Source organism: Raphanus sativus, unplaced genomic scaffold (assembly GCF_000801105.2).
Source record: "Raphanus sativus cultivar WK10039 unplaced genomic scaffold, ASM80110v3 Scaffold0058, whole genome shotgun sequence".
Lineage (NCBI taxonomy): Eukaryota > Viridiplantae > Streptophyta > Magnoliopsida > Brassicales > Brassicaceae > Raphanus > Raphanus sativus.
Window position 1 is genome coordinate 1 of NW_026615381.1, and position 68,519 is coordinate 68,519.

Genomic DNA, 68,519 nt, shown 5'->3' on the forward strand with positions numbered 1-68,519 from the left:
TTGTCTCTTCTCTCTCTTGTCGTCTTCTAGACCTCCATGAACGTGAGAAGAAACTTTCTTTCTGTTCACCTCTGAAACACTAATATGGTATCAGAGCGTTGAGTTAAAACTCAACATCGGTCCATTCTCTTTCTTTTGAGCTCCATTTTGCTCATTTTTTTTTTTCGGTTCTCTGTTCTCCTTCTCTCTGTTTTCGCCGTCTTCTTCGTTTCCTGTCTCGATGGTTGTCAATCTACGTCGGAACCGCCGTGGTCGTTTTACCCGTGCTAGCAGCTCTAATCCTCTCCGTGGAAGCCCTGCTTCTCCTTTCGATGAGGATCCTTCGCTTGCTCTTTCCGCCGTGATGAACCCTGACAGTATTCACTCGCCTCTGTTTCTCCATAGTGCTGACCATCCAGGGATGAACCTCGTTTCTATTCAACTGGATGGATCAAACTACACACAGTGGTGCTCAGCGATGAAGATAGCCCTTGAAGCGAAGAACAAGATCGTTTTCGTTGATGGATCTTTTCCGCGACCCGATTCAAGCAACAACCTTTTGCGGATCTGGTCTCGTTGTAACAGCATGGTAAAGTCCTGGCTCCTTAACTCGGTGTCTAAGCAAATCTACGGTAGTATTTTGTCTTTTGATGATGCAAAGGAGATTTGGCTTGACTTGCATCACCGCTTTCACAAGACGAACCTACCACGAACTTTCCAGTTGGTTCAACAAATCCAAGACCTTCGTCAAGGCTCCTTGGATCTGTCAGGTTATTACACTGCCCTCAAAACCCTTTGGGATAACCTCGATAGCACTGAACCTCCGGAAGTTTGTCTCTGCTGCAACACCTCTAGCTGTCTCAGTCAACGTGCTGCTAAAGCAAAGGTCGAAAGAGGACGCACTATCAAGTTTCTGGCTGGTCTTAACGAGAAATACTCAATCATTCGCAGCCAGATTATCATGCGCAAACCTCTTCCTGACCTCGCTGAGATCTGCAATATTCTGGACCAGGACGATAGCCAGCGTCAGTTCAACTCTGTGGTCTCTCCAACCACTTTTCAAGTGGGTCATGACTCCTCTCCAACAGCTCAGTCTGGTGCACCTGCTGGTGACAACAACACTCCACAACAAGGAGCGTTGAACGCTTTTCAGAAGAGGACTGGACCTACTTGTTCTCACTGTGGTAATACTGGACACGTGATCGATCGATGCTATAAGCTACATGGTTACCCTATTGGATGGAAGAAAGGAGGCCGCTGGAACAATGACAAAGGATCTCAGCCAAAGCCTCCTGCTCCTGCTGCTGTCACTGCTCAAGTCACCACTCATGATAAGCCTCATTCACCAAATGGTTTGGCAAGTCTTGTTGGTAACTTGAACAAGGACCAAATCCAAAACTTCATTGCTTACTTCAGCTCTCAACTGCAAGTTAAGCCTAATGAGTCTGCTCCATCCACATCTCAGCATCAAGATACCTCCGGTATTGCTTTCTCTTCCTCAACATTCAGTTTTGTTGGGATTTTAAGTGTCACACAATGCGCTACTGATTCTCATACATGGGTGGTTGACTCCGGTGCTACTCACCATGTCTCTCATGATCGTAGTGCCTTTGTTAATATTGACACTAATGTTCAGCACTCTGTCAATCTACCTAACGGTTCTACTCTCAAAGTCAGTGGAATCGGTCAGATAGTGATCAGTGCCACTTTAACTCTGCAGAATGTTTTGTACATTCCAGAGTTTCGACTCAATCTCTTAAGTGTCAGCTCTTTGACGTCTGATACTGGAACTGAAGTTCTGTTTGAATCTGGTTGTTTCCGTATACAGGATCCTACCAGGGGATCGATGATTGGAAGCGGTAGAAGGATAGCAAACCTATACGTCTTGGACGCGAGAAGCTTGGAGTCTCCTGCTCAAGATCCTGACACTTCTTCTTTTATTCATTCTGTTGTCGATGCATCTGTTTGGCATCAGCGTTTTGGTCATAGCTCTTTTGAAAGACTTGAACTGCTTCGTGATGTACTTGGATTTTCTAAGGCCAAGAATAAGGGATTGTTACATTGTGATATCTGTCAACGAGCCAAACAAAAGAAGTTAACTTATTCTCTGCATCCTAAAATTTGTTCTGCTCCGTTTGAATTACTTCACATCGATGTATGGGGACCGTTCTCTGAAACAACTCAAGATGGTCACAGATACTTTCTTACGATAGTAGACGACCACACACGCGCTACTTGGGTCTACCTTCTTAAGCTCAAGAGTGATGTTCTTACGGTTTTCCCAGAGTTCATTCAAATGGTGGAGACACAATATGATGCAAAGGTCAAATCAGTTCGTTCAGATAACGCACCGGAACTGCGTTTTGATGCTCTCTACAAGTCAAAAGGGATCATCTCTTACCACTCCTGTCCGGAAACTCCAGAACAGAACTCAGTAGTTGAGCGAAAACATCAACATATCCTCAACGTAGCTAGAGCTCTTCTGTTTCAATCTGGAGTTTCTCTGAGCCTTTGGGGAGAATGTGTCCTTACTGCAGTGTTTATCATCAATCGCACTCCTTCTCGAGTCATCGACAACAAGACTCCCTTTGAGAAACTCACTGGCAAATGTCCTGATTACTCGAACTTGAAGACTTTTGGATGCCTATGTTATGCGAGTACATCTCCAAAAGGTCGCCACAAGTTCCAAGATCGAGCTCGTGCCTGCGTTTTCTTGGGTTATCCATCTGGTTACAAAGGCTACAAGCTAATGGACATTGAGAGCCATGAGATCTTCATCTCACGTAACGTAGTCTTCTATGAGACTCTGTTTCCGCTTCTGCAATCTCCTCAAGATGCAGAATATGATGCTTTCTTCCCTCATGTATACAAAAGATCAGCGTCTCCTGCTCCTGCTCCTCATACCTCTGAGACAACTACAACGCCTCCAGTTCCCTCTGTTCCAACTCGCAGAGTCTCCAAGCCTCCACAACATCTTCAAGACTACCATGTATACTCAACAGCTACCTCTACAGAGCATCCCATCTCCAATGTGATCTCATATGCGTCTCTCTCTGATCCGTATATGATCTTCATTAATGCTCTGAATGACATTCCAGAACCAACTTCCTTTGCTCAAGCCTGTAAGATCAAAGAATGGTTGGACGCTATGGATGTTGAGATAACTGCACTTGAAGATAATGGAACTTGGATCATCTGTTCTCTACCAGCTGGTAAGAAAGCAGTGGGTTGCAAGTGGGTATACAAGATAAAGCTGAATGCTGATGGGACTTTGGAGCGTTATAAAGCTAGGCTTGTCGCCAAGGGATACACACAACAAGAAGGACTAGACTATGTGGAAACCTTTTCTCCTGTTGCAAAGTTAGCTACGGTCAAGTTGCTACTTGCAGTTGCAGCAGCTAAAGGATGGTCTCTCTCTCAGTTGGACATATCGAATGCCTTTCTAAATGGGGACCTCGAAGAAGAAATATACATGACTTTGCCACCTGGATACTCTGGAAGACAGGGGGAATCTTTCCCACCTAATGCTGTCTGCAAACTGAAGAAATCTCTCTACGGTTTGAAACAAGCTTCTCGCCAGTGGTTCTTAAAATTTTCTAAAGCGCTTCATGACTTGGGTTTTAAGACTTCTTCAGGTGACCACACTTTGTTTATCAAGAACTCTGGATCAGTGTATATGGCAGTGCTTGTCTACGTTGACGACATTATAATTGCTAGCAGTTGTGATCAAGCTACTGAGTTGCTCAAGGCTGCTCTTCAAGCTTCTTTCAAACTTCGAGACTTGGGAACTTTGCGTTATTTCCTCGGACTAGAAGTCGCAAGATCCTCTGCTGGAATCTCCATCTGCCAGCGTAAATACGTTCTCGATTTACTCACTGAGACAGGGCTTCTAGGTTGCAAATCTTCTTCTATACCGATGGACCCTAGTATCAAACTGTCTATTGAAGTTGGGGAACTTTTGGAAGATGCAGAGCAGTATCGACGTCTCGTTGGGAAGCTATTATACCTGACGTTCACTAGACCTGACATAACTTTCGCGGTTCACAAGTTATGTCAGTTTACTTCTACTCCAAGACGTCCTCATCTTCAAGCCGCTTATAAGATTCTTCATTATTTGAAAGGAACTGCAGGACAAGGCTTGTTCTACTCAGCTATCTCAAACTTAAGGTTATCAGCTTTTGCAGATGCTGATTGGGGCTCTTGTCCAGACTCCCGTCGGAGCATTACTGGGTATTGTATGTTTGTTGGATCGGCTTTGATTGCTTGGCGTTCCACCAAACAAGAAACTGTTTCCCATTCCTCTGCAGAGTCTGAATACAGAGCAATGTCTGAGGCAGTTCGAGAAATGCTTTGGTTCCGTATGATGATGGAAGATCTCTGGATTGACGTTCATGAAGCTGCTCCTTTATATTGTGATAACACCGCAGCTATCCACATCGCAAACAACTCCGTGTTCCACGAGCGCACCAAACACATGGAAAGAGACTGTCACATTGTTCGCGAAAGAGTGAAGATGGGAATGATCAGAACACTTCACGTCCGATCAGAACATCAACTTGCAGACATCTTGACAAAACCTCTCTTTCCTACACAGTTCCGCCATTTATTGAGCAAGATGGAGTTCATTAACATATATGCTCCATCTTGAGGGGGAATATTGGTCTAATTAGAGTTAGATTCGGTTTGGTCTGATTAGATACGGTTTGATTCAATTGTACATTTCATTATTATCTCAGCCGGTTTGTTCCGGTTCATATTGTACTAAGTGTATATAGTGTGAGCGATGCACACATTAATCAATATCAGAAAATCCTTTCCCTTCTTTGTCTCTTCTCTCTCTTGTCGTCTTCTAGACCTCCATGAACGTGAGAAGAAACTTTCTTTCTGTTCACCTCTGAAACACTAATATCAGATTTCTAGAATAAAATAAAAATCTATGAATAGAATATGAATAACATTTAGCGAGTAAAAATAACATGTTTGGTGTTTATCAAAACTTACATATTCGAGAGGAAAAAAAAGATTTGTGCGGCCAATGTTGACCAAGTTTCTGTACCACACGACCAAAACTGACGCAAGCAATGATAATAAAGAGATGCCGCCACTCAAAAATACAAAAAGGTGTCCAGGTTCAATGAACCTAGTTTCATCTGATTCTTTTATAATCCCAAATTTGTTCAGACAGATAGATCTCAAACCAAACAAACACTTCAGATCGTACAATTGTCTGAACAAAAAAACATAAAAATTTGTTTTTTTCTTTTGTGTGTGAAATGGCACTAGCAATCAACGTTTCTTCATCTTCTTCTCCGATCTCAACCTCTAGCTTCCCTTCTTCAGACCTCAAAGCTCCACAAATCTGTTCGTTGAAGTTATCGGATCGAATCAATGTCTCATCGGCGTCTCTGAGTCTATCCTCCGGGAAACGATCCTCCGTGAAAGCTCTAAATGTGCAGTCAATCACAAAGGAAGCCATGGTTCCTTCTGGTGAGTTGTGTTAAATTGTGATCTTGGTTTATTTTTGGTTAAGTTTTATGCTAATGATCTTGTCCCTTTCACAAAACAGAGGTTACTACAGAGAAAGAAGTAGATGTGGTGGAAGTGGAAGACTTTGAGGAGCTAGCAAAGAAGCTAGAGACTGCTTCTCCTCTTGAAATCATGGACAAGGCTCTTGAAAAATTCGGAAACGACATTGCAATTGCCTTTAGGTAACCAATCATATATGATAATATTTAAAACTTTTTTAGTTAATAACGTTTTTGCTAATTTATAAATTTTTTTCTTGTTATCAGTGGAGCAGAGGATGTTGCTCTGATCGAGTATGCTCATTTAACAGGAAGACCGTACAGGGTATTCAGTTTAGACACAGGGAGATTGAATCCCGAAACGTACAGACTCTTCGACACGGTGGAGAAACACTACGGTATTCGAATAGAGTACATGTTCCCCGATGCTGTCGAGGTACAAGCTTTGGTTAGAAACAAAGGTCTCTTCTCTTTCTACGAAGACGGTCACCAAGAGTGTTGCCGTATCAGAAAAGTGAGACCGTTGAGGCGTGCTTTGAAAGGCTTACGCGCTTGGATCACCGGACAAAGGAAAGATCAATCGCCGGGAACGAGATCGGAGATCCCCGTCGTTCAGGTTGATCCGGTGTTCGAAGGACTAGACGGTGGAGCTGGTAGTTTGGTGAAGTGGAACCCGGTTGCGAATGTTGAAGGGAACGATGTTTGGAGCTTCTTGAGGACTATGGATGTTCCGGTCAACACGCTGCACGCTGCGGGGTATGTTTCGATAGGGTGTGAGCCGTGCACGAGGGCGGTTTTGCCGGGTCAGCACGAGAGGGAAGGGAGGTGGTGGTGGGAGGACGCGAAGGCGAAAGAGTGTGGGCTTCACAAAGGGAACATCAAAGAGAGTAGCAATGAAGACGAAACTGCTAATGTCAATGGAACAACAGTCGAGGATATTTTCAGAAGCGAGAATGTTGTGAGCTTGAGCAGGCAAGGGATTGAGAATCTGATGAAGCTGGAGAACCGTAAAGAGGCGTGGATCGTTGTGCTTTACGCGCCTTGGTGCCCGTTTTGCCAAGCGATGGAGGCTTCTTTTGACGAGTTGGCGGATAAGTTGGGTGGGAGTGGCGTGAAGGTGGCTAAGTTTAGAGCTGATGGTGACCAGAAGGAGTTTGCTAAAAGTGAGTTGCAGCTAGGGAGCTTTCCGACGATACTTGTGTTCCCGAAGAACTCTTCGAGACCAATCAAGTATCCATCTGAGAAGAGAGATGTTGATTCTTTGACATCTTTCTTGAATCTTGTTAGGTGAGAATCAGTCGACTTCACTGATGTGAAAGAGATGAGTTAAAGAACGAACCATTCAGTCTTGTTCCAGAATGCTAGAACAGATGAGGATCATGTGATCCTCTACTGAATGTTTAATTGTGGTTAAAATGTTTGCTTTTGTGCTTATATTTTTTGTTTACCAAACTTCTCAGTTTTGTACTCTGTTTGGTTATATGATTATGTAAACAAGTTTTCCAACATGGCTTTAATATTGGAGTGTAAAAGAATGTAAAAAAAAAGGTTTCTAAATAATATAAATCCAAAACATGAAAAGCAAAGCAAAAGCCAGAGAAGGAAGAGGAATGTGCATCTTATCTTCCTAGTTTATGTATATACATCAAGATCGAAAGATTATTCAATGAGCGATAAGAGAACCAAAAGTGTTCTCTCCACTGTAAGTCATGTAGAGGAACCCATCTTCATCCTTGTGCTCTTCATAGATTGCAGACATCAATGCAGCTGGTAATAAAACAAGAATGAGACCAAAAATTATAGGCATAAAAAAGTAAACTCTGATCTTGAACTTCTTGAATGATGTTAAAAGTTTTAAAAGTTCTTACCAGTTGGAGGCAATGTGTTCTTGACAAAGACGAAGATTGCTTTCTCAGCACCAAGCTTGATTCTTTTGCGAACCACGTAAACAAATTGACCAACCGTTAGGTCGGCTGGGACGAGATACCTAAACAAACAATATACGTGTGTTGATTAAGCATACATAATCTTTCAGGATTACAGAGGAAGATGAACTAAGAAAATAACTTACTTCCTCTTGTCAATGTCAGGAACATCACTTTGTCCAGCCTTTTCAACAATCACCTATGGAAAATAAGTTTCTAATATTAGAATAATGCTCAACTAAATTTTGTAAAATAATATAATGTTTTAGGTTAATCAAGTGAGAGCGTACAGGGACTCTGTCAGGGTACTTCTCTCTGATTCTAGTAGCTTCACCCATCCTTGCCTCTGATTAGCAAAATCACAAAGCAAATAACCAAACCACATTAGAACAAATCTGGCGTTTAGAGAATAACTAGGCTTGGCTTAGTCTAACTAGTATTCCTAGGAAGCAAGAAAGAACACAAACAGAGAGATAAACAGCAGACAAGGAATAAAAATCATATGCAAAAATTTGAACCAAAAATTTTACCGACAAAACTTAAACGATCTGAAGCTTATGTTCTGTATTTAAAAAAACTCTGGAACTTATGTTCTGTAATCAAAAAATAATTTTAGAAAAACGAGAGAATCTGAGGAACTAACCGAGAGGATGAGAAAGCTTGAAGGAACTCTTAGCCATGGCCATTCGATCTGACTCTGCAAATTTCAAGCATGCAAAGATCATAATTCGATATTTATATACACGATCTATGATTAAAACCGACCGTCTGCGAGATCAGGAAAGTAATAAACAGAGAACAGCCCTAGAAACATACCCGGAGAAGGAACTGTATGCGATTCGTCGAAACTTAGGGTTTGCTGGGAGAAATATCGACTTGATAAGGATAAGAAGTCAATATCAAAAGAGGCTTATAACTTTATAAGAGTATAGAAACTAAACCAAAAAGTAAATAATTGATTTAGGGTTTTCTAAAAGGGTTTGCCTACACGTAACCGTAACTTCCACTGGTTGTGGAATCGTTAACAACTTGGCTTAGTATTGATAGTTGATTGGACGACAAGCAATCTCTTACACCTGTCTTACGTCAGCACCGTCGATTTATTCGAGCCTTTTTGGGCTGAACTGGGCCTTATTATTCTTTTTTTTCGACTACTGGGCCTTATTATTCTGTTAGTTGTAATTTCATAGTGTAATCATAGAAAATAAATTTTAAATTTTTCAAGAGTCAATTATAGAATAAATAAATAATGAATAAATAGGGTTGGTTTTGGGCATATATATCAAATGAAACATTGGCCTTCACCCTTCATTTTTTATAAAATCTAATATACATAATTTATACTATAACTCAAAAACTGAAAAGCTAGATAAGATTATTACTCAAGACTTTTACATGGCCAAATGAATCTCAATAACTTTTGTAGTTGGTAAGACTTGTTTTCTACCATAAATCCACGTGTCAAACTATCATTCACGTTACAGCGTTGCTAGCTGCTGCTACTTGCTTGTAAAGCTGACTCTAAGTGAGAATGTAGATAGGATCGAAGTATAGAACTGAACTGAATTTTACTTGAAGTAAAGAAAACTTTGACGAAGATTGAACAAACTAGTTATGTTTATTAACAAATGAACAAACTAGTTATGTTTATAACCTGATATGTTTTGTTAATAAACAAACTAAACCAAATCCCAACCATAGTTAATAAACAAACTAAAACCTGATATATTAGTTTGAAAATAAATCTTACTATACTGTAGAACCTCTATAAAATTAATATTTTTTAAATTAATAATTTTTATAATTTAATAATTTTTTTCGGTTTAAATTGGGCCGGTTCGAAATATGACACAAATCAATAAAATAATAAGATAATAATATTTTAAAAACTTTTATGTAAATATATGATCTCACTAAAATCATAAATTAATAATAAATCTATATATACATTCATATAAGTACAAACTAAAGATTATATTGTTGGTTTTATATTCACAATGAAAATACCTCTATTTTTTCTTAACATTTCAATATATTTTGATAATGTTTAGTAAACTTATATCGAAAAACTATATATAAGTTATATGAAACATAAAATATAAACCAAGTAATATAATAAAATAATATGAAAATCAAATTTCTAAAATTTTATAATTATATATACGTAAAATCAAATATATTTTATTTTATAAATATAAAAATAGAAAAAATATTGAGAAGGAAACTTTTTGTAAATTAATATATCTATAAATTAATAAAATTTCAAAATTCTAACATTATTAATTTGTAGATGTTCTACTGTAGTGCCTTTATTAATGTAAAAACATGTTATGATAGATTTATATTCTGAAAGTAATTTTAACAATGAATTAAACAATTTTAAAAATTAAACAGAGTCAAACCAAACAAGATGATTTTCAGCTGTAAGAGAATTCCAAACTAAATATCCAAAACAAAAACCCGAAATGGGTAAAATATACCCATCCCCTAGCAACACCATCTCTACTTGATAGGACTTATACAGCAATGAAAAGAGAAAGCTAATGAGCAATATGACACGAGCCCTTAATCTTATGTCGGACCAAAAATGTTAGTATCTATCACCAACATTAACATTTTCTCCTTGATCGAGCCCACCAAATGGCGAGTAGATTGAGGGGTTCTCAAATTCATTATCAAAGGTTCCAAAGGAATATTACCATTTTCCGAAAATGAAAATCCTAAGCTTATTAATACAAATTAAAGACAACATACGAAAAATGATATGGGTCCCATGCATGGGCTTGACAAGTCATCCTCATCGTCATCATGCTCATCTAAAAAATCCAAAAACCTAACAACAACAAAAAAGAAAGAGAACTCAACCATATTGGTAGAGCCATGATTCCCTACACGATAATAACGACAATAAAATTGCATTTTAAATAAATCATGTGGATACCATAAAGTTTAGGTTTAAATTCATGATAATGAGATGGCATGGTGGTGGTAAAGAGAGTTACTAGATGTTGATCATGTTCTCCATACCATGACATAACTATGGTGGCGATGATGTGGATGTGACGTTTGATTCCAAGAAGCCTGTCTTGGTTAAGACAGCATTTCTTGTTTTGCTGAGATCTCTTCCTTTGAGTGTTCTTCCAATTCCTTCACACATGGAGAAAGATGAGATCTGCGTTCTTGCAAGCCTTCTTGCCACCAATTCATGTGGAGGAACCATTGAGTCTTCATCATCATCTTCATCATGAGTGGCCCACGAATGCAAATGGTTGCTTCTTGTGTTCATCTTCGTATTCCTATAAACCTTGGACCAGTCAGGAACATTCATTGGAGCAGATGACTGTTTTGCCCCTGAGACCTCGTTGCCCTTAGGAATGTACCTTGCAGAAGATGAAGAAGCGGCTGAGAAGAGATTGCTACTTCTGGAAATTCTCGTTTGAGGACCTTGAGTTTCCTTTTCTCTCAAAACTGACCACACATCTTCTTCTTGAAACTCTTCTCCTCCTTCCATTGTTACAAAAAAAACTACTCCTTAATAGTTCTTCCTCTAGCTGCAACTAAGTGGTATTCTTCCTCCTGAAAACATGAAAATACTCCAACATTTTATCTTAAGACCAAAAGAAATAAGAGATAGAGGTAGGGAGAGAAAGAGCAGAGAGAGAGGGAGAGAATTAAATTACCTGAGAGAAGCAGAGGAAGATTCAGTGAAAATATGATGTATAAAAATGTGAACCGTAAACAACATTAAACAATCTCTCTTTGCTGGCAAATGAGAGACAGAGAGGTCATTGATTGCTTCAAGGGAATCAAAAGCCTCCACAATAGGCAGAGGATTCATAAAGATCCAAAACTGTAATAATTTCGTACTTTTTTTGGGGTGCCATAACTATGAATTAAATATATAATAACTAAAATAATTAAGGGCCTGTTTGTTTCTCCATCCGGATGAGCCATTTAAATGAAGATGAGAGTTTTGTTTGTTTAGACACTAAAATTACAATTCATTCAGATGGATCATTCGGATGACTTTTGGAAATCTAAATTTAATTTTAAAGTGCATTCAAATGAATCAATTTGGATCATTTGAATGAAGATGGTTCATTCAAAATAGTATAATGTCTATTATGCCCCTAATATAATTCACAAATTATAAATCTAAACATAATATCATTTTGTTCCACGTAAAAATTGACAAAAGCACAAAAATATTTTTTCCGTCAAAACCGAAAAATTTATTTTTCCGTCAAAACTGAAAATCTCGTTTTCTCGCAAAAACGTGTTTCCCGCCAAAAAATTATTTTCCGCCAAAAATGCATTTTCCCGCCAAAACCGAAAAATCTCATTTTCTCGCCAAAACCGCAAAAAACGTGTTTTCCCATCAAAACCAAAAAAATCTCGTTTTCCCGCCAAAACAGAAAATCTCGTTTTCCCGCCAAAACCGTAAAAGCGCGATTTCTCGCCAAAACCGCAAGAACATGTTTTCTGCCAAAACCGCAAAACCGCGGTTTTCCGCCAAAACCGTAAAAACACGTTTTCCCACCAAAACCGCAAAAACGTGTTTGCCGTCAAAATGCGATTTCCCGCATAAACCGTAAAAATGCATTTTCCCGCCAAAACCGCAAAAACACATTTTTCGCCAAAACCGCAAAACACGATTTTCCGCCAAAACCGCAAAAAAACGCGGTTTCCCGCCAAAACCGCAAAACGTGTTTTCCCGCCAAAACCAGAAAATACGGTTCCCGCCAAAACCGTAAAAAATGTGGTTTCCCGCCAAAACCGCAAAACGTGTTTTCCCGTCAAAACTACAAAAACGCGTTTCCCACCAAAACCGCAAAAACACATTTTCCCGCCAAAACTGCAAAAACGTGGTTTCCCGCCAAAACCGCAAATATACGATTTTTCGCAAAAATGTGATTTCCCGTCAAAACAACAAAAATGTGGTTTCCTACCAAAACAACAAAAATGCGGTTTCCCGTCAAAATCGCAAAACTGCAAACCACGGTTTCTCGCCAAATTACTAATTTTAAAATAATTATGTTCTAAATATAATAAATTAAATAATTAAAATTAATATAGTTGAAATTAATATCAAATTATAGGGTTAAATCAAACAAGGGTATTTTGGTAATTTGTTTAGATAATTCATCTAGATGAGTCATTTGGATGGACAAACAAACGTAAGATCCATTTAAATGATTCATTTAAATGAATCACTTGGATGAACAAACAAACATCTAATAAAATTTGAATGGATCATGTGAATAGACCATACAAATGGATCATTTGAATGGAGATAAACAGATGGTGAAACAAACAGCCCCTAAAAGGTTAGATCATAGAGGAGTGGTATCCCTTTGGTACTATTTCTACTAAGACCTGGCAAAATTATTGATAGAGTCTGATTCATGCAAGAAGACAAAGAAACTGTACTATATAAGAAAAGACTTGCTTTATCTCAATCTTTTTCCTAACACACATTGTGCTCTCTAATCATTTTTGTAGCTATACATATTTTGTTAGTAATTAAAGAGGAAATATCAAATATGTACAATTCTCTCTGAGATGAGCTTGTGATCATTCTATATTATCCTTTTTGAGAATCTTTGCTTAATTGTTTCTTTTAAACCAAGTTTATAAGATTCTTGGTTTTCTATTGCGAAGTACGTATAATTATTGAAAAGGTGTTCTAGAAAGATATTCTAGTATTTATCACACCAAAAATCTGAATCCCGTGTTCGTACACACGTAAATACATCAAACTTTTTTTTTTGGTGGGGTAAGAATCAAATTGATTTGTAGTTTCTGAAAATCAATTTGTTAGGCTATCCAATCAAACGCTTCGTGGGTCTCCTCGCAAGGGATGTTATTCGAAAGCACGATGTATGGAAAAGTGTAGTTTTCATATAACACCTCTAAAATGTAAAAGTTTCTTATTTAGCCTCTCCAATTTTAAAAGATACATATATGTACCCCAACTTGTAAAAAACCTCGAGTCCGAACTTAAGAAAAAACTTCAAAGAACATATTTTGAATCAAGTACACTGATGCTCATCAGTGTAAGAAAATAACTCAAAACTCATCAGTATAGATAGTTTCTCTTGTATATTGTTCCTTACAAAGCTCATGACTTCATGTACATTGAAAGTGTAGAAACAGTGTAATTAGAATGAGATGTTGGAACATATGCGGGTTTAACCGTTTGGCCAATAATTCGAGTTGTGGACGATGGATTTTTTAGCTGATGAGTTTTGAGTTGTAACATGAAATTATCAATCTACAAGAGAAGAATAGAAGTGCAGAAATAGTTGAACATGAGACAACGTAGTGGTACCTCTTTCTCGATCGGCTGCAGCCTGCATGTGACGATGGTTCTAGCTACACTCTTTTGAGTTATTTACTCCAATCTCACTGGTGACATGCTGCATAATCCAAACACCAATTTGGGTTCCTTTAAATGAGCTTTGCTCAATTTCATTTAATGTTGGTTATTTATTACATTAACTTGTGGCCTTCATTTGAAACTGGACCTGAGAAGATAAAACACTCTATTTTATAATCTCCCACATTAATGGAAATATTTTTATATTAGAAAAAAAAACAAATGCAGGATTTAAAGTGGTACTCAAAGTTTTTTTTGGGTGGGCAAAAGGGAGAAAAGTCTCCATGTATTATTAAAAATCAAATAACTACGACGAAACAACAAGTCTAGGACGAGATACGCCTAAGACATCATCCTCCAGAATCGAAATTACATCAGGTGGAACAGAATCAAAAATATGAATTCCTAGAGGTAAAGTAAAAGCATAGTTGGCTAAACCATCGGCAAGACAGTTATCTTCCCTATACACGTGACCAATTCAGACAATCCAGTCCTTTGATATAAAGTCGTGGCACAGACGTACCAGGAACAATAGTGGGTGAGTTTCCTCAATTCATGTCTTAAGAAATCCAACGACAACAGCGGAATCAACCTCGAGCTCCAACCTTGTGATCACCCTCTCCCATGCCAATACCAGACCGTAGTAGACTCCCCATAGTTCCGCCAGTGGAGTAGAGCATCGGCCAATATTTAGTGCAAACCCTCCGCACCAATCACCAAATATGTTTCTCAACACCCCGCCTGCAGTTGCAGCGCCTGAGTTTCCATGTGATGCTCCGTCTGTGTTGAGTTTAACCCACTCATCCCGCGGAGTTTTCCAACCTATTCTTCTTTCCTCACGTTGATGGGATCGTTTCAGGCCTCCTAAAGCGCTGTTTGCTTTGGACACCTCTGCTGCTTTCTCCTTGACGAGTTTCACTCGGTCTCTGCACAGTCGAGTGTCCACAAATACATTTCCACATCTCCATTTCCATGCCCACCATACTGTTATTGCAAACAAAGTAGACCATGGGCTCTCTCCTACCATATGACTATCCCCTAGGTTCGTAAACAGCCATTGGAGTAGTGACTGGGTAAAGAAAATCTGTCTTTTACCTATTGGCACCACTCGATTCCATATTCCTTCCATAGCCGGGCAGTCGCGAAGAACATGTAAAATCGTTTCTGGAACTCCTTTACAGACTTCACACGTATCCGCAGCTCCTAAGTGCCTTCTGTACCTCTCACAATTGGTCATGATAACCTGCTGTCCAGCTAGCCATAAAAAAACATTGCACTCTCTCCGGAGCTACAACCGTCCATATACGCTTGTAAAACTTCTCCATATTCTGCCTTGGCCATTCCACATAAGTTAACAGGCTATAGGCAGACTTAACAGAGAAGCTTCCATTCGTAGTTCCTTTCCAAGCCATTCTATCTTTCGCTCCTGTTATTTGATCAGGAACGATTGCGAGAAGCTCAAGTCTTTTATCTTCTGCAAGATACGAAGAAATGTTCTCTAAGTCCCATCCAATGCCGTCTTTCCACAAATCTTTAACTAGTTGATTTTCTAACTCTTGTGGCAAAGCAGATGTGATCGAGAGTAAATGATAATCATCTGATAACCAAGTATCAGACCAGAACTTAATCTGTCTTCCGTCTCCAAGCACCCATCTCTGTTCTCGAACCACTACCTCTCTGAGACCGAGACCCACGCTTCTACAAGTAGAAGACCATGTTCCTTTAGCTATCATCCATCTCGTATCTTTGAGATCGCCAACGTGATATTTCTTTCTCACCACCTGAGCCCATAGGCTGCGCGTATTATGCATAACTCGCCATCCAACTTTCGCGACCAAGGCCTTGTTCATCTCTTTTGATCGTCGGATCCCTAAACCTCCCTCACTTTTCGGCTGACAGACTCTGTCCCATGCCACAAGATGAAGTTTTAATAAACTATAAAGAATATTAGATTTCGATCCGCACTTTAAAAAAGCATGTGATTATCTATTTTGAAATAATTAATTTTATAACATAAAATTTGTAGTTAAATTTTATATAATGTGTTTTGCGATATTATTTAATATCTGGTTAAAAAACATTATTTAATAGTTGTTTATAAGTTTTGATGATCAATATCTAAAAATATTTATTTTGTGAAAATAATATAAAGAGAATTCAGAATAATGGGTTCAAATCGTATCCAAGTTATGAGATATTTAGTAAACTTAAAATACAGATTTTATTTACTTGTTTAAATATTTTCAAATCTATTTTTTTCGAAATGTAAAAAAAAAATCCTTTAACCATAATTCAAAAAAACCCATGAAATATATTTATCTACACAATTGGGTTACATTAGAATACGGATTGTTACCTAAAACTATTCTAAATATTCAAAAAAATGATTGAATAATATAAAATGCTATTATTATAGGAATGTAAATATAAGGATTTTTTTAAAATTACATTAATGAGTGATTTACCATTGTATAGGTAGGACTGGAAAGTGGAAACCTTGGGCTCCCTCATGTTAGTGCAAGCTGAAAAACAAACAAATCTCATTTTACTTCCTCTGTTTCAAAATGATTCATATTTTAGAAAAAAAAATACTTTTAAAAGATACATATTTTACATTTTCAATGCATGTAATAATGATACATTATGAACTTCGAAGATATTAATTGTGTTTATTAAATTTTAATTAGTTAAAAATCATGGAAAATATCTAATCACTGAAAATAATACATTTATAATCAATAGTTTGTGTGTTTTCTTAATGTGTGTGAAAATTCCAAAACATAAATTATTTCGAAATGGAGGGAGTAGTTTTTTAAATCTTTAATTTCATGTTGATGTGCATTTTTTCTGTGTTAGCGTAAGATTATCAATGTTTGATGTTGGGTTGGAATACAAATGTCTCGGCAAATATATGTTGATATGTATGTCCATAATATAGTTATTCATTCCTTTTATTCGATAAATATAAAACAAAAATGTTTACAATCCCAAGTCAATTAAATTAAGTCAACATAACCTGAAATTGATAGGAGGGTTGAAGCCGAGGATGAAGCTTCCTGAGAAGATTGATCTCTTTTCTGTGAAATTTCTAGTGTGACCTCGTCAATTTTGATGTAGAGACAGTGATATCGATCACTACTTTCTTGAAGTTGCTTATGTTCTTCCTTGCATTTTCCCTTCTTTGAATAGGATGTCCAACCCCCAACCATTCAACTTTAGGCACAGTTATTTTGACCGGTGAAATTATTTCCACCAAGTCTATCTCAGTCCCCCACAATGGAGTCAACGTCTAATGTCCCATTGTTCAATTAAGCAAAAAGCCTCTTTGTTTCGCTCTTTGCTCCACAAATCTATGTACCAAGCTCACTGATCCTTTCTCCATTACCACACAAATGGATCTCTCTCTTTTCCTTACCATCGTTGCTGCTGCAATAGGCTTCTTCTTGATTTTTCGAAAACTCAGATCCCATCAAGAAAACAAAGAATTCTCGTCTCCATCATCACCACCATCTTCTTTGTCTTCGTCTACATCATCAACTCCATCTACTTTATCTATTTCATCAGCTTCTCCATCTTCTTCCTCTCACGTCTGGTTACACGATGTCTTTCCGAGCTTCCGCGGGGAAGATGTCCGCGATAACTTTCTTAGTCACATTAAAAAGGAGTTTGAAAGAAAGACAATCACATTTTTCAACGATAACGGGATCAAGAGAGGAGAATCCATCGGTCCCGAACTAATACAGGGGATTAGAGGATCTAAGATCGCGATCGTCTTGCTCTCCACCAACTACGCTTCTTCAAAGTGGTGTCTTGAGGAGTTGGTGGAGATTATGAAGTGCAGGGAGGAGCTGGGTCAAACTGTGATTGCTATTTTCTATAAAGTTGATCCATCTCATGTAAAGAAGCTGACCGGTGATTTTGGGAAGGTTTTCAGAAATACTTGTAAGGGTCAAGCTAAGGAGGACATTTGGAGATGGAAACAAGCTTTGGAGAAAGTCGCCACAATAGCTGGTTACCATTCATGCAACTGGTTTGTCCTTTTGACTTTTACCTGCTATCTTTCAAACACATCCAAAAAATAACATGTATTGAGAAATACGAAAATTGAAAATGATTTAATAGTGGTTTCAAAAACATCACAGAGCATAGGTTTACGAGTGATCTCCTTCTAAAACTATAGAAGCCTAAGTTATTGCATTATAAAAAATGGTCTCGGTGATAATTTTAGAAAACAAAATGTGAAAGTTTGTTAAAAAAAAATAATTGTATACAATTTTAAATTAAAAACGCTTGATCATTTCTTTATCAATTTTGTTTTTGACTATGTATTGTAAATTTTTAAGTGATGTATTCATCTTTTCCCATGTTAGGGATAATGAAGCATCAATGGTCGAAGAAATCGCCAAAGACATTTCAAATAAGCTGATTAGTATTGTGCCATCAAGTGATTTCGAAGGTTTTGTTGGGATGGAAGCTCATATGAAAAAGATGGAGCCGTTCTTACTCTTAGGCTCCAAGGAAGTGAGGATAATAGGGATTTGGGGTCCATCTGGAATTGGTAAGAGCACCATCGCTAGGGTTCTATATAGCAAATACTCTCATCACTTCCAACTTAGTGTCTTCATGGAGAATATTAAAAGACGTTGTCTGAGACCTTATTACGATGAGTACAGTGCGAAACTGCAATTACAGGAAGAGTTTCTGTCCCAAATAATCAACCAAGAAGATATCAAGATTCATCATTTAGGAGTTGTGCAAGACAGGTTAAAAGACAAGAGAGTGCTTGCCGTTCTTGATGACGTGGACCATTCGTTGCAAATAGATGCCATGGCTAAAGAAGCTCGGTGGTTTGGTCCTGGAAGTCGAATAATCATTACAACACAAGATAAAAAGCTTCTAAATGCACATGGGATTAACCATATTTACAAGGTGGAGTTTCCACCAGACGATGAGGCTCTTGAAATTTTCTGTATGTATACTTTTGGTCAAAAATCCCCATACGATGACTTCAAGAAACTTGCTTGGGAAGTTACAAAACTTGCTGGTAACCTCCCTCTGGGACTAAAGGTCATGGGATCTTATTTCAAGGGAATGCCCAAGGAGGAGTGGGAAGAGGAACTACCAAGGTTAAGAACTAGTCTTGATGGAGAAATAGAAAGTATTTTAAAATTCAGTTATGATGCCTTATGCGTTGATAATCAAGATTTATTTCTTCATTTAGCTTGCTTTTTCAACGGTCAACTAGTTAAGAGAGTGGAAGATTGCCTGGCAAAGAATTTCGTGGGTGTGAAAAGTCATCTCCGTGTTTTAGTTGAGAAATGTTTCATATCCATTGACACGGGGTTTATAAGGATCCATGGTTTGCTAGCACGTTTGGGTAGAGAAATTGTTCGTAAACAATCCATTCACGACCCTGGGAAGCGTCAGTTTTTGGTTGATGCTGGAGATATATGCCAAGTACTACGTAATGATACACTAGTAAGTTTTCACATTAGTTTCATTGGCTTTTTCCCTACAAAATTTGAAAAAAATCATCATTGTTTATGTATCTTTGGGTTCTTTTTCCAGGGTAGTCCAAGTGTTATAGGCATAAATTTGAGCCTATTAAAGTTGGAGGAGGTAAAGATAAATAACGGAGCCTTTGAAAGGATGTCCAACGTCCAGTTCTTAAGGCTCGAGTCTGGACTGTCAAGTCAACCATGTCATCACAGCATAGATATGATGATACGTCTGCCTTCAAATCTTAGAGTCTTGCATTGGGATTCTTTTCCGATGACATGTATGCCTTCTAATTTTAATCCAGAGTTCCTGGTGGAAATAGTTTTGCGTCATAGCAGCTTCCTTGAGAAATTGTGGGAAGGAAATAAAGTAAGTAAAAATATCTATATTTAAGACTTTGTATTACTTCAGTTCTATTCAAATCTATAATTTGGCTTCTTGTACATAAAGTTAAGGTGAAAAAAGCGATCTTAAGTCTTAGCTGACCAACTTCTTTTTAAATATAATTTTTTTTTCCTTCTGTACAGACGATTATAAATCTCAAATGGATGGATTTGAGTGATTCCAGAACTCTAAAGGAGCTTCCTGATCTCTCAACTGCTACAAATCTCCAAGAATTGAATCTTTATGGTTGCTCAAGTCTAGCGGAGCTCCCCTTTTCTATTGAAAATGCTATCAATCTTCGAACATTGCGTCTTAATTATTGCTCAAGTTTAGTGGGGATCCCTTCTTCTGTCTGGAATCTCGTTAATCTCCAAAGTTTGTATCTCGGATATTGCTCTAGTCTAGTGAGACTTCCATCTTCATCTGGGAATGCTATAATTAAACTCAAAGTATTGGATCTTCATGGATGTACAAGTCTCATGGAACTCCCCTCTTCTATGGAACATGCCACTGATCTCGAGGAACTGAATCTCAACGGATGCTTACATCTTGCTAAGCTCCCATCATCTCTTGGTAATCTCAAGAGATTGTATCTCGAAGATTGCTCAAGTTTAGTGGAGCTTCCATCTTCTGTTATAAATTCATTTAATCTCAAGGGTTTTACTTTTAGTGGATGCTCAAATCTTGTGGAGCTCCCTTTCTATCTTGGTAATGCTACTTATGTCAACGAAATTGATTTGAGTGGATGCTCAAGTCTACGGGAGCTCCCCTCTTCTATTGGAAATATTACTGATCTCTATATGTTGCATCTCAGTGAATGCTCACATCTACTGGAGCTCCCCTCTTCTATTGGAAATATGACTAATCTCAAGAAGTTGCGTCTCAATGGATGCTCAAGTCTTGTGAAACTCCACTCTTCTATTGGAAATATGACTAATCTCAAGAAGTTGTGTCTCAATGGATGCTCAAGTCTTGTGGAACTCCCATCTTCTATTGGGGATATGGATAATCTCAGGAAGTTGTCTCTCAATGGATGCTCAAAGCTAAAGGGCCTTCCCATCAACATCAACATCAACATGAAATCTCTTGATATACTTGATCTCACTAACTGCTTGTCATTGAAAAGCTTTCCAGAGATTTCCACAAACATCAGAGTTCTAAAGCTCACTGGAACTTCAATAGAAGAAATTCCTCCATCAATCATGTCATGGCCTCGCCTCCGTGAGTTACATATGTCATACTTTGAAAACCTCAAGAAATCCCGGCATGCTTTTGACCGCATCACGGATCTGCACTTGTGCGATACAAGAATACAAGAAATTGCTCCGTGGGTCAGGGAAATGTCTTGTCTACGTGAACTTGTAATCAAGGGATGCACGAAGCTGGTTTCTCTTCCGCAGCTTCCTGACTCCTTAAAATTCCTAATTGCAGACAACTGTGAGTCCCTCGAGACAGTCCATCGCTCTTTTTACAAGACAAAGTGTAATGCGCTCAGCTTTATCAACTGTTTTAAACTGAATCAAGAAGCAAGAGACCTTATCATCAACGCATCGACAAGAGACTTTGCAATTTTTCCCGGAGAAACAGTGCCCCCATATTTCACTTACCGAGCTACCGGGAGTTCCGTGTCAGTGAAATGGAATGAATTAGTTACACAGTACTTTCCTACATCCTTGAGATTTAAAGCTTGCCTCTTGTTGGCTTATAAGGGTGACGTAGATGCTGGTGATTGGTGCTGGCCTGAAATATCTTGTTGCATGAAGGACAAACGGAAAAGTGTTAAATCTGGTTACGCAGCTTTTGCTTATTTATGGCAACGCTCTTCTCCAACTTCAAAGGAGCATCTGCTCGTATTCAAAATTGAAGAAATCATAAATTCCCACGAACTAGTCTTTGAGTTCTCCCACAACAAAAATTGGGAGATTTTAGAATGCGGGCTACGTCCTGTGAAAACCTTGGCTCCCTCATGTCAATGGAAGCTGTGAAAAACAAAACACATTTTCACTAATAACTTTTTTTTTAAACCGTACTTTGATGTGCATCTTTTTATAATATCAGCAAATATATATCCCCTTCTCAGTTTCTACATTGTAACCAAAAAACATCAGCATAAACCATAGAAATTACATAACTAACAGGATAAAACAATCAAAGATTATGTTAGCTCCCCAAAAAGGAGGCACACCACAAAACAAGATGATATAGAATAATCCCTGCATTCCAGTATCGTTCTCCTTTCCGTAACTTTGTTTTAATACTTCAGGAGCAACATTGTAAGAACTTCCTACCATTATCAACTACAATGGTATAACGTGATAATGTAACAGTGTATCAAACAAACAATCACGCACACTTTTTTTTTTGAACAACCTCTGTTTTGAAGCATACCACTATGTACTAAATGAGACTAGATTCATAAGTTATAGATTATATCTATAAAGTTTATATGCACAACATAGCTCCAAGCATACATTAGAATCTTAAGAAAACCAGAAGACAATATTTGATTACACATGTCACCTTCTTCTATGAACACAGACAATCCATAGACCATAGTCTGTAGCTTTGAGCATATATAGCATCCTCATCTTTACTAACGAGCAAGAATTCTCAGGCTTGAGTTCACGATGCATCCCTCACATGAAATGGCAAATCTTGCACAGCACACAGTTCCATCACAAGATGCATCGACTGTCTATCCTCGTATGCGCCTCTGACCTCGAGGATGTTTTGCTTTCATGTTAGCTTCCTCTTGAGTATTGATTTGCATACGTATGTGTTCCCCGCTGAATTATCTTTGCAAGTGTAGGTTATACCGAACTCGCCTCTACCTAGTTCGTGATCTAATGTGGAGTTTTTTTATTTCTTAAAAGGGTTTGCCAAGAACTGTCTGTTTCTCGAACAGCTATAGATTTCAATGGTGTATTGGTGTTAAAAGGGGGGTGATGATGATGATGATGATGATTCGTCTGGGTCGTAGTGAGAGAGAATATTCCATTTTCAACTATCTTGATGCTTCTAACTTCTTTGATGGTATGTATAGGGAAACAAAACGTACACTATATGCTAAAACATATAATGAGATCAGATTATTAACTTATAAACTATTCTATGATAAGAATCTTAAGAAATCTAAAACACTTGTATATATATTAATGACAAAGCAGAAGAAGAAAGTTCATCACAGATACTTTGTTAGACCTACTTTCTTGTCAATAGAGTTGAAGCCGAGGATGAAACTTCCAGAGAAGATTGATCTCTTTGCTGTGAAATTTCAAGTGTGAATCCATTAATATTTGATATAGACATTGACTTCGATCACTACTTCCTTGAAGTTGCTCTGCTCTTCATTGTTTTTTTCCTACTCAGAATTGGATGGCCACAACGCACTGTTCCAACTTCCCACTACAAAGAGTGGTGGAGCCATCAGCCTTGCATTAACACTAGATTTTGACCCGCGCTTTTGAAGCGCGAGATATTTTACGATGAAACATTTCACTAATAATTTAACAAATATTTTGGTTATTTTTAAAGAGTGTGTATTTAAAATATTTTTGCATTTAAATCAGTATTTTTAAATTCAACCCGATTGTGATTATACCGGTTAATCCGGAGATCTGACAATTCAATTTATGTTTTTAAAATATTCATATTAAAAAATCACTAAAACCCGAGACTAACCTATTGAACTGATGGATGACCGATATGTAATCTAATTGGATTTAAATTGTAATAGTTTCATAATTTGTAATCTTATAATCGAAATTTTAAAGTTCACTATTTTGTAATTTATGAAATTATGACGTTTTTACAAAATTTTAAAGAGAAAATGATAGATATAAAATAAGTAAGATTAATTATTGTATTATTTGGAAACATTGATAGTAGTATAAAAATATATTGTTTGGAAACATTGATAATAGTATAAAGAAATAAGTATATTGTTTGGAAACATGGATAGTAGTATAAAGAAAGAAACATTAGTGATTTAATGTATGTTTAACTATAAAGTATAAAAGTGTATTTAATTTAAAAACTTACAAAATAAATGTTAAGTCCAACATAATGTTTCTGTTTTAATAAGATAGATTCAACTTTAGGCACAGTGATTTTGACCGGTGAAATTATTTCCATAAAATCTCTCTCAGTCAATGGAGTCAACGTTTTATGTCCCATTGTTCAATTAAGCAAAAAGCCTCTTTGTTTCACCCTTTGCTCCACAAATCTATTTACCAAGGTCACTGATCCTTTTCTCCACCATACAAATGGATCTCTCTCTTTTCCTTACCATCGTTGCTGCTGCAATAGGCTTCTTCTTGATTTTTCGAAAACTCAGATCCCATCAAGAAAACAAAGAATTCGATTCGACTTCGTCTCCATCATCACCACCATCTTCTTTGTCTTCGTCTACATCATCACCACCATCTACTTTATCTATTTCATCAGCTTCTCCATCTTCTTCCTCTCACGTCTGGATAAACGATGTCTTTCCGAGCTTCCGTGGAGAAGATGTCCGCGATAACTTTCTTAGTCACATTAAAAAGGAGTTTGAAAGAAAGACAATCACATTTTTCAACGATAACGGGATCAAGAGAGGAGAATCCATCGGTCCCGAACTAATACAGGGGATTAGAGGATCTAAGATCGCGGTCGTCTTGCTCTCCACCAACTACGCTTCTTCAAAGTGGTGTCTTGAGGAGTTGGTGGAGATTATGAAGTGCAGGGAGGAGCTGGGTCAAACTGTGATTGCTATTTTCTATAAAGTTGATCCATCTCATGTAAAGAAGCTGACCGGTGATTTTGGGAAGGTTTTCAGAAATACTTGTAAGGGTCAAGCTAAGGAGGACATTTGGAGATGGAAACAAGCTTTGGAGAAAGTCGCCACAATAGTTGGTTACCATTCAAGCAACTGGTTTGTCCTTTTGACTTTTACCTGCTATAATAATTTAGAGAAATGCTCAAAATAGCAAAATAAAACATTCAGTTTCCGATTTAACATGATTTGAAAGATTTCTCATATTTGATTCTTTAGTTTGTTGACCTTATTTACAGAATCTTGCATATACAGTATAACCTCTTTAAATTAATAATCGATAGATTAATATTTCTATAAATTAATATAATTTTATAGTCCTAAATTGAATTTTTACTTCAATTAATATCTCGATAAATTAATAATCTCTATAAATTAATAAAAAAATATAGTTTTGGTGTAGTCCCAACATTATTAATTTATAGAGGTTTCACTGTATATCTAACGATGTTTGAGACAATAACAATCTCTATCTCTATAATATTATTTGAGAAGTCAGTTTCCTACGTGTCGCGCTCACGTTAACTCTCACGGTAGTTGATTACGATGATACCCTTAATGAATCAAATATATAATTATCATTATTAAATATTTATTTTATTTTATTTTCCCTTTCTATTTAGGTTTCCTTTTTTTTCTAATTGTGTGCTATTTATGAAATCACATGATATACATTTTTTTTTTCATCTAAGAAACAATAGATATAAAGCAAGTATTTTATTACTTCAAAAGAATATTTTATGTTATTTAAAAATATTTTTAAAATAAAATATTACTATCTTTTGAAATTTCCTTTTTAACTAAATCATATTATATATACATATATTTTCGTTTTTAAATTCAAGTTTTAAAGTTTATAAATGTTTCCTTTTTAATATATATGTTATGTGAAAATTTTTAAAAAGGAAATTAAATTAAAAAATAATAGTATTTAAATGTAATATTTTTAATTCATTAATGGTATCAATATAATCAACTATCGTAAGAGTTAATGTGAGCATGACATCGATTTTTAAGATTTATAAATGTTTCCTTTTTTAATATATATGTTATATGAAAATTTTTAAAAAAGAAATTAAATTAAAAATAATAGTATTTAAATATAATATTTTTAATTCATTAAGGATATCAAGGTAATCAAACATCGTGAGAGTTAACGTGAGCGCGACACATAAGAAACTGACTTTTCAAATAATATTATAGAAATATATTAACCAACTATTAAAATTAAGATGTAACTTTGAATCGATCTAACACTTTGGTTTACTTTTACTATTTTATTTTCAAAACAACATATATTAAATTATACATAATTCTACTAAAAATATATATACAAATTTAAGGCAAGAATCAAATTATATGAAAATAACAAAATTAAAAAAAATTAATCGGTATAACAAAATATCTTAGTAGAATCGTAAAAAGAAAATGTTATCTAATATATCCAAATAATAACCAAACAGTCGAGATATTATATATCCAAAATTAAAATCTAATTAAAATAATACAATGTTATTTAAAACAAACAATGTATTATTGATTACAATATAAATAATAGAATAATTAAAAAATAAAAATATTAATAAACTATCACAATGTTAATAAAATATTATAATGTATTTATTTTATAAATATTTATACTGAGAATCAGCTAGTAGAACAAAGTATCTGCTCTCAGCGGTAACATAGGTCTTGAACGTTACAATAAACCTTTGGAAGAGTTGACATGTAAGACACTAAGGATGCTACTGTTGATAGCTATCGCAGCGTTGTGAATATGATTAGTACTCTCTCTCTCCAAGCTCATCGTAAGAGCTGAAATAAAAACTGAGACCTAAACCAAGTTGCAGATTTCAACTGTATAAGAACAGTTGCTAGGAGACCTAAACTCCACAAGTTAATTCTAAGAGCGTTGCAGCTTTTCATTAATAGCCTTGATTAGAACGTTCAGCATCTGGCTCTCCACGCTTGACCTGAGAAGGGGAATAAAGGAAATCAAGTATAGGGATGATGGGAAGCAATGACTGTCCTAGAAATTAAAAACAAAGCAAGTATACAGACATGAAAAAAAGATCACACCTTAGACAAAATGATGACAATGAAACTGTTCTCAACAACGTTGTTCTCTTCCAATGTTGTCTCACCCTTGAAAACTTTTCCTTGGTGGATTAGCATCTGCTGGGCAGCCGGGTATAGCGCACCTTGATGAGTTCTACTCTTCTTTTAGTATCAGAGATCTGTCACAACCCCCAATTGTTAATATGCATCTTAAAGTTATTACAACCATACATAATGAGACAACCCCAAAAGGATCATAACTCCTAGGTAAACTTTAGAAGTAAACTTAGATTCAAGTACGATCACGAAGCCAAAGATACTAAACACACAAAAACAGTTAACCTAAAACTATTAATAATCAAGACTCACAAAGAAACCAAAATTTAGAATTTAAATCTATCATTTAAACCCAACAGCAGAATTTCAAATTAGAGTCATGAGATTCACTATTCCAAACCCAATTCCACCAAGATAAGAATCAGACCCTCATAATTACAGGGAACCAAATCAGACCTAACAAACACTTAACGCAAGATGTCTTATAATTGAGGGATTAGGTTTACCGTATCCGCCGGATTCACTTCGATCTCGAAGTTGGTGTGTCTTAACGAAGATCTTCATAAACTTCAACATCATCCAAATCTATATAAACTTCTTTGTCTATGAACTCTTTGGGAGAAACTCCAACTTTTAACATTTGGTCTTTGAAGAAAGTATCTTTCGTGCAATCTCTCCATTTTAACTTCATAAAAAAAAAGCACAGTTCAAAGACAAACTTCAAACATAAACCGATTACAATGGACAATCATATAGCTGCTAGAGGGTGATAAAATAGAGAGGGAGAGCCTACCAGATTCTGATGAGACGCAGTTTGGCGGTGGAGACGCACTTCGACGATTGAGTCAAATCGATAGAGGAGAGTCGAGCAGCTTTAAGTTCAGATTGCTCTGAGACAGGAGCAAGGTTACCTATATATACTCGCAGATACACCGCTTCTCACAAAAGAAACTCGCATTGAAAGCTAGATCATGGTTGATGGATTTAATAAGAGGATTAATGGGATGAATCTGTAATGTGAGCGTTTCTGTTGAGGAAGACGAAGATCAAACGTCAAAATCGAAACACAGAGAATATTATTCACGCTTTCTCCACCATCTCAATCTCTAACGGCGGAGAAGATATTTTTTTTTGTTTGTATCGAAGTAGGGCTTCACCGATTAGTGACATTGCTCAAACGGGCCCGGAAAAACTCAAGTCTTGAAAGCAAAGCAGTTGAACCCACACAAAGAAGCCCATTAACGATTGTGATTAAATGAAACGACGCGCATTGGTCGGGAGGACGCGTAGCAGGCTCAGGAAGAGCGACTTTCCTTGCTGGAGGATGACGTGGCAGCATAGGAAGGAAGTAAACACTTCTTTATAGTATTAGAGACTAGATGATAATCCGTGCCTTGCACACCATGAGATTATTTTTAAGATATTAAGACATTAGGTATATTTATTTTGGATATCAGTTTAGTTTTGAGTTGTTTTCGGATTTTAAGATCCTATGATATAGATACATTCTAAATTCATATTTATTTTCGTTTGTTCGGTTAAAATGGTTCAGATTTTTGGATTTTTAGTGATAAACTAAAGATTATTTGTATTTGTTTGGTTTCATATTCTTTGAATTTTAGACAATTCTAATATAAACCAATAGTTTCATATTATAAATTATGAAAAAATTCATAATAAATTCAAATTTATATAATTGTTAAAGAAAAAAAAGATGCAATTTGGTTAATGGCGAAATGAAGATTTGAAAATAATAATATTCTATATTACGCCTGATTTAGAATCTTCGCTTGAGGTGAATATTTTGTTATATAAGTACTAACTAATGTGCATATTTGTGTGTATGTAAATTTTTTTAAAAGTATTTCATTGCTATATACATATAGCGTTAACTAAAATTGAAAGAAATGTTTGTTCATATAACAAATGAAAGTTTCAATTCTTAAATTAAAATTAATTAAATATAAAATATACTTAGTCATTACAAAATATTTTTTAAAATAATGACAATTAAATTATATACATAAATCGTTGTATAAAAATATATACATAAACAATAACATTAATATATCTACACATTGAGCATGCTGAGTTTAATTCTTACAATGTATTAAACATAAGCCCAATGAATTTTAACAATCAAACATTATGTTTTAACTTTTATTTTTTAATTTGGTCAGCGTAAAACATCTTCACAACCTACGAAAAAAAAAAAACTCGAAACTTAGACATGTTTAAATAAAGAAAATGAAATTTATAAAATTTATTCAGGTGAAAAGTAAAGATACCTACATTGGAGTTGATAAAAACAATTTCAATAGTTAGATCACCACCAGTAGAATACTGCTTTCACAAACGAATGATCTTAACCATAATCTTCCACATTGACTTGAATAGTTTCAAATCAGACACATAAGTTACCGCAACCATTCTAGGAGAATGAGATAAACTTGTTAAGATTTCAGGTGTAGTGAATGAATAAAATTATGTGGAGCAGTGAGTCTTATATAGGTTTACTAAACCTAATTCAATAAATGTGGTATCTTGGTATAATATCATATTAAATGGAAAATATTTTTACCTTGCCAATCACTCTTAGATATATAAATTTCCATAACAAAAAAATGTGAAATATATGCCATTTAGTATCATCAATTTACCTTGCCAACCACTTAAAAAATATATATATTGTCCAAACGTTAATGCTAGCCGGTTTAATTCGGGATGTGTAGAATTCATTGATATCAGTTTAAAAATCTTAAGCATATTATTATTCACGTGTAATAAAATTATAGTATTTCATTCGCTTTAAAATTCACGTGTACTATGTGAGAATGACTCGTAAAACATGCTTGACAATGAGAGACTGTAGTAAGAACTCTTATAGTTTGTATAGAATGTGTTATCGCTTGTGTCAAACTGTTATTGTTTGTGAAAACAAATGCTACAATGTCTCGAGACCCGTACTTCGCTAAATGCAGAGATTGTCTGGTCAAGAACAGAGTCTACGGGTTCAACACAACCCACCCGAATCAAGACTTCATCTGTTACTCTTCTCAAAGAGAGACAGCAACAACAACGACGTCCCGGTGATATGCCTCATCTTCACTTTAACATGTATCCTCTTCGCTATCTCCGTAGCGGTAGCCATATTCCGATCAAGAAGAGCGAGCTTCTTGTCCTCAGTAAGTGAAGAAGACCCAGCCACTCTCTTCCTCCGCCCTCCTCCCCCGTCTTCACCTCCGAAGCTTGAACGACTTCACTCTCTATTGAATCATCTGTTCTTGACGAGCCATATTCGTGTAATGCATATTCCTCTGTGTTTGAGCTTCAACAACAGCTCCAAGCCTGCGTTGCATCATGGTCTTACTACGTTCCAAGGAGATAATCAGCTCCTCGAGTTGCTCTGCAGAGTAATTATCAAACCTCTGATCCCAATCCGGATACTTGTAATGAGATACAAGTTTTGCTCTCTTCTTCTTCTTATTCTTTTTCTTCTTGGAATCATCATCATTCTTGATACTTTCAAGAACCTTGCGAAGATCATATTGTTTTTTGCTTCGCTTGGTCTCGCTTAGTTCACTGTACCTTCGAGCCATGTCTTTGACCTTCTCTCTATCTGCAAGCTATGTTTTGAGCTCTCCGTATGATCCGTAGTATATGAAAAAAGAATGTCAAGAGAAACTGTTCGAGCATAAAAAAATCGTTAAGTTTCTTGTCATTGAAGCAAATAAGGAAAGAAAGCAAAGCATTTAATGATCCGTTTTTTCTTAAAATCGCTCACAGAGTGACACGTGGAATGGAGCCTTCTCATGCATTCTCACGAAAATCGTTTAAGGAAAGCCTTAAAAATGTTTCTCCTTTGATATATAGGGGATGTTTGCTTAATTTTTATACAGAAGTCAAAATAACAAAAAAAACTCTTAAAATTTAGCTCTCCTAATCAGTTTTGTTATTGATTATAGTATTGTAAAATTTCATGACTAATTATATTGGTTTATTAATCTTTCCTTTTGTCAGGGATAATGAAGCATCCATGGTTGAAGGAATTGCCACTAACGTTTTGAATGAGCTAATTCATTCTGTGCCATCAAGTGATTTCGAAGGTATTGTTGGGATGCGAGGTCTTATGGAAAAACTGAAACTGTTTATACTCTCAGGCTCCGATGAAGTGAGGATGTTAGGGATTGTGGGTCCATCTGGAATTGGTAAGAGTACCATCGCCAGATTTCTATTTAGCCAATACTCTCATGAGTTCCCGTTTAGTGTCTTCATGAAGAATATCAAAAGACACTATCCAATGCTTTGGCATGATGAGTATAACGAGAAACTGGAATTACAGGAAGAGTTCTTATCTAAAATAGTCAACCATGAGAATATCAGTATTCATAACTTGGAAGTTGCACAACACAGGTTAAAAGATAGGAAACTGTTTATCGTTCTCGATGATGTGGACAAGTTGGCGCAACTAGATGCCGTGGCGAAAGAAACTTGTATGTTTGGTCCTGGAAGTGTGATTATCATTACAACGCAAGATAAAAAGCTTTTGAATGCTCACGGGGTGAAACATATTTACAAGGTGGAATTTCCACTTGAAGATGAGGCTCTTGAAATCTTCTGCATATATGCTTTTGGTCAAAAGTTCCCATATGAGGGCTTCGAGAAGCTTGCTTCGGAAGTTACACAACTTGCTGGCAAACTCCCTTTGGGACTAAAGATTATGGGATATTATTTGAAGGGAATGACCAAGGAGGAATGGGAACAAGAACTACCACGGTTAAGGACAAGCCTTGATGAAGAAATCGAAAGCACTTTGAAGTTCGGTTATGATGCATTAGGCAAGGAAGATAAAGATTTATTTCTTTATATAGCTTGCTTCTTCAACTATGAACGGATTGAAAAAGTGGAAGAGCATCTTAAAAGAAATTTCTCAAATGTGAAACAAGGTCTTCGCGTCTTAACTGATAAATCTCTCATATCCATCCGTTGGGGACGTATAGAAATGCATGATTTGCTAGCACGTTTTGGTAGAGAAATTGTTCGTAGACAATCCATTCAAGATCCTGCACAGCGTCAGTTTTTGGTTGATAATAAAGACATATGTCAAGTACTGGATAACGATTCCATAGTAAGTTTCCACATCAGTTTTTTCTTTTTCTTTTTCCGCATCAGTTCTTAATTGCGTCTCTCCTTACAAAAAAATTGATAACTAACCTGTATATACTTACGTGGCCGTTGTATTATTTTTCAGGGTAGTAAAAGTGTTATAGGCATAAGTTTCAGGTATTCTGAGATCCATGATGAGTTAAATATAAGTGAGAGACACGATAGCGCCTTTGAAAAATTTTCTAGTCTCCAATTCCTAAGTGCCTACAGAAACAGAAACAGAGATGACGATATACCTAAAAACGCCATACAGAAAAGTCTAAACAGTCTACCTGGAAAGGTTAGATTACTCCATTGGGAAGATTTTCCGATGACATGTATGCCTTCTAATTTTAATCCAGAGTTCCTGGTCGAGCTAAATATGCCTTACAGCAAGCTTGAGAATTTGTGGGACGGAGTTAAAGTAAGTAGATTTTTTTTCTCTAAATTTTGTATTATACTTCAACAATTTTTATAATCTGCTATGTTTTTCTTTTATCTCATTTTTTTTGTTATGTGTTATTTATCTTTGATGAGTTCACTGCTAAGTCTATCACCACCTTCTCATGTGTTGGGTTTTTGTTTTGATGTAAAGACGATTAGATATCTCAAGTGGATGCGTTTGGATTATTCCACAAACCTGAAGGAGCTTCCTGATCTTTCAACTGCCACTAGTCTCCTAGTATTAAGCACCTCTGCTTGCTCTAGTCTAGTAAAGCTTCCGTTTTCTATTGGAAGTGCTATCAATCTCTTGGAACTGGATTGCAGTGATTGCTCGAGCTTGGTGGAGCTTCCAACTTCTCTTGAAAATGCTACTAATCTCCAGATATTGGATCTTAGACGTTGCTTAAACCTGGTAAAGTTCCCCTCTCTTGGTAATGCCACTAAACTTGAGAAACTAAATCTCAGTGGATGTTTAAATCTAGCTGGACTCCCGTCCTCTCTTGGTAATGCTACTAATCTCGGGGATTTGAAATTTGAGAATTGCTCCAGCTTAATGGAGCTTCCTTTTTCTGTAATAGATACATCTACTCTCCACCGAAATATTTTTAGTGGTTGTTCAAGTCTTGTGGCGCTCCCTTTTTTCATTGGAAATGCTACTACTCTCGTGGAATTTAATCTCAAGGGATGCTCAAGTCTAGGGGAACTCCCTTCCTCCATTGGTGATCTCACTAACCTTAAATGGTTGTATCTCAATGAATGCTCCAGCCTTGTGGAACTACCCTCCTCTATTGGTAATCTCACTAATCTTGCCAATTTTTACCTCAATGGATGCTCAAGTCTAGTGGAACTCCCCTCCTCTATTGGTAATCTTACCAATCTTAAGACCATGTATCTCAGTGAATGCTCAAGTCTAGTGAAACTCCCCTCCTCTATTAGCGATCTAACTAATCTTGAGAAGCTGTATCTCAATGGATGCTCAAGTTTAGTAGAGCTACCCCTTTCTATTGGAAATATCACTAGTCTCGAAACATTGGATCTTCGTGGATGCTTAAGTTTGTTGGAGCTTCCCTCTTCTATGGAAAACCTTCATTATTTGGTGTTCTTGCGTTTGTCAAATTGCTCAAGCCTAGTGGAGGTTCCATCTTTTCTTGGTAATCTTACATATTTGAAGAATTTAGAACTCATGAATTGCTCAAGTTTGGTGAAGCTTCCCTCTTTTGTTAATAATCACTTCGGTCGGACGGAGTTGGATTATGGTGGTTGCTCAAGTCTGGTGGAGTTCCCTTCATCTATTTGGAATGCTACAAAGATGGAGCGTTTGAATCTGAGTGGTTGTTCAAGTCTAGTGGAGCTCCCCTCTTTTACTGGGAATGATATTAGGCTTAAGCGACTGAATCTTAGTGGTTGTTCAAGTCTAGTGGAGCTCCCATCTTCTATTGGGAATGCTATTTATCTCAAGGAATTGAATCTCAGTGGTTGCTCAAGTCTGTTGGAACTTTCATCGTCTATCGGCAATGCTATTAATCTGTATGACTTGAATCTTAGTGGTTGCTCGAGTTTAGTGGAGCTGCCTTTTTCTATTGGAAATATCACTAGACTCGGTAAATTGGATTTGAGTGGATGCTCAAGTCTGCTGGAGATACCCTCTTCTATTGGAAACCTTGCTCATTTGTATGCTTTGAGTTTGAAAGGTTGCACAAAAATAGAGACCCTTCCGGTTAACATCTCTGTCTATGAACTTGATCTCACTGATTGCTTCTTGTTGAAAAAATTTCCTAATGTTTCATCAAAGATCAGTGTTCTCAAGCTTACCGGAACCGCAATAGAAGAAATCCCTTCATCAATCACGTCATGTCTTTATCTTGACTTGCATATCTCATACTGGGAAAACCTCAAAGGATTCCCGCATGCTTTTGGCTGCATCAAAGAGATGCACGTGAGCGATACAAGAACACAAGAAATTTCTCCATGTGTCATGGAAATGTATCGTCTAGAAAAACTTGTGGTCAAGGGATGCACAAAACTGGTTTCACTCCCAGAGCTTCCGAGTTCCTTAGATTTCCTAGATGCACAGAACTGTGAGTCCCTAGAGAGACTGCATTGCTCTTTTGGAAGAACAAAGCTCCTCAACTTTGCTAACTGCTTCAGTCTGAATCAAGAAGCAAGAGACCTCATCATCAAGACATCGAGCTATGAAAGTGCAATCTTACCCGGAGAAGAAGTGCCTGCCTACTTCACGTACCGCGCCACAGGGAACTCCGTGTCAATGGAGTTGAATGGATTTGATACGCGTTTTGATACAGACTTTAAGGCCTGTGTCTTGCTTGTTGATAAGGGTTGTACTGAGGTTGGCGACTGGAACAAGTTGGAAGTATCTCATTGCATGACAGGAAAACAGAATGGTTTCAGTGCTAAGTGTAGATCAGAAAACATCAACCCATCGCCACGTTTGAAGAAGCACCTCTACGTACTCGAATTTTTACAAGCGGTTAGTTCCAGCGAGTTAGTCTTTGAGTTCCAAGTCAACGATGACAAATGGGATATAGTAGAATGCGGGATACGCCTTGATGACTGAGGAAAAAGTGTTCATCTATTTGCATCCGTAAAGCTAAGAAGCTACACTGATAAAAGTGTCTTCATGCACTCGCCTACGTGCACCACAAGACACCCTTTTGGTGCTTACCTAAGGAGCAGAAAGTTCTCACAAAATCCATTGTTTTGTTAAAATGTTCGATACGTGGACCTGGAGATTTCAGATTCTGGACTGTTTGTAGTTGATGATGTTAAAGGGTTAGCTGAAATCTATCCCAAGTCAATTTTTTTTTTTTAAACATTTTTGTGGAATTTGGAAACTCATGAATTCTGATGTAGCGACATTGATTTCAGTCACTTACTTCCTTGAACTTTCTTCTGCTCTCCCTTGCCTTTTTCCTCTTCTTAGAATTGGATGGCCCTAAACGCACTGTTCCCATGGTGGAGCCATACATCAAACTTCAATCCCCTAAGGAAAGTATTTTTCGTCGGTGATGAGAGCCAATTGAGTCAACGTTTCGTGTCATTTACTCAATTATACATACGAATTTTCCACACATCTCTTTGGTTCATTCTTGCACTACATATCTTATCTAGAGATATACTTGGTCCTCTCGCCACCACACAGATTGGTTGTTTTTCCCTTTCATTTGCCATTCTCGCTGCTCCTGCATATGCTTCTTCATATTGTTTTTGAAAATTCAGATTCCATCAAGAAAACCAAGAAATCAGTTTTCCTTTTTTTTTTCTACCTATTTCTTCAACTCCACTGTTTTGTGATATACTGATAAGCTATTGGGTCTATATCTTGGGCTTCAAATAAATTAGTTAATGGGCTCTGTAGCTTTGTGTTTACGTTCATTTAGAACTCTATTTAGCCAAGTCTGGTCTGTAGACAGAACCGGGCTTTACCCATGCTTGCGAAACATTTAAATGGGGTCTCCATTTTTGCGAGGTCCCTTTTTAAAAAAAAAAAACTTTTTGTATTTACTAAATATATAAATGTTTAATGTAAAATAGTAAGAAAATGATAAAAACTAGATTTTAAAACTAATAATTATATAAAACAACTTTATAATAGATTAAAATGTTCTTTTGAAATTTTAAGTTGCCAAAAAATATTTTATCTTAATAAATAGTTTTAAATTCTTTTTTAAAAATATCTTTAAAAATTTTAAAATTAGATTAAAAATATGTTTTGGACATAGCCCCGAAATCTGAGGTACGACTCTGTCTGCAGGAAACACTTTTCGATTACACGGTCATCAATCTCAATTTCTTCCTCTCTATCTTCTCTTCTACCTTTGCTCTTGGTCATTTCTCCTTCCCTTTCTGTTCTACAGATTTGATCCTTCTAGGATCTTATCATATACTAATACTTTATTCCCCCAAGAAAAGAAAAAAGCTTTCCAAAAATGAGATTTCGATCGTTTTTGAAAGAAACTAAGAAACAGAGAAGGGTAGTGGAAAAGAGAAAGAAGAGGAAAGCAGATGAGCTTTCAAATCCAGTGAGAAAGAAGATCCGAGTGAAAAACCAGAGTCAAACTCAAGACCAATCATCACCTCCTTCTTCTTTGTCTCCTCCCTCATTTTTGTCTCCACCGTCACCTCAGTCTTCGTTGTCTCCGCTACTACCACCTCTGTCTGCTCTGTCTCCTTCATCCGCTCCATCTTCTTCCTCTCACGTCTGGTTACACGATGTCTTTCCGAGCTTCCGCGGGGAAGATGTCCGCGATAACTTTCTTAGTCACATTAAAAAGGAGTTTGGAAGAAAGACAATCACATTTTTCAACGATAATGGGATCGAGAGAGGAGAATCCATCGCTCCCGAACTCATACGGGGGATTAGAGCATCTAAGATCGCGATCGTCTTGCTCTCGAGGAACTACGCTTCTTCTAAGTGGTGTCTTGAGGAGTTGGTGGAGATTATGAAGTGCAGGGAGGAGCTGGGTCAAACTGTGATTGCTATTTTCTATAAAGTAGATCCATCTGATGTAAAGAAGCTGACCGGTGATTTTGGGGAGGTGTTCGGAGAAACTTGTAAGGGTAAAGCTAAGAAGGAGATTAGGAGGTGGAAACAAGCTTTGGAGAAGGTGGCCACAATAGCTGGTTACCATTCATGCAACTGGTTTGTCCCCTATGCTTTGTTTTTTTACTTGCAATCTTTCAAAATATTATATGTACAGAAAAATACTAAAAATACCAAACAAATATTAATAAATTTTCAGCTTACTATATATAGGCCTGACTATATAACATGATTTGAGAAATGTTCCAAGAATGTGACAGACAATTTTAATATCTCGGTAGTAATTTTGGAAAAATGTGAATTTTTTTTTTCTCTAATCACAAAATGTGAAAGTTCGTTAGTTTAATTATTTTTACTACAAAATTTAAAATAAAAACTCTTAAATTTTATAATGTCTGTATCAATAATGACTATTTTATTATGTATTCTATCATCTTTCCTCTTTCTAGGGTTGATGAAGCTGCCATGATCGAGGATATATGCACCGATGTTTATAACAAGCTGAATAATTCTGCACAATCGAGTGATTTCGACAGTCTCGTTGGGATGAGAGCTCATATGACAAAACTGGAACTGTTGTTACGCCTAGGCTCCAATGAAGTGAGGATGATAGGGATTTGGGGTCCTTCTGGAATTGGTAAGAGCACCATCGCCAGAGTTCTATTTAGCCAATACTCTCGCGAGTTCCAGTTTAGTGTCTTTATGGAGAATATTAAAAGACGTTTTCCCAGACCTTACTACGATGAGTACAGTGCTAAACTGCAATTACAAAAAGAGTTCATGTCCCAAATAATCAACCGAGAAGATATGAAGATTCAGCATTTAGGAGTTGTGGAAGACAGGTTAAAAGACAAGAGAGTGCTTGCCATTCTTGATGACGTGGATCATTCGTTGCAAATAGAAGCCATAGCGAAAGAAGCTCGGTGGTTTGGTCCTGGAAGTCGGATAATCATCACAACACAAGATAAAAGGCTTTTAAATGCACGTAGGATTGACGATATTTACGAGGTGGAGTTTCCACCTGACGACGAGGCTCTTGAAATTTTCTGCATGTATGCTTTTGGCCAAAAGTCTCCACATGATGGATTTAAGGAACTTGCTTGCGAAGTTACAAAACTTGCCGGTGATCTTCCTTTGGGACTAAAGGTTATAGGATCTTACTTCGAAGGAAGACCCAAGCAGGAGTGGGAAGAGGACCTACCAAGGTTAAGAAGTATACTTGATGGAGAAATAGAAAGTATTTTAAAGTTCAGTTATGATGCCTTATGCGTTGATGATCAAAATTTATTTCTTCATTTATCTTGCTTTTTCAACTATGAAACGCCTGAAATTGTGGAAGGGTGTCTTGCAAAGAAATTTGTTGGTGTGAAAGGTTGTCTCCGTGGTTTAATTGAGAAATCTTTCATATCATTTGAGGGGAGTCTATATATAGAGATCCATGATTTGCTAGCACGTTTTGGTAGAGAAATTGTTCGTAAACAATCCATTCGTGAACCTGGGCAGCGTCAGTTTTTGGTTGATGTTGGAGATATATGTCAAGTACTACGAGATGATGATAAACTAGTAAGTTTTTACATTAGTCGTTCACTGCATTTCTCCCTACAAAATTTGATAAAATTCATCTTTGCTTCTTTTTTTTTTGAACACACAAACTTTGCTTATGTATTTTTGGGTTCTTTTTCAGGGTAGTGGAAATGTTATAGGCATAGATCTGGACCTTTCAAAGTTGGAGACGGAGTTGAAGATAAGTGATGGAGTTTTTGCAAGAATGTCAAATGTCCAATTCTTAAGAGTCAGAAGATATTGTTTTCACAATATGCCATATCCCGTGACATGTCTGCCCCCAAATCTAAGAAATTTGTATTGGGATTCTTATCCGATGACATGTCTGCCTTCTAATTTTAATCCGGAGTTCCTGGTGAAATTAATCTTGACTGAAAGCAACTACCTTGAGAAATTATGGGAAGGAAATAAAGTAAGTAAAAAAGTAATATTTGTACTTTGATTTACTTATATTTTAGTTGACCGGTCTTCTTTTATTGATGTTTTTCTTCTTCTACCTTATTTTTTTATGTTTCTGAACAGACTATTAGAAATCTCAAATTGATGAATTTGTCGGATTCTGACAATCTAAAGGAGCTTCCTGATCTCTCAACTGCCACTAATCTGCAAACATTGAATCTTCGTGGTTGCTCAAGTCTAACTGAGCTCCCCTTTTCTATAGGAAATGCTATCAATCTCCGAAAATTGGATCTTAGTGGATGTACAAGTCTGATGGAACTCCCCTCTTCTATGGAAAATGTCACTACTCTCGAGAAGTTGCTTCTCACGGGATGCTCACATATAGCTAACCTCCCATCCTCCATTGGTAATCTCAAGGTGTTGTATCTCCAAAACTGCTCAAGTTTGGTGGAGCTTCCATCTTCTGTTATAAATTCCCTTAATCTCAAGGCATTTGCTTGTAGTGGTTGTTCAAATCTTGTGGAGCTCCCTCTGTATATGGATACTGCCAGTTACCACAAGAAATTTGAGCTGAGAGGATGCTCAAGTCTACGGGAGCTCCCCTCTTCTATTGGGAATATAACTAGTCTTGAGGAGTTGTATCTCGGTGGATGCTCAAGTCTTGTTGAGCTCCCTTCTTCCATTGGGAATATGACTAATCTCATGAAGCTGTCTCTTAATGGATGCTCAAGTCTTGTGAAGCTCCCCTCTTCTGTTGGGGATATGAGTAATCTCAGGGAGTTGTATCTCGAAAGATGCTCAAAGCTAACGGCCCTTCCGGTCAATATCAACATGAAATCTCTTGATACACTTAATCTCACTGACTGCTCGTCATTGAAAGTCTTTCCCGAGATTTCCACAAACATCGGAGTTCTAAAGCTCACTGGAACTGCAATAGAACAATTCCCTCCATCAATCATATCATGGCCTCGTCTACGTGAACTTGTAATCAAGGGATGCGCGAAGCTGGTTTCTCTTCCGCAGCTTCCGGACTCCTTAGAATGCCTAGTCGCAGACAATTGTGGGTCCCTCGAAAGACTAGATTGCTCTTTTAACAAGAAAAAGTTTAATGCGCTCTGCTTTGTTAACTGCTTTAAACTGAATCAAGAAGCAAGTGACATTATCATCAACACATCGACAAGAGACTTTGCAATTTTTCCAGGAGAAACAGTGCCTACGTGTTTCAGTTACCGAGCCACCGGGAGTACCATGTCAATGACGTGGAATGGATTAGATACACAGTACTTTCCTACATCCTTGAGATTTAAAGCTTGCCTCTTGCTGGTTTATAAGGGTGACGTGGATGCTGGTGATCGCCACTGGTCTGAAATAACTTATTGCATCAAGGACAAACTGAGTGGTGTTAAACCAGTAAGTTATTCTTATAGATTGTTCGATTTGTCTCCAACTTCAGGGGAGCATCTGTTAGTATTCGAAATTGAAGAAACTGTGAGTTCCCCCGAGATAGTCTTTGAGTTCGAACACAAAAACAAAAATTGGGAGATTAAAGAATGTGGGATACATCCTCTGGAAACCTTGGCTCCCTCATGTTAATGGAAGCTGTGAAGAAAAAAAAAAACAAATCGCATATTTTCTCTAAATAACTTCTCTTTAAAAAAATCTTACTTTCAAGGTTGATGTGCATCTTTTGCTGTATTTGTGTAAGATTATCATTGTGCTATGTTGGGTTTGAGTACAAATGAGCCGGCATATATATATGTAATGCATGTATGTGCATAATCATAATAATACTAAATCAGATCAGATTCATAAGTTTATAGATATATCTATAAACTTATAGCCACAACATAACTCCAAGCATTCATTAAAATCTTAACAAAACCAGAAGACAAATATATGATTACACATCTCACCTTCTTCTATATATGAACACAAACAATCCAAAGTCAGTCGCTTTGAGCATAGCATCCTTCATATTTACTAGTAGGGAGCAAGAGAGAGTTCTCAGGCTTGAGTTCACGATGCATCCCACCCATGAAATGGCAAATCGACGATGTCTTGCTTTCTTGTTAGCTTCCTCTTGAGTATTGATTTCCATGCGTATGTAGGTATTCATGAGACAGCACTATTTCACACTCACCCAAAAACCAAGTAGTCGTATTTTAATGGTAAAAGTTAATTTGGGCAAAACGTGACACTCAGGGTTATGAGTTTGATTTTTGCTGGGATCAAACTTGGATATTTAGTTACATAATATGAGATGAGACTTTAGATCTCATTCAAAAAGAATTGTCTATTATAGGAACCGTGTAAAAATCACAACCGGCTCCAATCTAACGTTTATCGGACTGTGACCAGAAGTAGGCCAGGCCTATTCCAGTACTAGATATGGGCCTCTTAAAGAAATGCAAAAGTTTCAGTAGAGCTATTGTCGCGTCAGTACATCTAAAAGCATCAAAACAATTGACCAGACTCGATTTTTCTTGGTAGAAATTTGTAATATATACTTTTGACGAGATTCTTTTCATACAAAGAGAAAAGTGAGCAAACTACAATGACCATGAATTTGTATATACAATTTGTACACGTGCAATATGCAAAACTGGTGGAACAAAGAGACTGAAGAATTAAGAGCGTACGAAAAGTTCTTAGAGCATTATTATTGCAAAAACCCACTTGGGTTTCTAAATTTTTTTTTTTTTTCATTTTTTTTTGTCCGAATTTAAAAAAAAAAAAAAAAAACGTACCAACCGCGGGCCGCCACGTGTCGTGGGGCCCGCAAACAGCAAGAGAAACCAATCCTTCTTTCGCGACTTTGGCGTTGAGTTTGTTGATGTTGTGTGGGGCCCACATGTACTTTTTCTCTTCCGAACTCCCAAGAGAAACTGCATTATTAATGCTCTTACCTTCCCATGCAAATGCAAAAATAAATATTTATGTTTAATAATAATTAGTATTTAATTTTCAACCTACTCTTGGAAACCATAGTACTCATTTGGTTAATTATTCATTCGAGCACGTGAATCCAGTGGCGGAGGCACATGCAACAATATGGGGGCAATGAACCCAATAAAATTAAAAAATTTAGTGTAATTTAAAGCCAAATTTATATTATGCTCCCATTCATATTTTTTCCCCATACCTTTGTCTATGTCTGCCCCCAATAATATTTTTTTCTGCTTCCGCCACTGCGTGAATCACTCTGTAATCTGTATCACCAAGTATAATATTCATCATATAAAAAATCATACTAGCATATGTAGTTAATGATATTTGACGAAACCCTCTACCGAAACTTGATTCAATTGGTATACAAAATATTATTATCAGCATAATTTTTTTTTTTTTTTTGAAGAACAGGCTCATCAGCATAATTTTGCATACGAACTACTATTCTGACGATGTCAAGCTCGAAAAAAAAAACATCAATCATTCAATCCAAGTGGACTTTATAATGTCCTGATTAAAACAGTAAACAACACATGTTAACCTAAGCAAAGAATAACTGAACTCTGCACAGGAACAGTTTTACAGTGTATATATAAAATATTCCCACATGTTTTTTTTAAGTATATAAACATTTCAGCACAAAGGTCCATCGGAGTTCTAATTATTTGTAAAGGGTTAATAAAATAAATTTTATAGTTTATTAATTAGAAAGACTGCTAATTAACAAGAAAAAACGATAATTTACACATATAATCGAATTTATTAAAGACACTGGTACATCAGAACAAAAAAGTTATTCAACAGTTAAATCATATTTGATTAAAATATTTTACTTTCTTTTTACCAAGATAACTCAAAACCAAAATATTACTTTTTAAATCTTTCTTTCGTATATGATATTTACATTTTAACAAAAAAGTATTTGATTAAAATTAAAACAGAACCAGGACGAGTTAGTCTAGTGGTGTACGACTTGCGGTTGTAAGTATGGCCCCGGGTTCAATTCACACTGACGACCAGGAAATTTACATTCGGATTTATTCTGGCGCCCGAGATCGAAGACCATTATCTAGCCATGACCTATTTTTGGATGTATGTCCGCACCGCTAAGGATTATACCAAGTCTAAGTTGCAATAAAAACAGCTAAAATATTACTCTAAGTTGCAAGTCTTCGGAAGTGCACGGCCGACACAATAGACAAATAATTTCAACAAGTAACGTTGGTCCACTCCCGTCAACTTCACCAATTTGCTAATAATTTGATAATTATAGTTTTTGTCCACAGTTAGCTATACATACCAGAACTAGTGGACATTATTAATATTAAATTATGTAAGTTATCATAAAATGGTTTAGAATTTATTTAAAATAGCATAGATTCTTTCAGTATTGTAAATATAGGCACTATTTCAATAGACGTTACTCCTTTTTTTTTTGAAAAAGGGCTTCAATAGACGTACGCTTTGATTTAAGCAATACAACAAATCAACAATCAACAATAAATTTAAAATTTTAGAAACAAAAATATGACGAGTTTTATTCTAGTTTTGTAGTTAGAGTTGACACGTTTAATCAAGGACCAATTAGATTAGATGTGAACTATAAGATTTAAAAAATCCATCCCATGTTCTCAATAGGACATGTTCAATGTTTTAAAGGTGTTTTATTTTTGTTGTGTGTTGTGAATACCAGTAATGTACTCAATATTGTAATAGGACCATGTTCGTGATAGCAAATATATAATATTAGGAGTATTATTCAGGATCAATTTTTATTTTCACATATCTCCGTAACAATTTGTGATCATATTTACTCTTTTGAGAAGGTATAATAAAATGTTACTCATTTATTTATGAAATAGAAGTTTTTATAAAAAAAAATTTTTGAAGAAAATAAGTTGTTGATAATATTTTCCTTTTTATTAAGTAATTCAGTTACAAGGAGTGGATGAGGATGACACAACTTGGTCAACTAATTACAACGTAACTTTGAAAAAGACATTCCACGTAAAGACTAATCAACCTTTGTCATCTCTCCCGACATGGCCGTACAAATCTAATCCTTTTCCTCGAGCCTTTTATCCATTTCTTTATTACAAAAAGAGAAACCTATTTTCTCTGGTACACTATAAATACTTATAACCTTTCTTTAAGCTCTGAATCTCAGCAAGCAAATCAATCAGACAAATAAAACAAAACAAAATGGGAAACTGCATATGTGTAATAAACAAAACAACAACAGAGAGAAGAAGGAGAAGAGGATCCACCGTGTTCCATGATGACGACGTGGTGGAAGAGAAGCTACTCGGAGAAACAAGTAACGTGTCGTCATCAACCTCTTCTTCCACGTGTGGAGGAAGAGAGATTAAGATAAAGATGACGAGGAAAGAATTTGAAGATCTCATGAGAAACATTAGTTTGGAGGGTTTGACGGCGGAAGAGGTTTTTTCTAATTTTCTTTCCGACGGTGGAGATCAAATCGGAACCGCCGCTGATGTATCTAATGATCACCAACGGCCGTGGAGACCAGCGTTACAGAGCATCCCTGAGATTGATTAATGTATTTTTGGTGAATTGATTGGAAAAGGGCTGAGTTTAATCGCTTAATCAGTGATTTTAGCTAATCCAAAGTTGTGTACATGTTTGTTTTTGTTATCTTTTCTTTTTCAGCAAAATACATTTGGATGAAACATCCGAATGCTAATATATTAGATGTTTTGTTTGGATAATCTAATATTTGTAATGGTTTCAGTTGTATATTGTAAATAATGTTTTAAATGAAAAATTAACTCCATCTTCGAAAATAATAATTTGAGTTGGATGCAAACTGTAGTACCTAGATACCAGTTTATTTTGTACATCACATTTGAATTTTGTTATCTAAATGGTGCGTTCGTAATAAAGGTAAACGACATCAGGATAAGTGTTAATATATTCAAGGATTATATCGTCCACAACAAAAGTTGGTTAGGACTAAGAGAGATGAGTCCATGTGTACACACAAGTGTACGTATGTCAAAGTAATGGATGCACCACATATTTACAATACTCAATCCAATACGTTTACAGTAGATCAAAGTTTTAATAACTAGCTTTCCCTTCTTTGTTTTTTATCAAGGTTTCATAAAGCTTAAAAACTCAAGCAAGAGAGTAATTGTTCACAGAGAAAAGAGACGCTTTAGCTAAGCTATCAGCAGCCCCTTTTTGCAGAATGGGAATGAAACAAAAATAGAGGTTACTAAAAGAAAAAGCTAAACCGCAAATCCTCCACAACTCCTCTATCTTCAACCTGCGTCGAGGTTGAGGATAGGATGGATGCGAACATCTTACAGTCCGAAAACACATTAAGCTTTCGGATTCCTAAAAATCCTCCAGCAAATTACGAGTCAATCAAATCAATATCCAAATGATTTGCTGGTAGATGTACTAAGGATCATCAATGTTGTAGGAAATGATACCAGTGTGTAGTTGTTCTAGCTATGTTTGGGGTTATTGATGTCAGATAATCAGTTTTTAACTTTCTATTTTTGCTTAAGCTGAAATAGTAGAAGCAAAACAGAGCAATAAGAATTAAGCTCAAATCATTCAGGTATGGACAAAGCTAGTTCTAGCCCAAAGCAGAAGAAACATGGGCTTCCAACCACCTTTTTGTTAAATATTTAATTAGCCATAAAACTAAAGAAAACGTATTTAATTAGCCATGAAACCAAAGAAAACACTATATTATAAAGGAAGACGGGTTCAAACCCACCTGTGAGCAAGAGTTTTTTTTTTGGCTATTTTTTGGATTTTTGTTTGTAACCTCTAGATCTCAGAGTGCGAGCTTTGAGTATAGATTCATGTTCTATATTTTTTTTTGTATTCGTCCCAAACATTCAAGTACTTCTAAATCTTACAATCTCAGACAAATAATATATTCTCTTTTTTTCCAAATATAAGTAATTTTAGTTAAATTCACTAATATTTAGAAATTTGTTACTTTTGAAAAAATATCATAAAATATATTTAACTAATTCTAAAAACATATATTATTTGATTGGTCATATAATATCTAATATTAAATATAAATTTGTATTGAAATATGAAAACTGCTCGTAAAACGAAAGAGAATCTTCTAAAACTAATTTTATATGAAATAACAGAGTAACAAAGACAGGCATTTGATGTAATTGTTATGCCTGCCCCCAAAGAGAAATTTTAAATTCTACATGGAACAAAAATGATCAATACTTTTAAACTGTTAGGATATTAGTAACAGTTTGAATAGTAATGCTTAAAACCAAATCAAAGTTAATAATAATAAAATCTTTATACATTTTGGGAAATCCCATTAGAAACCACCAAAGTGGTCATAATTTTCATTTGAAACCTTTAAAATTTTATAATAAACTTTCAAACTAATAACACTCTTAACAAAAACAACGAGAGTATCTTAGGTGATTCTTTATTATTGTGGTGGCCAGAATTATAAACACCATTGATGTAATGATTAATTCGGTTTGTTTTCATAAAACATACATTTTATTAAACTTTTTTTTTAATAAACCAAATTTTTTTTCATTTCCTTTTTATTGTAATGTAAACAAATAAAATATATCATAATAAACATATATCAAATTAGAATTATTTTAAAGTTTTTACTTTTTTGGTCAGCAAAACTTTTTTCGGACTTTTATGATGGCTCTAAACAATAAGCCGATTAGAGAATTTATATTAATTTATCTATAAATTAAATAAAAATATGTTCTGGTAACCAATTAATTAATTTTAATAAAATATATATTTAAGTAAAACTAACTGAGTTAAGAATATCATGTCAATTAGGCCTGGAATTTATTATCCAGGATCCAGATTCGATCCGAGATCCGCTCCGGATTCAATCCGAGATCCGCTCCGTAAATAGGACATCCGGGATGTCCGAATCCGGATAGTAAAATTAAGGATCCGTCAAAACTGAATCCGGATTCGGATATCTTAATTTTTAGGTCCAGATACCCGGATCCGAATCTGTATTTATAAAATATATTAATTTTTTTATTTTACTAATAATTATATTTTATATATTTATATTTATTCATAAAACTAGTTTTATAATACTATATTTTATTTTTAATATTATATTCATATCTATATTTATAAATTTTGTATAAATATTTAATTTATGTATTATTTTAGAATTTTCATATTTTAAAAATTATTATTTTAATTTTATTAATTAGTTTTACGAATCCGGATCCGGATCCGGATATTTGTAAATAGTCTGATATATAAACGGATATCCGAAAACCTCGAATCCGGAGCCAAATACTATAGATCAGACAAATCTGGATCCGAATATCCCAAATTTCTCGGATATCCGGATTCGTCCAATCTCTAATATCAATGGTATTGATAATTATGTTCATCATGATTTGTTAAGAGTGCTATAAACTACTATGATAATAAAAAAACACGTGTTTTTCATAGTTTTTTTTGTTAAGAATGTTATTAATATGAATATTTATTATGAAGATTTAAAGTTTGAAAGTTTGAAGTAAATGTAACTACCACTTTGGAGGTTTTTAATAGGATTTTCCTTATTTTCTTTGTTACTATTATATTTTTTTTTGGTCAAATGTTACTATTATATTTAAGCTGCAGTTATTGCACAAGTTTTCTTTCTGGATTATGTATATTAAACTAATTTTTAATATCTAAACAAGCATCTAAGTTATATATTTTGAAAATTATATATATGATCAATATCAGACCTACTTAGAAGGAAGGTCCAATCTTCAAAAGTTGTAAATGTTTTTAGTTTTTCCTTTCCTTGCAAATCCTTATATATTTACCTTGGCTAAAAACTACTAGTTTCTATTGTAGATCTAATCGAAAGAACATAATCATTATAACATGTTCGATTCCTTGAAAATATAGTTATTCTTCGATTTTTTTTTTTTGATAAAGTAACACATAGTGGGCAAAACAAAATTATTGGTTCCAACGGCCTATATGATGCATCACATCACAAGTTGTCAATGCGCAAAAACTTCTTATCTGATGTCAAAGTTCGCTTTGTAGAATGATGCGGACGACGGCTTTCCATAAAACTCAATCAAGACCCACACACTGCGCTATCGATAGAAGAGTATTGATAAATGAAGATTGCAATTCAATAATTACTTTCTCAACCAAATCAAAGCTGAAAATTTAGTCTTTTTAGTCGTTAACTATTAATAGAATCAATTCAGTTATACACGTTTTATGTGCATTTTATTACTAATTCTTTGTACTTTTTATCGACCAATTACTTTGTTCGAATTTGTAAGAAAACTATACATTGTTGACAAAAAAAGGTAAATTATACATTAGTATAAATAATCTACAGTACAGTATTTGTATTTAGTTTATTCATGGACCCCATCCACCCCGGGGTTTTATACCGTCCTCTCTTTTAAAGTCTCACTGTCCATTTTTCAAATAAAACCAAAGAAAAAGAAACACAGACACTTATTTTCCAACACCCACTTTATTTTCGTTATTTGTTTTATACAACAATTTTCCAAAACACATTTACTTCAAAATAATAGTAACGTGGCAATTTATGTACATGTGTCCAATCCCTACCTGTATACAAAAGGTTTTGTTTTCCGAATCTTCATCATTTCAGAAAACCACATACCTATCAATCCACACATTTCCACTCAATTTCCTTATCAGTTTTTATATAACCAAACCTTTTTATTAACTGTTGTTGATAATTAGAAGCCTAATGGATGCGTCAAATGAGCAGACCACGGAGAGAACCGATCTCCAACGACCGTTGGTGGATCAAAAATCACCATCCTCGGACGTCGGACTTGAGAGCATTTTAACGGAGAATAGCCTTCCGTACAGGAGGCGCGTGTACTTAGGCGCATGTATAGAACTGAAAATACTTCTCAGGTTAGCACTTCCGGCGATACTTGTCTATATAGTCAACAGTGGAATGAGTATCTCTGCTAGAATATTTGCCGGACATATCGGCAGCCACGAACTCGCCGCTGCTTCCATCGGAAATAGCTGCTTTAGTCTCGTCTACGGCCTCATGGTACGTTGGCTTTTTTGATGTGTAGAGTGGTTGAGAGTCTGGACACATGTTAATTTATTAGTTACCTTTTTTTTTCTTTGCTCGTTGCTAAATACTCCCTCTGTTTTTTAAAGATGTATGTTTTAGAGTTTTCACACATATTAAGAAAACACATTAATCATGCATTGTTTTTAGAAATTACCAAATTTCAATGCATTTTAATCAATAGTCTTTCAATAAATTCAATTAATTTTATTGAAATTTGCAATTTTTATATAGAAAACATAAAAAATACATCTTTTTGAAACAAATATTTTTTCTAGAACATGCATCTTTTAAAAACAGAGGGAGTAATGTTAAACGTGGCAATTTGTCGCATTTTTAGGAGGAAAATAGGAGAGTATTAATTACTGTTAAATTATTCTAGTTTGCCGTGTTATTTTATTAATTTTTAAGAGTTATAGCTAGTTAAAGACTTTAGTATGTTTACCTATTGATATAGCGAGAATAACTGTGCACGGCATTTTTTTATGGTTGATGCTTCCGATTATATGTCATTGAACTGAAGAATTCTCTCTTTTCTTTTATGGAACTTGTTAGCATATCTAACGAAATAATAATTTTATTTGGCGTTAAATCTTTAATATTAAGAAAGTTTCAGAATACTAATTAAGTCATTCTTTAAATTATTAACGCTGGTGACCTCTCATGAACTTATAACTCAAAAGATAGTATTCTTTTAGGGATATAAACTTCACCTTATGCAGCTGTTTCTGTTAAAACATAATCCCAAATATCTCACTTATTGAAAACTTACCCTGAGTTTTTGCTAAGCAAATAAATATTCTGGAGTTCGCAAGAGAATAACATTTTCTTGCTAAAAAATAAAAATAATCTTCAACTCTTATATTACAACGTGTAGTGACTTATTAATCTATAACCTGCAACGATTCTAAAATGGGGCTTTGCTTGATAAAATGTGTGTGGAACTTCTATTTTTAAAAATGTGCAGTACAGTAAGTTTTTTTAAATGTTTTTAAGGGTTTTTTGTTTTAAGATTTCTCATGTAGTTAGAAATAGAAGTGTCAGACATTTATGATTCTCTTTCTGTAAATTAGTATAGAATTAACCTTTTTATTTTCTCGTGATATCAGTTCCTTTTCTTAAATTTTATAAGAAGTCATAAATTAATAATAGTATATATAAAGAGATTGTAACAATGAATTGATTTCGACTTTTATCCAAAGTTTGATTTGGATTTCTGGAACAGAAAACGAATTGTGAAAATTATGAACATCTACTTTAGCATTTTCTTCTTTTGCTGCCAAATTATCGTTCACAATATATTACTATCGTAAATCAGATTAAAGAATAAATTCTTAATATGTGAAAATATTCCTTCCGTTTTGTATAACTACAAAACATACGTTATAACAGGTATATGTAAATACATATGCCGATCTTGTTTGTAGAAAATGGATAATGTATTTTCTTTTATATACAATGTAAAAAAAGTACTTATACAGTTTACCATTTATACTTGTTTTGTACAGTTAGGTATGGGAAGTGCAGTCGAGACTCTATGTGGACAAGCATATGGAGCTCACCGCTACGACATGCTTGGAATCTATTTCCAAAGAGCAACTATTGTCCTCGCTCTAGTTGGTTTGCCCATGACAGTACTATACACCTTCTCGTACCCCATTCTACTTCTGTTAGGTGAGCCCGAAATGGTCTCGTACATGGGTTCCTTGTATATCGTCGGGCTTATGCCTCAGATCTTCGCTTACGCCGTCAACTTCACGGCTCAAAAGTTTCTCCAGGCCCAAAGCGTGGTGACGCCCAGTGCTTACATCTCAGCCGCAGCTCTCTTCCTCCAGATCTCGCTAACGTGGATGACCATTAACGTGATGGGCTTTGGTCTTATGGGCATCTCTTATGTTCTGACTATCTCTTGGTGGGTCATAGTTATGGCGCAGATTTTGTATATTACGAGTAGTCAAAAGTTTAGACACACGTGGACTGGTCTTAGTTGGAGATCGTTTCATGGTCTTTGGAGTTTTTTCAAACTCTCTATTGGTTCTGCTGTTATGATCTGTCTGGAGATGTGGTATTCGCAGATTCTTGTTCTTCTCGCTGGTCTGCTTAAAGAACCTGCTCTCTCTCTAGATTCTCTGTCCATATGGTAAGTCCATTTTACAATCTTGATTTTCTTGTTTTTAGTAATGTTCATTTCTTCAACATTTTTTTTCTTCTTTTCTCAGCATGTCAGTTTCAGCATTATCTTTCATGGTCTCCGTAGGCTTCAACGCAGCTGCAAGGTTAGTATTTATGTTTAATATCATTCGAATCATTAATCAGCATTGCTGAAAGTATTATCATTAAATGAAAAACATTGATAGTGTGCGGACAAGTAATGAGCTTGGAGCAGGAAATCCAAAATCCGCTTTGTTCTCTACATGGACAGCGACTTCTGTTTCCTTCGTGATCTCTCTTGCAGAGGCCCTCGCCGTGATAGCATCACGTGATTACATTAGCTACATTTTCACGTCGGATGCTGACGTGGCTAAAGCCGTCTCTGACCTCTGCCCATTTCTCGCCGTCACCATCATTCTTAACGGAATCCAACCCGTCTTATCCGGTACATTACAATTATAACTTTTCATTAAACCCGGAGGGAAAGCGATTTACCTTAACCGAACCAGATAAAATAATTCTCGGTTTGGTTTTTGTTTGCAGGAGTGGCAGTGGGATGTGGATGGCAAACATTCGTTGCATATGTGAATGTTGGTTGCTACTATATTGTTGGTATTCCTATTGGCTGTATACTCGGCTTCACTTTCAATTTTCAAGCTAAGGTTTGTTTTCTATAGTTATTTTCCGTATAGTATACGCTTTTTATCTATACAATGAACATTCTACGTGAATTTTGGTGATAGGGAATATGGACCGGGATGATCGGAGGTACCCTCATGCAAACCCTCATTTTACTTTACGTGACGTACCGAACAGATTGGGATAAAGAGGTAAGTATTACGTGATATAAACTCACATCCTATTGGTGTACAATCATATTTTGCAAGCTAGTTTTGGTTTGGTACGTGTCAATATGATCAAGATAACCATTATACAATAATTCAGGTGGAAAAAGCGAGAAAGCGATTGGATATGTGGGACGATAAGAAGGAGCCTCTTCAAAATTAAACGAGTAATGGATTTCATGAAAAATGTAATTTATGTTTCGATGTATAGATTTATATTTATTGAGAATTTTATTCTAAAATCAGAAGGAGCCTATTCAGTATTCGCCCCTAGCTAGTATTACATCAACATTCCAGGACTATGCTAAACTAACCAATAGCATCTTAGGCTTAGCATTAGCTCTCATTAGCTAGAAAGAAAAGATCTTAACAAGGTTGGTTCTAAACACTTTCGTCGACATTCTTGAGCAAGGAATGCAAATTTGAATAATTAAGTCAAATCTATCAGTAAGCACAAATCTTAACCAGAAACATATTCACCCGTAGCTAGTATTACATCAGCATTCCCAGACTACGCTAAACTAAACAATAGCATCTTAGGCTTAGCATTAGCTATCATTAAGAAAATTCATATACTATCAGATATCTGATTTTATCTGTAAAAATAATTAAAAATTAAAAAATGATGTAAAATGACATTTCTTATAAAAATCTAAAATACTACACATTTTTACAAAATTTAATAACTAAATAATTAATTTAATAAATAAAAAAATATACAGAAATATAAATATATAATCTTATATATGTTGTATGCATATAACGGATCATATCAGATATTCTTTTTCAAAATATTAATATTTGTGCATGCACAAAAAAGTATATTAGTATTTATAATTTAATTTGTTTTTGGCGGATATTAAATTTTAATATTTATTTTTGATTTGTAAAATTACGAATATTCTTATTTTTTTATATCTATTCGACACAAATAGAGGATGAAACAAATTTTACTGATATTTTGTCTCTCCTAATGTTTGGTGTTTCTCTTTGTCTTCTTCACCCATCCAAGCATCTGATACCTTTATAAACAAACTATTCACATATACAGTCTTTCTATATAACTTATCCGTCGTCATTGTCACTTGATTTTTTGGCAGTGTTCACTTTAATAATTGCACTGTCATGGAAAAGACATCAGCCACGTAGTCTTTCTTTATAATTCGATATATTTTTTGTGTTCACCTTATTAAAACATTTCTGAAACGGACATACAAACACATTTTATATTTTATGTTTTCTCTGGGACTAGAGCTATTACATAACGAGAAATTAATGGAAAGTTTCTCAGCAACACTACCAATATTTTAATATAATTTAACTAAGAGCTGTAAAAGCTCTCAAAAGCCACTTGCCCTCAGATATCAAGTTTAGAAATAAATATACAGTGAAAACAAAACTCAGCTTGTAAAATATATCATAGATAGGAGAATTGCAAAAACAAAACTCAGCTTGTAAAATCCCACAAATTTTTGATATAATTCCAGAATAGAGTATTTCATATACCAATTTACCAATGTAGTTAAAATAGTTAGTTGATAAAAATTAACTTAAAATAATAAAAACGTATTTTATAATGCTCAAGAAGTTTTTTTTACTGAAATATAATGCTCAAGAAATTATAATCTTAAATTTAATAAATAATTAGTTGATATACCGAAGGTGGTTGTTCTGAATAGGTGTTTATGTTAGTAATTCTTTTCAAGTAGTTCCAGTAAACAAAATTTCTCTAAATCTGTTATGATTAGTTTAAACACTTTTCTGGCAAACCTTTTGATAATTTAGCATAGTTCAATTTTAAATTTTGTTTTCTGTATCCTTTTTAGTATACCGATTCAATTGATCATTTGTTTATAAGTATAAAATTAAACACATGATGCTGAATATTTCTTTAAGTGACTGTATTCAATTTCCAGTAGTGGCAAATCCTCAAAAGCCATCACGAAAAGGTCAACGAACCACTGAAATAAAAGATGACAAATATACTAGTCAATGAACCACTAGGCCAGGATCACAGGAGTATATATATGTATATATATATATATATGTGTGTGTGTGTCTGCTGATTTTGATGATGTCAACTGATTCTTTTTCCTTTCTTCTAAGGGAAAATTGTTTTTTAGACCAAAAAATGATAATTACGTCATATTAGACTAATTTTTTTAATAGCTTTTAGTATTTTTTAAAATAAATCAAATTAAATAATTTTACACACAAACAAAAAATCAAAATGGTAAATACTGATGAAATATCTATATCTATGTATTGATATATTTTTTCAGTTCTAAAAATGTTTAAATCATAATTTCATATTTCGTTCAAAAAAGTAGAATTGATATTCTACATAGTAGAAAATGTAATCCATTTTTTTCATTGAATCGACTATGTTTAGAATATGTATTCTACCTAAATAATAGTAATCTAAAATATTTAGAAAACACATTTCGCGTTTAACCAATCATTTTAAAATCTGTACAAATCGAAATCTATACATTATTATAAATTAAAATTTGTAGAAATCAGAATCTATACATTATTGTAAATCTAAAACTAATAGAAATCGATTTCAAAAATGTTTACAGTATTCTACACTCTATGGATAAGGATAATCAATTCTAAAAATATGGGAAATGAATATTTGAAAATATTTAGTTTCCTTAAATTTATTAATAGATCGATTTTAAAAATCATTTTTAATAGAAAATCGATTTATAAAAAGAAATCAATTTTAAAAAAATAGAAAAATTGATTTATAAAAATAGAAAAAATCGATTTATAAAAATAGAAAAATCGATTTATAAAAAAAGGAAAATCGATTTTCTTTTAGAAAATAGAAAATCGTGTCTTATAAAATCTAAGGATTTGAACAAAAATCTGGGGCATACCAATTTTAAAATTTAAAAATAAATATATAAAATCAAATTTTAAATAAATAAAAAAAATCAAAGTTTAGGATTTTTGGGATTTTAATATCTTTTAAATTACTTTAGTTAAAATTATATTTTAATATTTAACAATATTTTGTTAATTGTAATTTTGAAATTTTTAGTTGAAATCAAGGACAGTACTGCCATTTAAAATATTTAACCTAATAGAACATAAATTATATGAGATTAGTCTATTAGAACATACTTATCATTTTTGGCCTAAAAACAATTTTCCTTTTTATTAACACTATTTTGATTAAAGAAGTCTAAAGCTATACAATATAGTGGCATTACGCAGAGTGTGTTTAGTCAATACGCCTATAATCATGTTTTGTAATCTAGGAACATTAAAAAAAGTAAAATAAAAGATGAAGATACAAATTCGATATCAGTAGAACTCTTTAGAGCTCTACCGAATAGGACTTCGAATGGATAGTTTTGATAAACTCTTAAAAATTAGATCGAAATCAGATTTTGAAGAGAAAAAATTTGAGGTGATAGCTTTTGATAAGCTCTCGAGATTCAACTAATTTTTGCCAAAATCAAAGCATTCATGTGGTTAGAACCAACCTGAATTTCTTAATCATTGGCATGTTCATTCTTTTTATGATACATGTATTTTATCTTATATTTTTCAATAGGAAATATATTAAACTTATATTTTTATCTTATGCATATTAAACTTAATTAATTTATCAATTATCCAAGTCTGATTTAAAAACATTGGAAACGTAGATACTTACCCAATTTACTAAAATCATGCTGACATTTAGGGTGGGCAAAATATCTGTAAATTTTGATTTGATCCGTTATTCGTATCGATTTGATCCAAAAAATTCGAATATCCTCAATTTTACGAATCTAAGCAAATACTGAAATTTAATATCCGTCAAATAAGAAGCAAATCACAAATACTCATTTAAAAAAAACAAATATATGATCTGTAATGTACATATGCATATACATGTATATATAAAGTTATATATAATTTAATATCTCTATATATATTTTTAGTTATTTTATCCACTAAATTAATTATCTGGCCATTAAATTTTTAGAATTATATAGTTTTAAATAATTTGTAATGAAATATTATTATTTTTATACTAAAAGTTTTCTTTTTTTAATATATTTGAAAAAATGATTTTTTATAATTTTTTACCGGATTGATGGATCGAATCAAATATCCGATAAAATATATTAATTTTTCTAAATGTCTGAACCATCACGGATCAAAAGATTGATTATTTGTACCGAGCACGGATATTCTTAAAATTACGGAAATATAGTCCGTGCCCACCCTACTGACATTTAACTAATTGACTAAAAACATTTTCAATCACCCAAACAGTTTATATTGCAACTAGTATGGTTTTTTTTGGGCAACTCGTATGGTTAACAATACTTTATTACTTGTTGTAGGAACGGCGGACCCACTTACATCTGTTGGCCAGTTAAAATATAAAATATTCATAGTTTGATACATATTTTAGGAATATACCTGTATTACTTCCTCCACATATTAAGTATAAATTTTAATTTTCGTTTTATTATAAGTATTGTTTTATATTTTTAACGCAAGTATTAAATATTTTTACCAACTTTTATTTTTACCGTTAGCTAATTAGTTATTAAAATCAAACAAAATAAAATATTAGAAAAGGATAAAACAAAAAATTTAAGTATTTTTTTAATTTATGTACAAAAACCTTAAACGACACTTATTATGAAAAAAATAAAAATAGAAAATTATTTTTTTACTCTCATTAATTTATCATTCTTTCTTTATCAACAAAAAAAATCTTCTATTTATTCTTTAAATAACAAAAATACATTTAATTTCCATTTTATCTATAAGATATCAATTATTAAATTCACAGTCAAAATACATTTTTCTTCCATTATAATTTTATTCCGAAATTAGGTAATAGTATACCTTTATCATTTTCTAAAAATTGTGGGTTATATGTTCTCTACATTTAAGTTTTCATATGGTCTTTTAAAAAAGCTTGATTATATAGTTTAATATGTTCTCTTAAATGTAATTTATTTGTTCATTTAAATAAATTATTAAAAAAATAAAATATCCATTTTTTTGAAGTAATCATATTTCCTACTACAAACCGAACGGAGCTTAATATATATTATTTCTTCCGTTTCGATTTAGTTGTCATTGTAGAAAAACTTTTGTTTTTTAAAAAGTATCGTTTTATTTCAATGCAAAACCATTTTAGTTTATATGTTATTCTATTTTTATTATTTAAAATATGATTATGTGTATAATAATACTGATTTATATAAAATATATAAAGTTAAATATTTTTTTAATATGTGGGCAAAAGCCTAAAATAATAGCTAAAATTAAACAAAGAGAGTATATTTATTTTGACTCCAAAAAACTTTGCAAGTGTCCTTACGTACAAGCATCCCTAGTTAAGACTCAAATGGGCTTATAAGCTAACCAATCACCTAAATAACTAGACACTAAAACATACGATAAAAACAAAAACGTAATTACTAACCTATGGATATGTCAACTGAGACGGCGGAGAGAACTCTCCGGCAACCGTTGGTGGATCCGACGGACTCTGTGCGAAAACCATTGAGGGACGCCGGATCACTCGAGAGCATCTTGACGGAGAGCAGCCTTCCGTCATGGAGGCGCTTCTACTTAGGGGCATGTATAGAAATGAAACTTCTCTTCCGGTTGGCACTTCCGGCGATATTTGTCTATTTGCTCAACAGCGGAATGAGTATCTCGACCCGTATCTTTGCCGGACATATCGGCAGTCAAGAACTCGCCGCCGCGTCCATCGGCAACAGCTGCTTTAACCTTGTCTACGGCCTCATGGTACGTTTTACGTCATCGTGCACAGCAGCTAGCAGCTAGCACTAGCACATATATTTGGAGGCACGTTGATATTAGTTATATTATAAAAAAAAAAAAATTCTTCTCCAATTTGATATGTATTATATAGGCGCTAAGTAATCTATTGCATTTCTAGTTTTTATTCTTAAATAGATTGTTATTTTTTCCTTTAAACCTAGAGTTAAAAATAACATTTTCATATTTAAAAAAAGAATTAAATGAATACTATTTTAAAGACATACATTGAGATGAAAAGTCTTTAGAGACAAACTTACATTGAAACTATTCAAATTATCACAGCTCATTACAATAAATTTCTGATACATATTTTCCTTGAAAATTTGTAAACTAGAAGTAGAAAAGACAGAGTTCAAAAAGTTCAAACCTTCCAAATGTGTATTGAGTGTATGGCACGAACCAACTAACTTATTGAGTTTTTGTTGTAAATAACTTACAGTAAGAGCTTACAAAAAAAAACTTACAGTACGCACATATATTATCCAAACCGCGAGCATGTGTATGTTTGCATCCAGGACCGAATCTGGTCATGCGTAACTACTCCCCAAAACATATATTTCCGGGAAATCTATTGTAACCAAATTTCCGAGTACAAAAGAGAAAAACCATTCACTTTTTTTAACCATTCATTTTCTTATTAACATGTCTAATTATTCTTTTCTTTCTTTTTGTTGATTTGAATTTGTGATGATTAGATGATTAGAAAAAAACTGTGAGTTTGTAAGTGTCATTTGGGTTAGTACTTCGTAAATCTTTTGATAAAGTTTTCTGTAAAATCTTTTTTTTTTAATTCCTTTTGTAAGAATTCTTGTATGCTTCGAAATAGAAATCAAATAATATAAGTAGATGGATTATAAACACTTTTTTGATATATGGGAAGTGTTTGGGATACAACAAAAAAAATAAGCATACAATTAAACTTTGTTTTTGGCTTTTTAATGTTTGTTGTACAGTTAGGTATGGGAAGTGCAGTCGAGACACTATGTGGACAAGCATATGGTGCCCACCGATACGAGATGCTTGGGATCTATCTCCAACGAGCAACAATCGTCCTCGCTCTGGTTGGGTTGCCCATGACAGTGCTATACACCTTTTCGTACCCGATTCTAATCCTACTAGGTGAGCCCAAAACAGTCTCGTACATGGCATCTCTATACATTGTCGGACTCATCCCTCAAATTTTTGCTTTCGCCGTCAACTTCACGGCCCAAAAGTTCCTCCAAGCTCAAAGCGTGGTGACCCCCAGCGCGTACATCTCAGGTGCCGCCCTTCTGCTCCAGATTTGCTGACCTGGACCACCGTTTACGTAATGGACCTAGGTCTTATGGGCATTGCCTATGTTCTTACTATCTCTTGGTGGTTCATAGTTATGTCCCAAACTTTGTATATTATAACAAGTCCAACGCTCAGACACACGTGGACTGGTCTTAGTTGGAGATCATTCCATGGTCTTTGGAGCTTTTTTAAACTCTCTGCTGGTTCGGCGGTTATGATCTGTTTGGAAATGTGGTATTCACAGATTCTGGTTCTTCTTGCTGGTTTGCTCAATGATCATGCTCTCTCTCTAGATTCTCTTTCCATCTGGTAAATTCATTAATCATTTATTATCTTGATTTATATGAATCTTGAAAAAGATTACAATGTTTTTTTATTGTTTTTTGTTCACAATTTATCTTTTGTTACAGTATGTCAATATCAGGATTCTCTTTCATGGTCTCTGTTGGTTTTAATGCGGCTGTAAGGTTAGTATTTCTTCTTAATTACTTTCAAATCATTAATCAACATTTTCTTTAACCAACACTATTGAAATAAACTATACTCCAAGAAAATCAATGTTTTAGAAAAAAACATATCAAAACATATATTTTTAGGTAATAATGATAAACTATGAATTTATGGTAAATTTATTATGTTTATTGAATTTATGTTGGATTAAATAATGAGAAATAGTTATTCACAGAAAAATATTTATAAGAAAAGTTTAATATTTGTTAATATATGTGAAAATACTAAAATATACATTTTTGAAACAGAAAAGTATTGATCCTTTTTTATAAGTAAGTATTGATTATTAGGGAAGATTATTCGAATATGAATTTTTGTGGAATTTGATGATTCTAATAGTTGAGAGAATTTTACAAGTTAACTAGACTTAACAACTTTATCAAATATTTTTACATAGATATGCATTATTTGTATATAGATTCTACCAATCAGTGTTTTTAAAATCGGACCGAAAGTTGAACCGGAAATATTTTAGGTCACAGTTTAATATAGTTTGATCGGGTCAAACCTAGTTTAATAATATGGATTAATATATTTTTAGTATATAAATTTAAAAGTCATGCTAGTAAATTTGATACATAATTAAAATATAAATAAATTTTAAACATAAAACACTATAAATATAAACTAATTTTATGTTTATATGAATGGTTTGTTGATTTTTTTTTAATTTTAGTTGTTTTTATCAGTTTAATAAATTTGAAATCAAATCCGGCTAAGTGACTGGTTCATGGTCGAACCAGCTAATAAACCTAACTCGGTTCATGATCGAACCCGTCCAACTTTCGGGTCGGTCTGATTTTAAAAACATCGATTGATTGTTATTGATTTTTAAAGTAAGAAATTGATAATGGTAGGAGAAATAGAAAGAAAATCATTTCAATTATTTTGTTCTCAGCAAATTTCGTAAGAGCCTAGATTCCTGAGTTTTCAAGACTTTTATGTACTTTCTTATTTTCCGAGTACTAATAAAGAATATGTTAATGGTGACACGTTTTTTTTGTTACACATCTCATATATTTTTTTTTAGCTTTTGTTTATTTATTAAAAAATACTATATATTATGCTATTACTGCATGGTTGATTAGTAGTTTATGCTCTATCAGATTTATATAGTTTTGTAATTCTTTTTGTTTTAGAGTAGTACATGTAAAATTATAGAAAAGAACTGAAGTTGTGTTTATGGATTATGTTAAAGTTGTGGTTTGTATTATTTCATTATTCAATTTTGCATATTTTGTATGTTAGTGTATTTTATTACATAGATTTTTTTTTAAAGTATTATATGGTATAGATAATGTTCTCAAAGTTAAATCTTCTAAGTAAAAACAAAGAAAAATTACATTTAATAACAATAGATTTTAACACGAACTTAAGATCAATGAAAACTAAAATTTTCGATAACAAAAAATTTTGAATGGAATTTAAAAAACATCACTCCAACAACAATGGATTTCATTTAGATTTTAAAAATTCAAAAATTAATGACAATAGAATCTCAAAATTTGATAATTTCTCTAGAATTCTTTTATCAATAACCCTTTTATTTTAAATAAAATATTATTACAGTGTCAGGACAAGTAATGAACTTGGAGCAGAACATCCAAAATCGGCGATGTTCTCTTCATGGATGGCGACTTTTGTCTCCTTCGTGATTTCACTCGCAGAAGCGCTCGCCCTGATGGCGTCGCGTGACTACGTCGGCTACATTTTCACGTCGGACACTGAGGTGGCTAAGGCCGTCTCTGAGCTATGTCCTTTTCTGGCGGTTACTATCCTTCTCAACGGAATCCAGCCTGTCTTGTCCGGTATATACATGCAAATCAATTTTAGCTAAATCTTGAGATACTCGGTGTACAGGTTTAACGGACCGGGCCAAATAAAAGTCTAATTTGTATGTGCTTGTAGGAGTGGCAGTGGGATGTGGATGGCAGACATTCGTGGCATATGTGAATGTTGGTTGTTACTATGTTGTTGGTATTCCTATTGGTTGTGTTCTCGGGTTTACTTTTAATTTACAAGCCAAGGTTCGTTTTCAAATTTTCTTTATAATATATGCGTTGTATCTATATAGTAAATTAATTTATGTGAATTTTGGTGATAGGGAATATGGACCGGGATGATTGGAGGTACCCTCATGCAAACCCTCATCTTACTTTACGTTACCTATCAAACAGATTGGGATAATGAGGTTAGTGTTACGTGATATCAAGTCTCATCATATTGATTTTAAATCATATTTTAATAAAATTTTGCTTTGGGAGTGTTGAAATTATATTATTATCATGCAATGATTTAGGTGAAAAAGGCAAGAAAACGTCTGGATATGTGGGATGACAAGAAGGCGCCACTCCTAAACTAAATTATAAAAATGTTTGGGAGGTACATGGATCATGAATGATATGGTTCGTTAATTTCAACTGAAATAATGTATGTTTAACCACATTATGGAATAACTAATGTATGTTATTCACTCTGTTTAAACTATAAAAGTTACTTGAATCATTAATTATTTCTAGTCACTCTATACGTTAGGCATTATCTTATAGATTTTTGAACTCATTAATTTGCCTTGGCATTATATACGCAATTTATGATAACCAAATTGAATTAGAAGGAGATAATTGTTCTGAAAGTAAATATAAATATAACAAAAAAATCATTACGTAAAAAAGCCCATTATGTTGCGTACAAATCGGAATGTGAAGGTATGAAAACAAAGGCCACAGAAACTGCAAGAGAGCAAAACTTTGCAAGAGAGCAAAACTTGAGATTGTATTCGAAGACAACATTCCAAAATACACTCAAAAGCTTATATTTGTGACTTCTAAAACCTGATGATCTACAGTAAAAACTCGTCGTTTCTTTCCCTATGCGACTCCAAGGCGATTAGGGTTTCTTCACCTAGTCTGCCGCCGTCGGTGTGGCCTCTCGCCCACCGGTGAGAATCTCCTCTTTCTCCCTCCTCTTCCTTTCTTCCATGGTTTCGATGCTGCTCCTTCAGGGTTCAGAGTTGCTGTTGCTCCTCCCCCACCTCCTGAGCCGCCGCCGGTTCTCTTTCTTCTAGATCTACTCAGTGGGGTCTCTGCTCCCGACCCTCCAGATCCTCCTGACGATTCTGAAACTCCACTGGATCTATCCTCTTTCCCCTGCCAGTGTTTCACCTTAGTAGCTGCGAGGTCTTCTCTTCATTCTACAACAACATCTGACTCACAATATATTTGTATGTTGGTAGTCTTCTCTGATGTTTCAGGTCTACAACTCAAAAAGAATAGAGATGGAGTTAAAAAAGCCAACCTTGGCTTCGTATTTTCAGACTTGTTTGTCTGGCCGTGGTGGATCTTGCAACTCTACACCCCATTATGGTTGCATATTTCCTCACATTTCTAAGGCTCATCAAGATGGTGCTTGATCACCTCTGTAGCCAAGTTCTTTGCTGCTCTCTATACATTTGTTGCTGCAGCATGTTCGGGTAGCAGTTCACTGAGAGTGTTCTCCAATTCCCGTGGCTTCATCTCACTCAGTGCTCATGGTGTTTCACCTTTAAGTTGCTTGTGTGTTATGTTTGCTTTTATCTATGTTTGTGTTATCCGCTTTGCGTTTGATGCAGCGGTTTCTTTAGCTAATGTTGTTGTGTTATTGTTTCTGTTGAACAATTCCTCCTTTGATGGAGTCTAAATTTTATTAATGAAAGTTGGTTTGAACAAAAAAAAAAGCTTATATTTGTGATTCTATTCTGAGAAAACATTGAATTTTCAAAATTGTGTGAAAGGTAATATAAAAACATTAAACAAAACTTTCTGGTCTTTTTTTGTTTAATCATGCAAAGGGTTGATACGTTTTTTAGTTTCTTGGTTTAGTGATTGGAATCTTCATTCTTTTTTTTATTGTCACCCTGAAATGATGGATCTCTTGATCTTCAGGTTTCTTCCGTGCTCTGATTTGGTCTTAAATCAGTTCCACGATTCCGAAGAATATTTATGCAACAATTAGCCCTTTCTTATATACCAATTAAATTGAATTAGAGTGAAACCCTAAAATGTTCTGTAGATTTGCAATGTAAAATAATACACACTCGTCTATGTGCATTAGAACTTTCCATTTGCTTTATATAATTGTTACTTATAGTTTATCTTCTCGCACGAGGGAAAGTAATGCCGGTGACTCCAGCAAACGATGTGGCTCCTAATGTTAAAATGTTCACGAGAGAAGAGATCAAGAACCAGACTGATGATCAGTCTCTACCTCCTAATGATGAACCAATGAAAGATGCTGTCACTGACTTGGACGTTTCTAAACCTGCTCGAGCTTTGTCTTCAACGTCAAAGGACAGCAATGGCGAAGCTGCGACTCGTCTGGTGGATTTTTTTTTCAGCTCCAGAGACGAAGACGATGGTGAATACTGATCAAGATAATCTTGTCTTGGCACAGAAAGAGCAGCAGAAATCTCCTGGCGAGGGTCGTGGGTTTGATCTTATGTCGGTGGAACCGGTTTGTACAGGAGAGAAAGTGCAGCATGGGCTTCAGCTAGAGCTTGGGAACAAGAGTATATTGAGTGGAGACAACAATAACAACAATGGCATCGCAATGGAGACAGATCCTAAAAGCTCTGTGTCGAAGAGTAGATTTATAGCGAAATTGTTTGAAGGAGAAGACAAGAAGGTGGACTGTACCATGGAAGAAAAAGCAACTCCATCAGCTCAGTAGTTTTTTTTTTTTTTTGAAGAAATCCATCAGTTTAGTAGTTAAGATTTAATACTCTCCAATATATTTTTTTGTTTTCTCTTGTTTCAGTTCTTTTTGCAGTAGAGTTTTAGCGTTTGTTGCAAACCTATATCTTCTTCTGGTTATTCAGACATATGTTTCTTTTTTAAGTGTCACAAACTAATTAACTCTAACGAAAAGCAAATAGACATAACATATCCAACCGTTGCTGCTAATCAGTTACCACTAGCGGACTGACGAGACCAGAGCCCTTTATCTCACTCTCTTCTCAAGCCTGAGTGGATACTGGACCGTAAAGGCCTTACAAATTAGGCCCAAGTTAAACTGAATATTCTTCTTCGAGACAGCAAATGCGAAGGAGAATCCATTAAAAAAAGGCGAGAGTATGGCGTTGAACGTGGTATCATCATATGTGCTGCGTCTATCTTCAGCCACGTCTTTGACCTCCTCAACCACCATCAAAAAAGCCTTCGTTACACCTCGATTTGCTTCCTCTCCCCCGAATCTAAGCCTCCTTCGTCGAGGTTTTCGTCGTATAACAGCAATGGGTTCTTCAGCTCCTGGATCGGTTAATAAGGGAGAGGAAGAGTGGCGTGCGATTCTCTCTCCTGAGCAATTCAGGATCCTCAGGCAGAAAGGCACTGAGTATGTGTGGCATGTTTTAGATATATATATATATATATTGATATATCACAATGATTTGCATCCTTGGACATGTATGTAGTTTATTCAGTATCTCTCATGAAAATTAAGTTTAGTTATGTTTTTGGGATAAACAACAAATCAGGAGTGAAAGATCAAAAATTTCAATAGAATTTTCAAAGTTTTCACCTTTGCTTCTGTTTGTATATTAATTCTGATCGTCTTAGAGATGCTATGAACCTTACTCTTTAGTACTAGATTAACAATTAGGAGATACGTTTTCTGAAAGATCAAAACTTTCAATACAATTTTCAGTGTTTTCACTTCTTTTTTTCTTTCTAAAACTCTGTTTTCTGATGTGTCTGAACGTCCTATAGTTGCTACGAATTTTCACACTTTTTCCTTTCACATTAAAAAAAAAAACTCTTGTTTTCTCTTCTATCTGATCGTCTTAGTTGCTATGAACCTTACTCGTCGTAGGATATGAATCTCACTCTTGTGTTTTTGATTGATTATGCTTTAGCCTTTCTTGGTTCTCTAACACTAACAGCAACAAGCAGAAGACCTTATAGTTGAATGTTCTCTCTCAGTGAAATAGTGTCCCTTTAATATTTAAAAATAAATTAAAAAATAGTGGCCCATGTTCTATAACATGATTGTTCTAACTGTGGTCTTTTACACATGTAAATGTAGATATCCAGGGACAGGAGAATACAACAAAGTATTCGCAGACGGGATCTATAGCTGTGCAGGATGTGGGACTCCTCTATACAAATCCGCCACCAAGTTCGACTCTGGCTGTGGCTGGCCTGCTTTCTTTGACGGCCTCCCAGGGGCCATTAACCGAACCGTAAGATTCTCAAAAATCAAGACTTATCATTCATGGTTTTTTGAGAAACTGAACCACTTATCTTTTTAACATGTTTTTTACTCAGGCGGATCCAGACGGGAGAAGAATAGAGATCACTTGTGCAGCTTGTGGAGGACATCTCGGACATGTTTTCAAAGGAGAAGGTTTCCCTACTCCTACCGATGAGCGACACTGTGTCAACAGTGTCTCCCTCAAGTTCGCACCGGGGAATGCAACCTTGTGATAATAATAATAATGTATACTTGTGATGTGTGAAACTTCTCTGTCCCTCCCTCCCGCTGGCTCGCACTTTGTTTTTGTCTTGCTATTTGAAACTAGTGTGACCGCTAGTAGTAATAAGGTCGTCGAATTGAAGTCTTGAGACTCTTGGTTATTGTCATATAAAGATTGGTGAATAATGTTTCTTAGAAATGACTCGAATCACTCTTGTTTCTCGACCACATTTTTTGAGTAGCAACACCACTGATCTTCATATATCTAATACGAATTGAGAAGCTGTGACAAGAGACAAAAAAAACTAAACATCACAAAACACAACTAAAAGTCTTTAAAACTCATGTGTTGCTTTTGGGTTATAAGCTTTTGAAGCTCAACGATTACTTACTTGGTAAAGACGCTGGCATCTTTACATCCACATGAGTTTCCTTGGTTTTTTCCTTTTCACAGCAGCGTATTTACCATGGGTGAGTTGTCATTTCTTGACATTTGCAGGTGCTTCTTGGATTCTCTATCCTTGTTGGTGGAGATACCTGGGGGGCGGGGGGATCTTCTGGTGCACATTCTCTATTTTAACTCGACTCCATACACATCTTCGTCCCTCTTTATCCTTAAGTTTTATCCAATATGTGTAGGGAATGATAGCAGGTCACGCTTACTACTTGTGTATCCACGAATGACTGATCGACGGCCCTTAAAAACCCACCCTTTCCTCAAAGCTTTATTTGTTGATGAGCCTGTCGTGGTTTGCTCCTGCGCCTTTTGATGAACTTAATCTTTCCACAAGCCACACAGCACAGTTCATGTATGTTGAGATAATGTTAGAAAGGAGCAAATGATGTACTCTTCTTTCTTTGAGTCTTGATCTTTATACTTGTGGATAATGTGCAAGTTTTATGCCTGACCTTCTTATGTCTCTGCCTTTGTGCATATATATGAACGGAAGTTGAAAGACCAAACGATGAAGGAAACTGCTCTGACAAATCGGTTTAATCACACATATATACAGTCAAACCTTATTAGAATAACATATTTCTTCTTAGAATAACTACGATCTTGAATAAACTCATTGAGAGGTTTTAACGAGGATTCGTTTTTGTGGTGTAAAAGTTTGGGGGTGAAAATATAATAAATTTAAAGTTTGAGGATGGAGATAGTAAAAGGAAAGGAGGTTTTAACGAGGATTCGTTTTTGTGGTGAAAATATAATAAATTTAAAGTTTGAGGATGGAGATAGTAAAAGGAAAGGAGAGAACAGAAAAAAAAAAAAAAAAAAAAAAAGGGACCTGTCAGACAACCGTGCGACCACCCTGGCTAGGTCAAGACCAGACCAGGTAGCGATCCTCTACAGCTCGGATAGTCCGAAAACAATCGTAGCCGTTAATCACACTCAAATCGCACGGCCATTATTCATCAACCAGGGTTAAGGGACTGTCTCCTTAGAAATCAAGGAGGCAAAGGTACTCCCCTATAGAACAGATCCTGTTCAAGTAAGGTCGTGACCACTGATGCTTTCTAGACATATATAAACAATCGAGACGTTATATGTCTCTCCGATGTGGGACTTTTTAGTTCCCAACTTATAACTACTTCCGTGACACGTGTAAGCATTTATTAGAAAATAGTAAATTAAAATTGTTCGCAACAAGTTGATTACGAAAAAGACGCTACTAAATTATTTTAAAATCTAATTTTTAACATTAAAAGGAATATTACAGTGCATCAAACATCGTAACTTTTCCCAAAGATAATGCAATTACAAAAACAACAGAACATAATTAGCAAAATGTAAAAGATCTGTTTTATTCAAACCTTATTAGAATGGCAGGATTTTAACAATAAACAAAATTAAACAGTTTGTTTATTTTCAACCCAACATAACATGAACACTCCAAACAAATGTTAAACCTCTTGTCCTGACCAGATTTTTCAAAGTAGTAGTAACATTAGAGTACTAAAGCTGTAAAAATCATTTATGATCTTGCAATCCAAAAACTCACGCAGATTCCACAACGATTTCTTCTTCTTTAGTCTTTTTTTTTTTGCCCCCAACTGATTCTTTACTCTCTCTTGAAACATCATCAGACTCACCGTGTGATAGACTTCAGACAAAAGCCTACTGGATGGGATGGTATTGAGCTGATACTCTCTTTGGAGGTAGCTTACGCAGAATGAAGAGGACTAGTGCCGATGGAAGTACTTCAACCACCTGTGTTTTTTTTTTCTTCTTCCAATTAGTGGATGCACTAAGAGATAGAGAATTAAAGAAAGGTCTTTAGTTACTTACCATATAGTAGATTAAGTTCAGAACGGGATGATCAAGAACATCCAGCGTTAAATCCCTGTCAAATGCTGATACACCCACCTGAAAGTTTTGCAAGGATTACATAAAAAAAGGAACAATCATCAGCACAACTCAAGATAAGTATTTCAATTTTAGGTGTTCATATCCCAGAGCTTACCACAATGCATCTAATGAGGAAGCAGGTGAAGCATATGGCTGTCACGGATCCAACCTGCAATTGAATAACATTTCCATTACAAAGGCTAATCGATGAGAACTGAGAAGCAACAGATTTGAAGGCAGCGATTGTAAGTGTTTAAAGTTCGGTGAAACTAAGACAAAGATGCATAAATAAGCACAAGGACTACCTCATGGAGCTTCTTCCTTCTTCCTTTTGACTCAATAGGGAACCTT

General features: G+C 35.0%; 10 protein-coding genes, 1 long non-coding RNA gene, 1 other non-coding gene and 3 pseudogenes across 15 annotated transcripts in view; 10 read left to right on the top strand and 5 right to left on the bottom strand.

Moving 5' to 3' along the window:
• Positions 1–5,162: 5,162 nt before the first annotated feature.
• Positions 5,163–7,012, top strand: LOC108848746 (5'-adenylylsulfate reductase 3, chloroplastic). The gene is made up of 3 exons (XM_018622180.2): positions 5,163–5,466; positions 5,546–5,687; positions 5,772–7,012. The coding sequence occupies exons 1-3, from the start codon at positions 5,253–5,255 to the stop codon at positions 6,793–6,795; spliced, it is 1,380 nt and encodes a 459-aa protein (XP_018477682.1). The 5' UTR covers positions 5,163–5,252; the 3' UTR covers positions 6,796–7,012.
• Positions 7,013–7,036: 24 nt separating this feature from the next.
• On the bottom strand, positions 7,037–8,350 carry LOC108848747 (autophagy-related protein 8a-like). The gene is made up of 6 exons (XM_018622182.2): positions 8,246–8,350; positions 8,073–8,126; positions 7,720–7,775; positions 7,576–7,628; positions 7,373–7,491; positions 7,037–7,271 (listed from the first exon to the last, which is right to left on the bottom strand). Exons 2-6 carry the CDS (start codon positions 8,113–8,115, stop codon positions 7,168–7,170), a joined length of 375 nt encoding a protein of 124 aa, XP_018477684.1. The 5' UTR covers positions 8,116–8,126; positions 8,246–8,350; the 3' UTR covers positions 7,037–7,167.
• Positions 8,351–9,813: 1,463 nt separating this feature from the next.
• Positions 9,814–12,360, bottom strand: LOC108853443 (protein S40-6-like). Of its 2 annotated transcripts, XM_056995832.1 has the most exons (3): positions 11,110–12,360; positions 10,457–11,005; positions 9,814–10,262 (listed from the first exon to the last, which is right to left on the bottom strand). In XM_056995832.1, exon 2 carries the CDS (start codon positions 10,938–10,940, stop codon positions 10,467–10,469), a length of 474 nt encoding a protein of 157 aa, XP_056851812.1. In that variant the 5' UTR covers positions 10,941–11,005; positions 11,110–12,360; the 3' UTR covers positions 9,814–10,262; positions 10,457–10,466. The 2 variants fall into 2 exon arrangements, with proteins under 2 accessions (XP_056851812.1, XP_056851811.1); XM_056995831.1 differs by having other exon boundaries at positions 9,814–11,005; positions 11,110–12,359.
• A 4,590-nt stretch (positions 12,361–16,950) lies between these two features.
• Positions 16,951–21,773, top strand: LOC108849818 (disease resistance protein TAO1-like). 2 transcript variants are annotated; one of them, XM_056995833.1, is made up of 5 exons: positions 16,951–17,838; positions 18,179–19,286; positions 19,377–19,676; positions 19,835–20,399; positions 20,506–20,702. In XM_056995833.1, exons 1-5 carry the CDS (start codon positions 17,201–17,203, stop codon positions 20,550–20,552), a joined length of 2,658 nt encoding a protein of 885 aa, XP_056851813.1. In that variant the 5' UTR covers positions 16,951–17,200; the 3' UTR covers positions 20,553–20,702. The 2 variants fall into 2 exon arrangements, with proteins under 2 accessions (XP_056851813.1, XP_018478924.1); XM_018623422.2 differs by having other exon boundaries at positions 16,962–17,838; positions 19,835–21,773.
• Positions 21,774–23,867: 2,094 nt separating this feature from the next.
• On the top strand, positions 23,868–35,115 carry LOC108854925 (disease resistance protein TAO1-like). The gene is made up of 4 exons (XM_018628603.2): positions 23,868–24,603; positions 30,640–31,747; positions 31,871–32,188; positions 32,360–35,115. Exons 1-4 carry the CDS (start codon positions 23,957–23,959, stop codon positions 34,781–34,783), a joined length of 4,497 nt encoding a protein of 1,498 aa, XP_018484105.1. The 5' UTR covers positions 23,868–23,956; the 3' UTR covers positions 34,784–35,115.
• On the bottom strand, positions 26,101–27,734 carry LOC108854931 (uncharacterized). Its single transcript, XR_001949973.2, has 4 exons — positions 27,413–27,734; positions 27,126–27,304; positions 26,584–26,741; positions 26,101–26,477 (listed from the first exon to the last, which is right to left on the bottom strand). It is a non-coding gene; the product is annotated as an uncharacterized LOC108854931 (long non-coding RNA).
• An 826-nt stretch (positions 35,116–35,941) lies between the features above and the next one.
• LOC108854926 (disease resistance protein TAO1-like) lies at positions 35,942–40,563 on the top strand. Of its 2 annotated transcripts, XM_056995830.1 has the most exons (5): positions 35,944–36,868; positions 37,219–38,332; positions 38,454–38,744; positions 38,855–39,148; positions 39,235–39,448. In XM_056995830.1, exons 1-5 carry the CDS (start codon positions 36,156–36,158, stop codon positions 39,298–39,300), a joined length of 2,478 nt encoding a protein of 825 aa, XP_056851810.1. In that variant the 5' UTR covers positions 35,944–36,155; the 3' UTR covers positions 39,301–39,448. The 2 variants fall into 2 exon arrangements, with proteins under 2 accessions (XP_018484106.1, XP_056851810.1); XM_018628604.2 differs by having other exon boundaries at positions 35,942–36,868; positions 38,855–40,563.
• A 3,241-nt stretch (positions 40,564–43,804) lies between these two features.
• On the top strand, positions 43,805–44,474 carry LOC108854930 (uncharacterized). Its single transcript, XM_018628608.2, has one exon. The coding sequence runs from the start codon at positions 43,883–43,885 to the stop codon at positions 44,237–44,239; it is 357 nt and encodes a 118-aa protein (XP_018484110.1). The 5' UTR covers positions 43,805–43,882; the 3' UTR covers positions 44,240–44,474.
• A 3,831-nt stretch (positions 44,475–48,305) lies between these two features.
• LOC108854927 (protein DETOXIFICATION 39-like) lies at positions 48,306–52,032 on the top strand. The gene is made up of 7 exons (XM_018628605.2): positions 48,306–48,749; positions 50,282–50,913; positions 50,993–51,049; positions 51,131–51,369; positions 51,468–51,586; positions 51,668–51,754; positions 51,870–52,032. Exons 1-7 carry the CDS (start codon positions 48,432–48,434, stop codon positions 51,930–51,932), a joined length of 1,515 nt encoding a protein of 504 aa, XP_018484107.1. The 5' UTR covers positions 48,306–48,431; the 3' UTR covers positions 51,933–52,032.
• Positions 52,033–57,173: 5,141 nt separating this feature from the next.
• On the top strand, positions 57,174–61,877 carry LOC108851679 (protein DETOXIFICATION 39-like; annotated as a pseudogene).
• A 172-nt stretch (positions 61,878–62,049) lies between these two features.
• LOC130500910 (putative transmembrane protein At3g54730) lies at positions 62,050–63,099 on the top strand (annotated as a pseudogene).
• Positions 63,100–63,407: 308 nt separating this feature from the next.
• On the top strand, positions 63,408–64,075 carry LOC130500911 (uncharacterized; annotated as a pseudogene).
• Positions 64,076–64,453: 378 nt separating this feature from the next.
• Positions 64,454–66,046, top strand: LOC130500909 (peptide methionine sulfoxide reductase B5-like). Its single transcript, XM_056995834.1, has 3 exons — positions 64,454–64,738; positions 65,429–65,585; positions 65,671–66,046. The coding sequence occupies exons 1-3, from the start codon at positions 64,479–64,481 to the stop codon at positions 65,827–65,829; spliced, it is 576 nt and encodes a 191-aa protein (XP_056851814.1). The 5' UTR covers positions 64,454–64,478; the 3' UTR covers positions 65,830–66,046.
• Positions 66,047–67,104: 1,058 nt separating this feature from the next.
• Positions 67,105–67,321, bottom strand: LOC130500913 (small nucleolar RNA U3). Its single transcript, XR_008939411.1, has one exon. It is a non-coding gene; the product is annotated as a small nucleolar RNA U3 (small nucleolar RNA).
• A 278-nt stretch (positions 67,322–67,599) lies between these two features.
• LOC108851686 (tobamovirus multiplication protein 1) overlaps positions 67,600–68,519 on the bottom strand; it is a 2,764-nt gene continuing 1,844 nt past the window's right edge. The window contains exons 8-11 of the mRNA XM_018625149.2: positions 68,474–68,519; positions 68,284–68,337; positions 68,109–68,186; positions 67,600–68,030 (exon numbers count right to left, since the gene is read on the bottom strand). The exon at positions 68,474–68,519 is cut by the window's right edge and continues 18 nt beyond it. Of these exons, the coding sequence (XP_018480651.1) occupies positions 67,938–68,030; positions 68,109–68,186; positions 68,284–68,337; positions 68,474–68,519 (271 nt within the window). The 3' untranslated portion in view covers positions 67,600–67,937. The remainder of the gene's footprint in view (positions 68,031–68,108; positions 68,187–68,283; positions 68,338–68,473) is intronic.

Coding starts and splice junctions, on each gene's coding strand:
- LOC130500909 (XM_056995834.1), top strand. CDS start 64,479: ATGGCGTTGAACGTGGTATCATCATATGTGCTGCGTCTATCTTCAGCC. Junction 64,739..65,428: donor CTCAGGCAGAAAGGCACTGA/GTATGTGTGGCA, acceptor ATGTAAATGTAG/ATATCCAGGGACAGGAGAAT. Junction 65,586..65,670: donor CAGGGGCCATTAACCGAACC/GTAAGATTCTCA, acceptor TTTTTTACTCAG/GCGGATCCAGACGGGAGAAG.
- LOC108854925 (XM_018628603.2), top strand. CDS start 23,957: ATGGATCTCTCTCTTTTCCTTACCATCGTTGCTGCTGCAATAGGCTTC. Junction 24,604..30,639: donor GGTTACCATTCAAGCAACTG/GTTTGTCCTTTT, acceptor TCCTTTTGTCAG/GGATAATGAAGCATCCATGG. Junction 31,748..31,870: donor TACTGGATAACGATTCCATA/GTAAGTTTCCAC, acceptor ATTATTTTTCAG/GGTAGTAAAAGTGTTATAGG.
- LOC108854927 (XM_018628605.2), top strand. CDS start 48,432: ATGGATGCGTCAAATGAGCAGACCACGGAGAGAACCGATCTCCAACGA. Junction 48,750..50,281: donor GTCTCGTCTACGGCCTCATG/GTACGTTGGCTT, acceptor TGTTTTGTACAG/TTAGGTATGGGAAGTGCAGT. Junction 50,914..50,992: donor CTAGATTCTCTGTCCATATG/GTAAGTCCATTT, acceptor TTCTTTTCTCAG/CATGTCAGTTTCAGCATTAT.
- LOC108849818 (XM_018623422.2), top strand. CDS start 17,201: ATGGATCTCTCTCTTTTCCTTACCATCGTTGCTGCTGCAATAGGCTTC. Junction 19,287..19,376: donor TACTACGTAATGATACACTA/GTAAGTTTTCAC, acceptor TTCTTTTTCCAG/GGTAGTCCAAGTGTTATAGG. Junction 19,677..19,834: donor AATTGTGGGAAGGAAATAAA/GTAAGTAAAAAT, acceptor CCTTCTGTACAG/ACGATTATAAATCTCAAATG.
- LOC108854926 (XM_018628604.2), top strand. CDS start 36,156: ATGAGATTTCGATCGTTTTTGAAAGAAACTAAGAAACAGAGAAGGGTA. Junction 36,869..37,218: donor GGTTACCATTCATGCAACTG/GTTTGTCCCCTA, acceptor TCCTCTTTCTAG/GGTTGATGAAGCTGCCATGA. Junction 38,745..38,854: donor AATTATGGGAAGGAAATAAA/GTAAGTAAAAAA, acceptor GTTTCTGAACAG/ACTATTAGAAATCTCAAATT.
- LOC108848746 (XM_018622180.2), top strand. CDS start 5,253: ATGGCACTAGCAATCAACGTTTCTTCATCTTCTTCTCCGATCTCAACC. Junction 5,467..5,545: donor GGAAGCCATGGTTCCTTCTG/GTGAGTTGTGTT, acceptor TTCACAAAACAG/AGGTTACTACAGAGAAAGAA. Junction 5,688..5,771: donor GACATTGCAATTGCCTTTAG/GTAACCAATCAT, acceptor TCTTGTTATCAG/TGGAGCAGAGGATGTTGCTC.
- LOC108853443 (XM_056995832.1), bottom strand. CDS start 10,940: ATGGAAGGAGGAGAAGAGTTTCAAGAAGAAGATGTGTGGTCAGTTTTG.
- LOC108854930 (XM_018628608.2), top strand. CDS start 43,883: ATGGGAAACTGCATATGTGTAATAAACAAAACAACAACAGAGAGAAGA.
- LOC108848747 (XM_018622182.2), bottom strand. CDS start 8,115: ATGGCCATGGCTAAGAGTTCCTTCAAGCTTTCTCATCCTCTCG. Junction 7,776..8,072: donor CAAGCTTTCTCATCCTCTCG/GTTAGTTCCTCA, acceptor TTTGCTAATCAG/AGGCAAGGATGGGTGAAGCT. Junction 7,492..7,575: donor CCTGACATTGACAAGAGGAA/GTAAGTTATTTT, acceptor TTGTTTGTTTAG/GTATCTCGTCCCAGCCGACC.